Genomic DNA, 72089 nt, shown 5'->3' on the forward strand with positions numbered 1-72089 from the left:
AGGTACATTTGAAGGTAGAAGTTAAAGGGCAGAGGTTAAAATGTGGAATCTAGGGCAACTCCAAAGCACCCAGGGTACTATGGTATCATTTGTTGTATTAGAGATGATTTGATGATATTTATTCATTCAAACATTTATTAAGTGATTATTTTGTGTCAGACACTATAATCAACCTGTAGTTAGAGATAACCCTCCAAAGAATTCTAATCTAAGCAAGGCATTCTGAGGGCTGGCATTAGGCAGAGGAAGAACGATGTAGAGGAAATGACAAATTTAAGAAGTATGTGGGAGTCGGAGTTGGCAGGATGTGGTGCCTCATGTTGAGAGTGAGAACGATTCTAGGAGCACTTTAAAATTTCTGATGCAAGTGATAGATGGAATTGCTATTAACAAAGACATGGAATGTGTAACAGGAAATTAGTTTGTGGAGAGATGTTAATATAGACCTGTAGATTTGCATGATATCAGTGCCACTGATTTACCAACTTTAAAGTTTCCTCATAAACCTCTCTCTTAATTGCATATGCAAATCTCAAAGACGATGACAAGAGACATTATTTCATTTGGAGTTAATAAATGGTGACTTTCGAATTCTTAAAAAGTAAGAAAAGAAATTGGTTTGTGGAGAAAGTTATCATAACACCAGTAATGGCAGATCCTGAGTGAGTACTTACTGCTTCCGGTGTAATAGGCACTCTTCTTACTACTTAACATAAACAACCTCATTTCATAATTAAGACATTTATACTGATGGCACTGTTATTGTCCCTGTTCTTGCATAAGCATTGCCTGGAACTTGGAGAAGTAACTTACTCAATGTCAACATATTCAGGGGCCGGGTGCTGGTGGCTCACGCCTGTAATCCTAGCTACTCAGGAGGCTGAGATCTGAGGATCGTGGTTCAAAGCCAGCCCGGGCAGGAGATACCGTGAGACTCCTATCTCCAATAAACCACCAGAAAACCGGAAGTGGCCCTGTAGCTCAAGTGGTAGAGCGCTCGCCTTGAGCTGAAGAGCTGAGGGACAGCGTCCAGGCCCAGAGTTCAAGCCCCACGGCCGACAAAAAAAAAAAAAAAAACCATATGCAGGGATTAGGAGTGGTAGGCCTTGAATGTTTTCCTTATACCAATGTTTGTAGCAGTTGGGTTTCAGAAGATTTGTGAATTTGGACTCTGAAGCATAGATACAAGCTGGAGACAAATATTTGAAAATCATCAGCATAAAAATGATGCTCTGACTGCATGCCATCAATGGCTGCCTTCTTCCTATCTCACTGTTGTGCCACTCCTATTGTATGACCTGGGATCATTTTCCATGTAAGCTATTTGCATTTGAATCCATGTTCTAGAGTCTGCTTCTGAGGAGCCAGACCTCAGATAGAAACTGATGAAAAGGTAATAGAGGATGAGGAATAAAGGACACTAAATGTTTTCTTAGGACTTAGTTAAGAAAGTAGGGAAATACACAGGAGAATAATATCACAAGAGAATTCAGGACTACTTTTTAAGAAGGGAAAGAATTAACAGAAAGGGAAACACTGAAGAGGTCCTGGAAAATAATTTTCTCAAGAGTTTAGCAAACCAAAGGCAGCAGTAGAAAACAAAAATAGTACTAACATAGAGGGGGAAAATCCAAGAGTCTAGGGAAGGACAATAGTGGCCAGAAAGGCATGAACAGGTCAGACAGTCTTAATTCATCTAAGGTTTGGCTGACTTGATCAAAGATCACTTGAATAAGATTAGACCTCCTAACTATCTCTGATTTACCTTTTCAAATTCTCTACACTTAATTTGATCTACCACTGCTTTGATCTTGAGACTTCACCAATAACTTTTCTGTCTTCCTTTTCATTAAACTTAAGGAAATTATGAAGTTACTCATTTGAAGAATCTTTAAAACTAGAAATATATTTTATACAAGAAACTGAGTCCCTGATCCTCAGCACTACATAAGCAAAAAGAAAAAAGCCAGAAGTGTCTCTGTGGCTCAATTGGTAGAGCGCTAGCATTGAGCTGAAGAGCTGAGGGACAGTGCCCAGGCTCAGAGTTCAGGCCCCAAGACTGGACCTCCCCCCCACCAAAAAAAGAACCTGAGTCCCTGAGGAGATCTCACTTTTCATGTTTGTGAAATCGTGGTAGGAAACCAAGAGACGGTCTTTTCTACATTTAGGAACAAGCAAAAGCAAAGAGGTTATCTGTAAAAAGTGTGTGGCTTGATATCAGAAACCCATTTTGAACTCATAACCATTGTGACATCACAATCACTTTGTGACATCACATTGTCATTGTGATATCACTAAACCATGTGGCATCAAAAACCTGTCCTGTACTCATAAATTTTGCAACATGCATCCGTTTTGGCATCTTAGGCCCTTTATGAGCTAATATTCTGGTATTAGCCTCATAATATTTCAAATATGACATGTGATATCAAAAATCCACTGTGACATCTTGAACATTATGACATCACACTGCCAGATATCATGACCATTGTGTTACATTATGAAAATAGAAACCAGTTAGGACTTGAGAACATTTGAGACAACACATACCGTTGGAGACACCACAGTACCTTTGTGAACACATATACTCATTGTGAATTAAAGAAAATTGAGACCCATCATGCCATTGTGACAGCACCAACCCTTTGTGTCATTACAATCCTATTATGACCAGTATGGCCTCACCAATTAATTGTGACATCAAATCGTTATTATAACATGATATTTTGACATCACACTGCCATTGTGATATCACTGTTCAGTTGTCTTTTTACATAGTTTGACCTCATAATATATATACAATGGAATTCTATACCTCCATCAGAAAGAATGACTCGGCCCCATTTGTTATGAAATGGAAAGGCTTGGAATAATTTATATTAAGGGATGTAAGACAGGCCCAAATAAACAGAGATCCCATGGTTTCCGTTATTGCAATTACTAGTATTTGTCTAGAACAAGCAGAAAAGGTACATATGACCACATAAGATGTACATATGACCATATAAGATGATACTAGCGAAGTGAACCCCAAGATAAGGACACAAGTGGTTTTATCTTCCTAGTTATTGTTTTTAATGTATTTATAGTGTGCTGATAGTTTCTTATGAATATTTTACCCCATGGAATATCTACTGTTGTCAATGTTTTTAGTGCCCTGCGTCTTGTATATACATTTTTCTAGTTTGGGGAGGGAAAGGGAAATGACAAAATGCTTAAATGAGGATACAAGTTGACCCATTGTAACAATGATATGTATAAGACACTATGTAGAAAACGAACTTAGGGGAGATGGAAGAGTTGAGGAGGTGGGGAGGGAAGGGATTGTAGGAGAAAAACAAAGGGGGTGGTAACAATGTTCAATAAGAAATATATTCATTAACTTACTCATGTAATAATGATCCCTCTATAGAGTATCTTTACAATAAAAATATATACAATAAAAGAAAATACTAAACAATAATTTATATAATTTCTAACTCTATTAAAATAATATAAAAAAACCATCAACGTGATCTCTCAGGGAAAGGAGGTAGGGGCTGATCATTGCTGCCTCTACTACATGGGCTTAGTAAAAGGTCACCTGAAACAGTAGCCAGCACTTCTCACTTCCTCTTACCTGGTAAGATGGGGACTTGCCTGTCCCCTTACTGGCAGTAAGCCTTTCCTTTGTTCTTCCAAAAAAATGAGATTCCACCTCACCCCTGTTAGAATGGCTACAATCAAGAAATCTGGTGGCTGGGAAGGTGGCTCAGTGGTAGAGTGTTTGCCTTGCATGCATGAGGCCCTGAGTTCAATTCCTCAGCATCACATAAGCACAAAAAGTTGGAAGTGGTTCTGTGGTTCAAATGGTAGAGCGCTAGCCTTCAGCTGAAGACTTGAGGGACAGCACCCAGTCCAATAGTTCAGGCCACATGACCAACAAAATAAAAAAAAATCTAATAATAACAGATGCTGTTGGGAATGTGTCCAAAAGGGAACTGTACTTCTTTGTTGCTGGGAGTGGAAACTTCATACTGGAAAGCAGTAAGAAGATCCCTCAACAGATCCACATAGAGCTCCCCTTTGACCCAGCATCCCACTTTTGAGCATTTACCCAAAGAATCAGAAACAAGGCCATAAGAAATCTACCAACACAACTATGTTTTATCGCAGCATTAATGACCATAGTTAATATATACAACCAACCCAGCTGCCCCTCTATAGATGAATTATTAAAGAAAATGTCACAAAGCTACAATTATATCTGTATTTTGACATCACATTGTCATTGTGATATCCTAGAAACATTGTGAATGCTTATTCTGTAATTCCATTCTGTCTCAAATGTGGCATGTTGGTTGATGTCAGAAATGCATTGTGACCCCATTAGCTTTGTGACATCACAATCCCTTTGTAATATCACATTGTTATTGTGATATCATTAACCCACTCTGACATCACAAATTGGTCCTGTCCTCATAATTTTTGTGTCATGCATTCATTGTGGTATCAGGAATTTTGTGAACTCATAATCTGTGTTTGACCTCATGATACTTCAAGTATGAAATGTGATATCAGAAATCAACAGTGACCTCAGACCACAGAGACATCACACTGCCAGATATCCTGACATTGTATCACATTGTGACATCACAAACCTTTTAGGACGTCACATTTGTCACAACATATGCCTTTGGAGACATCACAGTCCCTTTGTGAACTCATATACTCAATCTGAGTTAAAGACAATTGATATCCCAAATGTAATTGTGATATTTCCAGAAAATTGTGATATACACCTATTTTAACCTCATCAATATTATGGCACCATCAACTAAATGTGACATCAAAACATTATTATGTCTTGATATAGTGACATCACATTGTGTTGTAATACCACTGTCCTATCTTTTTCCAAAAACGTATAATAGGACCTCATAACATTTTAGTAAATTCATGACCCTTTGGACCTGAAGCGCCTACAGTGTGTACTCATTGTGAACTAGTAGCAATTGAATTTTGACATGTGAGTGTGATATTATAATCGTTGTGACATCACAAACCAAAAGTAACCTCATCACCATTGTGACATAACAAACCAATTGGGACATGACATTGCCATTGTGACATCACAATCACATTGTGAAATGACAAATCTATTATGACTTGTTAGCATCTTTAAAAAATAAACACATGGTCTTTGTGATATCCCACTTCCTTTGTGTACCCGTATCCTCATTGTGAACTAACAGTTGAGATGTGCACATGAAAATGTAACATCACACACCCCTTGGGACATCAGGTCGATTGTCATCCCATTGTCTTTATGACACAAACTAATTGTGACATCACCAATCTACAATGACATCATAGCCATTTGACATCACTTTGTCATTGTGGTGTCCTAGACACATTGTGAATTCCTATTCTGTGACTTCAATCTATTTCAAAAGTGGCATGAATTTTGACATCAGAAACCCATTGTCACTTCATATCCAGTGTGACATCACATTGCCATTGTGATAACACTAATCCACTGTGACATCACAAATCTATCCTGTTCTCATATATATTTGACCTGCTGCCATTGTTATATCTTAAACCTCTGTTAGCTCATAATCAGTTTTTTGACCTCATTATATGTCAAGTATGACATGATATCAGAAACTGTGACATTATGACCATTGTGACATCACACTGCTAGGTGTCATGAGTATAGTGTCACATGGTGACATCCCACACCTGTAAGGACTTCATCACTTTTATGAAAGCACATGCCTTTGGAGACTTCAAAGTCTCTTTTTGAACTCATATACTCATTGTGAATTAATGTAAATGAGGTCTGCCATTCCATTGTGACATCACCAACTGATTGTGATTTCACAAACATTGTTACACCACCAGTATGGCATAACCAATTGTGATATCAAAACATTATTATGGCATGATATTGTGACATCACATTGCCATTGTGATATCGCTGTCCCATTGGGTTTTCACAAACCAATTATGACTTCACAATAATTTAGAAAATGTATTGCCTTTGGGATTTCAAGATTTAGCTGTGTACTCCTATCCTCATTGTGAACTACTAGCATTTGAATTTGGGTGTGATTGGGATATTACGAACCCATTGTAACATCAATAATCCATTGTGACTTCACAAGCACTGTGGAATCACAAACCCATTGTGATATCACGTTGCCATTGTTATATCACTAAAGTACTGTGACATCACAAACCTGTTAGGACTGCAGAATATTTGTGACAACACATGCCTTTGGAGATATCACAGTTCCCTTGTGATTTCATATACTCATTAAAACAATGAAAATTGAGATCCGGCATGCCATAGTGACATCACCAACCCATTGTGACATCACAAAACCATTGTAACTTCATCACCAGTATGGCATCACCACCCAATTGTGACATCAAAACATTGTTAAGCCATGATATTTTGACATCACATTGCCATTGTGATATCACTGTCCCATTGAGTTTTCACAATTTGATTATGACCTCATAACATTTTAGAAAATTCATGACCTTTGGGATTTCAAGTTCCTCATTAACGCCTATCCTCATAGTGAAATAGTAGCAATTGATATTGGACATATTGTGATATTTTTTTTTTTTTTTTTTTAAATTGTATTTTATTTTATTTGAGAACATACTGTACAGAGGGGCTACAATTACATGGGCAGAATAATGCATACATTTCTTACCAAGCATTGCAGCCTCCTCCTTTGTTTACCCTTCACTTCCCTTCCCTGCCTCCCCCCTCCCCCCACCCAATTTTACCCCCCTCCCCCCACCCAATTATACCCCCCTCCCCCCCCCCACACCGAAATTGTAAAGCTGGTTTTGACATGACATTTTGTACTTCTCATTGTTGCAACAGGTCCACCTGAATCCTTAAACGATTTGTTTGTCCCCATCTCCTCCACATGATATATTGATATCAAATATAGTGAAAGCGGGGGTTACACTGTGGGGGAGGGACATACAAAGCAATAAAGGAATAATCTTATAAATGCATTAGAAATACATGCATGAAAGAAACGAAAACATTAAAATACATATTTAAGGGTTCATTTTCCTAACATCACATTATCTGGCCTTTTCCGCTTGACTCATACCTATACTAGATATTGCATATAAGGGAAACCATGGGACCTATGCTTCTTTGGGCCTGGCTTACTTCACTTTACAAACAAGACCACACTAAAGCTACCAGCACAACTATGTTTATTGCAGCATTATTTACCATAGCTAAGATATGGAACCAACCCAGATGCCCCTCAGTAGATGAATGGATCAAGAAAATGTGGTATATATACACAATGGAATTCTATGCCTCCATCAGAAAGAATGACATTTCCCCATTTGTTAGGAAATGGAAAGGTTTGGACATATTGTGATATTAAAAACTCTTTTTGATATCACAAACCCAAGTTACCTCATTACCTCTGTGACATCAAAAAACATTGTGACATCACATTGCTAATATGACATCATGATTACATTGTGACAAGCCAAACTTATTTTGACCTCTTAACACCTTTGAAAAAGCACATGGCGTTTGTAACATCACAATTGCTTTGTGTACCCATATCATCATGAACTCAGGACAATTGAGAACAGACATGCCATTGTAACATCACAAACCCTCTATGACATTATCACCAGTATGACATGACACTGTCATTATGACACCATCAGCTCATTGTAATATCACCAAACTACAATTACATCATAGCATTATGACATCAGATTGACATTGTGATGCCATAGATACATTGGCAGTGCCTATTCTGTGATTTCATTCTAATTCAAATGTGGCATGTGTGTTGATAGCGGAAACCTGTGACCTCATAACCTTTGTCATCATCAAAATCCCTTTGTGACATCATATTGCCATGGTGATATCACTAACCCACTTTGAGATCACCAACCTGTCTTGCCTCTGTAATTTTTTGCCATGCAGCCATTGTTATATCTGTGGCTCTTTGTGAGCTCATAATCTTTTTGTGATTTCAAAATATTTCAGGTGTGATGTGATATTACAAATCCACTGTGACATCATGACCACTGTGATATGATACTGCCAGACATGACTATTGTGTCACATTGTGAAATCTAATACCGTTTAGGAATTCAGAACATTTGTGACAACACATGCTGTTGTAGATATCACCATCCTTTTGTGATCTCATATATTCATTGTGAGTTAATGACAATTGTGATTTGGCATGCCATTGTGGCATTACCAACCCATTGTGACATCACAAAACTATTACCTCATCACTATTATTGAATCACCAAATAACTGTGACAAAAACATTATTATGATATGATAGTGTAACATCACATTGCCATTGTGATATAGTTATCCCATTGTGTTTTAAAAAACCTCGTATGACCTCATAACATTTTACAAAACTCAAGGGATTTGGAGCTTCAGGCTCCTTTGTGAACTTGTATCCTCATTTTGAACTAGAAGCAATTGAAATTGCAATGTTATTGTGAAACTAGAAACTAGTTGTGACATCACAATCCCATTCTGACTTCATCGACACTGTGACAGTCCAAAATTATTATGACATCTTAGCACCTTTGAAAAAATGGCCTTTGTGACATCACAGTTCCTTTCCTTTCTATACACATATCCTCATTGTGAACTAATGACAATTGAGATCAGAGATGCAATTGTAACACCACATACCCTTTGGGAAATCATCACCAGTGGTTCAACCCCTCATTGTGGTTTCAGAAAATATAATGACATCATAGCATTAAGACATCACATTGTCATTGTGACATCATAGACATGTCATGATCATTGATGTCACAATTAGTTGGTGATGCCATACTGGTTGTCAGGTCACAATAGGTTTGTGATGTCCCAATGGTTTGGTGAGTCACAATGGCATTCTTGATCTGAAATTGTTTTGTGATGTCACAGTGGTGATGAGGTCACAATGGGTTTCTGATGTCATAATGAGTTGTAATATCACAATATGTCCAATTTTAATTGCTAGTAGTTTACAGTTAGAATACACATTCACAGAAGGAGCTTGAAGTCCCAAACAGCAAGAATTTTCTAAAATGTTATAAGCTCATACTAGATTTTTGAAAACACAATGGGACAGTGATATCATGATGGCATAGTGATGTCACAATATCATTTCAAAATAATGTTTGATGTCACAATTAGTTGAGAATGCCACACTAGTATTAATGTCACAGTACTTTTGTGTTGTCTCAGTGGGTTGGTGATGTCAAAATGGAATGCTGGAACTCAATTCTCATTTGTTCAAAATGAGTATATGAGTTCACACAGGGACTGTGATGTCTCCAAAGTTATTTGCTGTCACAACAGTGATGAAGTACTAAGAGGTTGGTGGTGTCACAATGTGACATTATGGTCATGACATCTGGCAGTATGGTGACACAATGGTCATGTCACAGTGGATTTCTGATATCACATGTCATACCTTAAAAATTATGAGGTCGAAAACAATTTATGTGCTCACAAAGTGCCTCAGATATCAAAATGGTAACATGTTACAAAATTTATGAGGACAAAACATTTTTGTGAAGTCACAGTATGTTAGTAATATCATAATGGCAATGTGACATGACAAATGGATTGTGATGTCACAATGGCTATGAGATCACAATAGGTTTCTGATATGAACCCATAGGACATATTTGAAATATAAATAAATCCCAGAATAGGCATTCACAGTTTGTATATGATGCCACAATGACAATGTAATGTCATAATGCTATGATGTCATTGTCATATTGTGATGTCAAATTGAGCTTATGGTGTCATAATGACAATGATATGTCACACTGGAGAGTTTGTGATGTCACAATGTTATGTCTGGTCTCAATTGCCATTAGTTCACAATGAGGATATGGGTAGACAAAGGGACTGTGATGTTACAAAGCTCATATGTATTTTCAAAGTTTCTAAGAGGTCACAATATGTTTGAGATGTTACAATGTGATTGTGGTGTCACAATGGTAATGTGATTTCACAATTTTTTTTTGATGTCACAGTGATGATGAGGTTGCAATGGGTTTGCGATGTCATGAGTTTGTAATCTCAAAATAACACCTCTAATTTCAATTGCTATTAGTTCACAATGGAGATACCATAATAACCAGCAGGGCCCCAATTATCCACTGGCCCAGTTAATCATCATGGCCCCCTGGCCTGGTCAAACTGAAGAGGGAGGAACATGCTAAGATGAAAGGAATAAGCAAAAACAGTGGTAACAAGTTTGCAAATGTGCAGACTGAACTTGTGAAAAATGGTTACAGGCTCAAGCCTTCTGACTGCTTATATATGGTTATGTCACCTGGTAAATTGCCCTAGGCCACTGCCTCAAACTATCTTGAAAACTAGTGGAGCCTCAGCCTGACAAGCATATGTAATATATGTAGAAAGTTGCCAGCATGTAAATTTACATGGAGAGGGTGTATATGTGAAGAACCTCACTTGGTAAATTTGGGCAAGTGGACTTCACAGAAGGAAAACCTGGAAAGTATGGTTATTGGTATCTCTGACTACTAGTGGTCACTTTTTCAGGCAGGGTTAAGGCATTCCCCCCAAAAAATGAAACTGCTAAGGTAACACCTAAAAATTACAGCATGAAAGAATTCCTAGCTTTGGCTTACCCTTAGCAGTGGGGACTGACAATGGCCTGGCCTTCACAGCCCAAGTTACTGAATTATTACCTAAGGCCCTAGGAATAAATGGGAAGTTACATTGTATTTATACACCTCAGAGGTCAGGGCAGGTAGAAAGAATGAATAAGACCGTAAAGGAAACATATTAATTACAGACACTGGCCATGACTGGGTAAGCTTCCTCTCCTTTGCTCTCCTTCAAGCAAGATGCATCCATTATGTTAAAGAACTCCCTTCAAAATAATTTATGATAGACCACCCCCTTTGGTTCCTAAACTTGGGAAAGCAATATTAAGAGAAATGTCTAACCACAAACTTGTCCAGTCCCTACAGGCTTTGCAACATGTTTTTTGAATATATATATATATATATATATATATATATATATATGTATATATATATATATAGTAAAAAATGTATGGAATGGTTACACTTACATGAGTAGGGTAACAAGTACATTTTGTAGCAAGCATTGCTACCTCCTCATTTGTTTTCCCCCTACCATCACTTTCCTCCACACCTCCCCAACTCCTCCCACCCCCACCCACCCCACATTGTAAAGGTCATTTTCAACATAGTGTCCTGTACATCTCATCATCACCATGGATGAGCCTGAATCCCCACTAAAGCGTTCTGCAATATCCCTTCTCCCTCCCAAATTATATATATATATATGTATATGTATATGTATATGTATATTACATATAATATATAATATAACATATGTAATATATTGCATATATTATATGTAATATATGTAACAATGCAATAGGGTTCCCTTTTGTCCACATCCCCTCCAGCATATGTTATTACTAGATTTCTTGATTATAGTCATTCTAGCTGGGGTGAGTTGGAATCTCAGCATTGTCTTGATGTGCATTTCTTTTATGACTAGAGAGGTTGAGCATTTCTTCATGTGTCTATTAGCCATTCTTATTTCCTTTTCAGAGAATTCTTTCTTTATGTCTGTAGCCCATTTGTTAATCAGGCAGTTGTTTCGTTGAGGATTTGTTGTTGGGGGATTTAGTTTTTTGAGTTATATGTATATTTTAGATATGAGACCCTTGTCTGCTGTATGGCTAGTGAAGATCTTCTCCCAGTCTGTGGGCTTTCTTTTGATCTTGTCAGCTGTGTCCTTTGCCTTGCAGAAGCTCTGTAGTTTCAAGCAATCCCATTTGTCCAATCTTTCTTTGATTTGGTTTGTTTCTGGTTATCTATTTAAAAATGTAAGCCTGTGCCAAGGAGCATTAGGGATTTTCCTATTCCTTGCTGTAATGTTTTCAGGAAGTCTGCCTTTATTTTTTTTTAATTTAAATTTTATTTTATTTTATTTGAGAGCATACTGTACAGAGGGGTTACAATTACATTGGCAGGATAATGCATACATTTCTTACCAAGCATTGCAGCCTCCTCCTTTGTTTACCCTTCACCTCCCTTCCCAGCCTCCCCCCTCCCCCCCCCACCCAATCATACCCCCTCCCCCCCCCCACCGACATTGTAAAGCTTGCTTTGACATGACATTTTGTAATTCTCCTTGTTGCAACAGGTCCACCTGAATCCTTAAACGACTTGTTTGTCCCCATCTCCTCCACATGTTTTACTGACATCAAATAAAGTGAAAGTGGGGGTTACACTGTGGGGGAGGGACATACAAAGCAACAAAGAGATAATCTTATAAATGCATTACAAACACATAGTCTGCCTTTATTTTGAGGTCTTTGATCCATTTGGAGTTGATTCTGATGCAGAGTGATATACATGGATCTAGTTTTAGTTTTCTACAAGTGTTTAACGAATTTTGCCAGCACTATTTACAGAAAAGGCTATCTTTCTTCACTTCTATTTCTTTAGCTCCCTTGTCAAAGATTAGGTGGCTATAGTCTGTGGGTTCATTTCTTCAGTCCTATTCCATTTGTCCTCAGGTCTGTTCTTGTGCCAGTACCTAGCTGTTTGGATTACTGTGGCATCATAGTAGAGTTTGAAATTTGGAACTGATATTCCTCCAGCACTGTTCTACTAAGGATTGTTTTTGCTATTTGGGGTCTTTTAGTATTCCATATAAATTTTTGGTTGCTTCTTGTATTTCACTGAAGATGTGGTTGTAATGTTGAAAGGTATTGCATTGAATTTGTAGATAGCCTTTGGCAGTATAGCCTTTTCACAATCTTCCTAATCCAAGAACATGGGAGGTTTTTCCAATTGCTTAGTTCTCCTTTAATTTCCTTTTTCAGGTTTTTAAAGTTTTCATCATACAGGTCCTTTAACTCTTTTGTTAACTCCTAAGTATTTTATTTTTTGTGGGGCTATTACAAAAGGGGTTGCTTTCCTAATTTCAGCCTCGTTGTTCTCATTATTGGCATACAAGAATGGCATTGATTTCTGAGTTACTTATGTACCCTGTTACTTTGCCAAAGATTCCAATCACCTTATGTAACTTGGGAGTGGATTCCATGGGGTTTTAGAAATACAATATCATGTCATCTGCCAAGAGAGAGTTTTACTTTACCCTTCCCTATTTGGATCCCCTTTATGTCTGCATCTTTTCTTACTGCTGTAGCTAGGCATTCTAATACTAGGTTGAAGAGGAGTGGGAGTGTGGACACCTTGTCTTATTCCTGAATTTAGAAGAAATGGCTTTAACTTTTTGCCATTAAGTATAATTCTGGCTATAAGTTTGTTATATACAGCCTTTATTATATTAAGGAATGTTCCATGGATTCCTAGTTTTTCCAGAGCCTTTATCATAAAGGAGTTTTGGATCTTGTGAAATGCTTTTTCTGCACCTATTGAGATAATCATAAGGTTCTTATCCTTTTTCTTGATGTGATGAATTATATTAATCTTTTTGCATATATTGAACTAGCTTTGCATCCCTGAAATGAATCCTGTTTGATCATGGTGTATGATTTACTTGATGAGTTGTTGAAGTCTATTGGCCAAGAATTTGTGAAGAAGTTTTGCATCAATAATCATAGAAATGGTTCTATAGTTCTCCTTGATGAGTCCCTGCCTGGTTTGGGGATGAGGGTTAGGCTGGCTTCATAAAAAGAGTGTGGTAATTAATTTTTTGCTTTCAATTTCATTGAAGAGATAGAGGAGTATTAGTGTGAGGTTTTCTTTGAAGGACTTGTAGAATTCAGCTCTAAATCCATCAGGTCCTGGGCTTCTCGTGGGTGGGAGGTCTTTTATTGCTGCTTCTATTTCAATGCTTGGTATGCGTCTGTAAAGTTGGTTTAAATCAGCTTGGTTTAGCTTGGGCATGTCAATATTTGCTAGAAATTTGTCCATATCTTTCAGATTCTCAAACTTATTAACAGAAAGGTTTGAGACATATCCTCTTAATATATTCTGAATCTTGGCTCTTTCTGTGGTGATGTTTCCATTCTCATCTCTGAGTTTGTCTGTTTGGGTGTGTTCTCTTTTTTCTCATAAGGTTTTGCTAAGGGTGTGTCAATATTATTAATTTTTTTCAAGGACCCAATCTTTCTTTTGTTAATTTTTTAGTTTTCTCAGACTCATTCATTTAATTAACAAATAATGTTAATTATTTGTTTCCATCTACTGGATTGGGGGTAGTTTGTTGTTCTTTTTCAAAGAGCTTTAGGTTCCTAACTGAATTGTTGGTTTCAGGTCTTTCCAATTTGTTAATATAGGAACTCAGAGCTATAAACTTGCCTCTGAGTACTGCCTTTGCTGTACCCCAGAGGAGCTAATAGTTTCTGTGTTCATTTTTGTTAAATATCATGAACATTTGAATTTCCTTTCTAATCTCTTCCATGAACTACTGGTGGTTCGACAGGGTGTTTTTCAGCCTCCATGTATTATAGAACTTTCTTTGGTGGCTTTTGGTATTGAGTTCTAATTTTCTTCGCTTGTGGTCTGAGAGATTGCAGGGCATAATTTCAATGTTTCTGAATTTGGACAGATTTGCTTTGTGGCCTAGAATATGGTGTATTTTGGAGAATGTTCCATGTGTTGCTGAGAAGAAGGTGTAATCTGCTGCTGCTGTGTGAAATGTTCAGTAAATGTCTGTTAAGTCTAGTTGCTCTATACAGATTTTGAGATCTTATGTTTCTCTGTTGAGTTTTTGCTGGGTTGATCTATCTAGTGGGGATAGTGGTTTGTTAAAATCTCCAACAATTAATGTTTTGGGGTCTATGTGAGATTTGAGGAAAAGTAGTGTTTCTTGGATAAATTTGGGTGCTCTATTATTTAGTGAGTAGACATTAGAATCGTAATATCCTCCTGAAGGAGAGATCCCTTAATTAGTATGTAGTGATCTTCTTTATCAGTTCTCATTGATTTGAAGTGCATTTTCTGTGATATTAGGATTATAACTCCTGCCTGTTTATGTGGGCCATTTGCCTGATATATTTTATTCCAGCCTTTCAATTTCAGAATATGTTTATTTTTGTGAGCAAAGTGTGTTTCTTGAAGACAGCAGATAGATCTTGCTTTTTTTTGATCCAACTGGACAATCTATGTCGCTTCATTGGAGAGTTAAGACCATTAATATTAAGGTTTAGGATTCAAAGGTGTTTGTTCTTACTTTTTATCCATAGTTAGGTGGAAAGCTGGGCCTTGGCTGTTCTTGTTGTGATTACATATTTCAGGCCATTCTTGCTTTTATGGTGTCCGCTGAGAAGTGAGGTGATTCTGATTGTGTTATCTTTATATGTGATGGTTCTCTTCTCCCTGACAGCTTTAAGTATTTTTCCTTTAGTGGCTATTGAGCCTGTACGGATTATAATGCGGTGGTGGGATGATCTGTTCTGGTGTGGTCTATTTGGGGTTCTAAAAGCTTCTTGTATTTTGAGGGGTCTGTCCTTTTGTATATTTGGGAATTTCTCGCTAGGATTTTGCTGAATATATTTCCTAATCCATTGGCTTCCCTCTCCAGGCCCTCTTTATACCTATTATTCTTAAATTAGGCTTTCTGAATGTATCCTGTATTTCCTGCAGTGATCTGTCATACTTCTTAGATTTATTATGAATAATTGTGTGCTCTGTCTCTATGGAGTCTAAACTGTCTTCAGCCTCCAATATTCTTTCTTTGGCCTCCTCCATTCTTCTTTGAAGACATTTTACTTCACTTTCTATAACCCTTCTTATTGCTGTTCTTTCTTTTTTTCAAGCAGTTAAAAATTTATTTTTATTAAATAGTAAGATTTACATATAAACATAAACATTGACACTATACAAAGAAAATACTGAACATATCTCTGTAAAATACTGAACATATGTCTGTTGTTTGGCACTTTATCTTTTTGCATTCAAAAGTCAAATCTTGTCCTAAATGCCATTATAAGTGCCTATGTGTAGATGTATTTTCATTTAACAAGGGCATTCTTCCTCTTGGATAGTATTTATTCTCCTAAAAATTAAAATTTTATCTCTTTGTACTAGATTGTTTGCCTAGACATGCTAATCTTGACAGAAATGATTTATAATTTTGAAAATATAACTAAATTTCACAGAGCCCTTGAGGAAGCTTACAGGAGTTTGTATTAGAGAAATGGTGGTTGCATTTTAAACGGGAAAAATGCTCAAAAGCAGACAATTCAGATATTAATTAACTGCATAATCTGAATTACAATATTAAGTCAAGATCAAGGAAATTTTTATATCTCGAATTATTGATTCTTCATAACAACCAAATAAGTGGCATAATTCAAATTATTCCCTAATTATTTGTGCAACTGAGAAGAGAAAATAGATTTTTAACTTTGCCAAGCTCAACCAGGTATTATATACTATTGCTGGGAAACTCAGCCAAATTCCTGAGTGCTCACCACAAATTTCTGTTTTCTCCTTTCTGTAATAGTATAGTTTTTCAGCAACCTGAATAGATTTAGCAGGGGTTTTTTTGTTTGCTTGTTTGTTTTTGTCAGGTGGGGCCCGAACTCTGGTCGAGGATGCTGTCCCTCAATCCTTCATCTCAAGGCTAGCGCTCTACCATTTGAGCCACAGTGTCACTTCTGGCTTATTCTGCTTATGTGGTGCTGAGGATTTGAACCCAGGGCCTCATGCATGCGAGGCAAGCACTCTACCACTAAGACATTTTTTTCAGCCCTGCAGGAAAATTATTTGCAAATCAGTGCACTTAAATTTATTTTCTGTGTCTGCTGTACTTAGATGATAATTGTCATCAAGAGAGATACATAAAAATGTGCAGTTCCTGGGCAGGGGTGGTTCATGACCAGTTCTAGATGTACTGGAGGTTGAGATCTGAAGATCCCAATTGGAAGCCAGCACAGAGAAGACAAATCCTAGAGACCCTTATTCCAATCAAACACCAAAGTAAAGTGCTCAAATGGCAGAGTTGTAAATTAAGGAAAAAAAAACTGGGAGAAAATGAGGAAAGAGGTGACACTGTTCAAAAAGAAATATACTCATTACTGACTTATGTGATTGTCATCCCTCTGTACAACAATAAAAATAACCACTCTAAATATAGCAGAAGGAAATGATGAGTAAGAATGTGAGGCTCTGATTTCAGCCCTTGGCACTGGCTCACAAACACGTGTACGCTTGCAAAAAGTTGCAGCTCCACAGTTCTTAGTATATTACCATAATTATGAACTCCTAGAGCAAGTAGCTCAGATGTTAGTCCTATCCTACACAAGTTCATGCCATTTATATTCTGAATTTTCTTAATATTGCTTGTCTATCCATCCCTTCTGAGTATAACTGCTATCATGTAGAGAGGCAGAATGTCTTCTTTTTGATTGTAATTTACTGAACATATAAACCTACAATTATCTGTTCTCAGTGATTTTAGATTTTTGTAGTTTATTTTTTACATTTAAATTCAATTTTGAATTAGCATGTATTAATTCTATGAGAGGTTCTATTGTTATAATTTTCTAAATGTGCAAACATGGTTTGAAATAACTTACCTTCTCTCTTATATCATTTGTCTTCCTTTTTTTAATGTTTACCTAATTGTCTTTTGTTTATTTTTTTATTGTGAAAATACTGTACAGAGGGGTACAATTACATGGGCAAGATAGTGAGTACATTTCTTATCAAGAATTGTAGCCTCCTCCTTTGTTTACCCTTCCCATCCCTTCCCATCCTTTCCCCCCACACCCAATCCTCCCCCCCCCAAGTTGTAAAGTTCATTTTTGACATGACAACTTATATTTCTCATTGTTGCAACAGGTCCACCTGTATCCTTATTTAAATGACTGGTTTTCCCCTTCCCCTCCACAAATTATACCGGCATCAAATACAGTGAAATCAGGGGTTATACAGTGGGGGAGGGACATACAAAGCAACAAAGAAGTAATCTTATAATTGTGTTAGAAAGAAATGCATGAAATAAAAAAAACATTTAAATTACATACCTTAGGGTTCATTTTCCTAACATCACCTTATCTGACCTTTTCTGCTTGACTCAGACATATACTAGATATTGCAAATAAGGGAAATCATGGGACCTATGTTTCTTTGGGCCTGGCTTACTTCACTTAATATAATTTTTTCCAAGTCTTTCCATTTCCTAACAAATGGGGCAATGTCATCCTTTCTGATGGAGGCATAGAATTCCATTGTGCATATATAACACATTTTCTTGATACATTCATCTACTGAGGGGCATTTGGGTTGGTTCCATATCTTAGCTATAGTAAATAATGCTGCAATAAACATAGTTGTGCTGGTAGCTTAAGTGTGGTCTTGTTTGTAAACATTTGTGTAAATGCCCAAAAGTGGGATTGCTGGGTCATAGGGGAGCTCTATGTGGAGTCTTTTGAGGAACCTCCATACTACTTTCCAAAGTGGTTCAACAAGTTTACACTCCCACCAACAATGAAGTAAAGTACACTTCTGTCCACATCCCCTCCAGCATCTGTTGTTATTAGAGTTCTTGATTTTTTCCATTCTAACTGGGGTGAGGTGGTATCTCAATGTTGTTTTTATTTGCATTTCTTTTATGGCTAGGGAGGTTGAGCATTTCTTCATGTGTCTATTGGCCATCCTTCTTTCTTCTTCAGAGAAGTTTATCTTTAAGTCATTAGCCCACTTATTTATTGGGCAGTTTTTTCTTTGCAGATTTGTTGTTGGGGGATTTAATTTTTTGAGTTCCAAGTATATTTTAGATATGAGACCCTTGTCCATTGTATGACTAGTGAAGATCTTCTCCCAATCCGTGGGCTTTCTATTGATCTTGCTAGCTATGTCCTTTGCCATGCAGAAGCTCTGTAATCTCATGCTATCCCATTTGTCCAACCTTTCTTTGATTTGCTGTGTTTCTGAGTCTCTTTAAGAAAATTTTGGCCTGTGCCAAGGAGACCTAGGGTTTCTCCTGTTCCATCCTGTAATGTTTTCAGGGTGTCTGCTTTGACTTGGAAGTCTTTGATCCATTTGGAGTTGATTCTGGTGCAGGGTGATATATATAAGGATCTAGCTTTAGTTTTCTACAAGTAGTTAACCAATTTTGCCAGCACCATTTACTGAAGAGGCTGTCTTTCTTCCATTCTATTTTTTTTAGCTCTCTTATCGAAGATTAGATGGCTATAGGTCTGCAAGTTCATTTCTGGGATTTCAATTTTATTCCACTGGTTCTGTGGTCTGTTCTTGTGCCAGTACCAAGCTGTTTTGATTACTATGGCTTTATAGTAGAGTTTGAAATTTGGTATTGATATTCCTCCAGCAGTGTTCTTTCCATTGAGGAGTGTTTTTGCTATTCGTGGTCTTTTATTGTTCCATATGAATTTTTGATTGCCTCTTCTATTTCCTTGAAGAATGAGGTTGGAATTTTGATAGGTTTCACATTGAATTTGTAGATAGCCTTGGGAAGTATTGCCATTTTCACGATGTTAATCTTTCCAATCCAGGAGCATGGGAGGTTTTGCCATTTTCTAAGTTCTGTTTTGATTTCCTTTTTCAAGTTTTTAAAGTTTTCATCATAGAGGTCCTTCACTTCTTGATTAAGTTAATTTCTAGGTATTTTATTTTTTGTGGAACTATTACAAATGGAGTTGCTTTCCTAATTTCAGCCACACTTTTCTCATTGTTGGCATACAGAAAAGCCATTGATTTGGGGGGGGGTTAATTTTCTACCCTGTTTTTTTGCCAAAGTTTTGAATCAGCTTGAGTAATTTGGGAGTGGAGTCTATGGGATTCTTTAAATACAAGATCATGTCATCTACAAAGAGGGAGAGTTTTATTTCTTCTTTCACTATTTGGATTCCCTTTATGTTTGCATCTTGTCTTATTGCTGTAGCTAGGCATTCTAATACTAGATTGAAGAGAAGTGGAGGGAGTGGACATCCTTTTCTTGTTCCTGAGTTAAGAAGGAATGGCTTTAGTTTTTTGCCATTAATACAATTTTTTCCCTTCTCCTTCACAAATTATACCATCAAATACAGTGAAAGCAGGGGTTATACCTTGGGCAAGGGACACACAAAGCAACAAAGAAATCATCTTATAAATATGTTAGAAACAATTGCATGAAAGCAAAAACATTTGAATCCTTATCTTGGGGTTCATTTCACCTAACATTAATTTATCTGACCTTTACTGCTTGTCTCAGACATATACTAGTTATTGCAAATAAGGGAACTCATGGAACCTATGTTTTGGGGGGCCTGGCTTTCTTCACTTAATATAATTTTTTTTCCAAGTCTTTTCTGACACAGCACAACACCAGCTACAGACCTCTTGAGTAACCCAACTGGGTCCAATCTCTGGGGGTAGCAATTCCATGTGGGACCCCAAAGCCCTCTGACCCAAATCCACTTCCAAAAAGAAGGGATCATACCAGAACAAAACACGGACATAAGCTTTGTTCCTAAGGCTGTTCTGGCTACCTGGAAAAGTCTGGGACACTGTTGCAGGCCTATGATAGCAGTCTACAAACCTGAAACCCCCAAAACTCCCTGCCACCAAGCCTGAGAGTGGAACTCTAGATATCAAGCACCTTCTCCCATCAAAAGGCCATCTACTTCCAAACAAGCCACAAGGAAAGTTGACTAGAGCAAGACATCCAAGGTTCTATCAAGAATCTGCTCTGAGGACTATGGGGAGACTAAAGCTCCCCTAAAGAACTCCCCAAAAAACAATTCTTTAGTTTTTATTCTCGTTTTTGTTGATTTGTTAGTTTTTATGTCTGATCGTTTGTTGTTTGTTTTTATTTCTACGTGCTATTTAAGTGTGTTATTTAAGTGTATTGTGATTTAGGATTTGCTATTCCACTTAAAGCTTCTATTTTTCATTATTATTTGGTTTCTTCTTCCACTTTCTGATCTGCTAATTTGTCAGATTTTCTTCTTTATTTTCCTCTAATTCTCCCTTTCTCCTCTCTCTCCACATTATACTACTACTCCATCAGAGCTACCCTGCCTAGTTCTGTACACAAAGGCCTCCTTCTTCGTTTGTAAACAATAATTACAGGAGTTAACTTAGATTAAGTGACTCTCTAATAATATTTGAAAAATCTTTCTCTAATCTCAGCAAGTTTCCAAATACACTTCTTTTTCTCACCTTCATCTCAATCTGTAAGCTTCTCCCTACATAACCTTTCTTCAAATCCTTTTCCACCTCTTACACTTGGTAACAAGGTCTTTATTCTCATCTTACTACATATGCCCCTCCCCCAAGCTGTTCTTTTCCCTCTACTATCATTTTACCCAAGTTCTCTTTGGGGCTGGGAAGGGATGGGAAGGGGAAACAAAGGAGGAGGCTACAATGCTTGATTAGAAATGTACTCATTATCTTGACCATCTAATTGTAATCCCTCTGTACAGTATTTTCACAATAAAAAATAAGTTTAAAATAAAAAAACAATTTGTTTAAATAAGGATACAGCTGGACCCAATGCAACAATGAGATGTACAAATCTTTATGTCGAAAAATGAACTTTACAACTGTGATGAGGTGGAGGGGGGTGGGTAGGTAGGGGGACAGAGTAAGGGGGAGATGTGAAGGGATGGGAAGGGAAAACAAAAGAGTAGACAACAATGCTTGGTAAGAAATGTACTCATTATCTTGCCCATGTAATTGTAACCTCCTGTATGGTATTTTCACAATTAAAAAAGGAGTACTAAAAAAGAAAAACAGATGGAGTTGGCAGGTTCTCAGTCAGAAGGTCTGGGTGTTGGCAGGTCCAGGTGGGGGGTTGTCTCTGCTGAATCTCAAGGGTCTCCTCTGTGGTAGCGTGGCAAGTCCTGGTGTGGCAGGACTGAGTGGAGGTTGGTGCAGTAGGCTGTTTTGGGGTGTGGGGGGTAGTGCTGATGTGCAGCAGAGGCAGTGGGAGGTGGTGGGCAGTGGTGGGCAGCCTTGGGGGTGGCTGCTAGGTCTGTCAGCAGAGATGGCAGCAGCAGCTTTGTGGTGCAGCAGCTGTGAGAGCCTGAGGTCTGTGCAGGGTGGCAGCAGGGAGGGAGCAGGTCCCAGCAGAGTGCCTAGTTGGCAGTGCAGTGCAGTTGGCCCATAGAGCATAGAGCAATGGATTGGCTGTGACTGTGGTTTCCTGGGGTCCTTGTGTCAAGTTGGCAGGGGCACATGAGGATCCTGTCAGCACTGCAGGCACGGGCTGACTTTGGGGGTTTACCGGGTTGTGCCAATTTCTGGCAATTGTAATGGCAATATCGCTGAGTTCGCTCCTTCCCTGTACTCACCCTGGGGGCAGGGGTTCCAGTTTGTGGGGGGTGTTTGCTGACTTGGAGATCTTCACCAGATTCCCTCCTAACTTTGTGTGGGTCTCTCTATTTTTTCTGTGAAAATATTTGTAAGCAAGTTTAGATGGGGAGAGAGATAGTGGTATGGAATAAATTTCTAGGAAGAAGTAATTCTGCAAAGGGCATGTTCAGGGAAGTGAACAACTTAAGAAAATTAGAGATTTGTGACAGTTTCTCAGCAATTGCAGGCTGTGAATTAAATGGCCCAGAAAGGTAAGTGTGCTTACATAAGCTATATGCCAAGCTACTTTGAACAATGACTGGTTTGGTTTGCCACCAGAGTGTTCCTGCAGGGGTAAGAGTACTGGCTTATTTCAGATTGCTCAGCCTCAGGTCAGCCATGCTAGGCTCCTTGCCATCAGTATACCAGTTTCATTGTGTGCCATAAGAAAAACACTTTCTTTGATGCTTATCATGATCAGGACAATTGTGAGGGCCATAAGGTTTCAGACTATGACAATAAATGTATTTTTTCTTTCATTCTTTCATTCATTTTTGATGTTTCAGTGTTGTTCTGCCATAGGTCTTGCTGTGCCAGCCACAGTTGAGTCATACCTCCAGGCTTCCTACCAACACCTGAATGAAAGTATTACAGGTGTGTATCCATCTGTTTATTTCAATGAGATATTCTACGTTGTATGGTTTCCAACCTTGAATTGATTATTCAAACAAATCACCAAGACTGTATAATAAAAGAAAAAAAATTCTTTGGATGCTTGTATATGAGAGCAACAGTCAGCAGCTATGTTAAAGAGCCTTGTGTCCTGAGAAGGGTTGCATAGTGTTTATGCCTTTTAAGTTATGCCTGTGTGTCCCTGTTTGTATGTCCTGAGGTTTGAAATGAGGTCCAAGGTGCTGTCCTGAACTTTCTTTTCAAGACTAGTTCTCCATCACTATAATCTTGCATTTGAAAATTAATGTTTGCTTCGCATAATTGGAGTGGACAAAGGTGAGGAATTCCAGAGCAAGGGAATGCAACACCTATTTAACAATATAATCAATGAAAATTTTCCCCACCTCAAAAACGACCATCTTAACTACATCACAAAAGCTTATCGAACACCCAACAAGCAAGACCCCAGGAGAAACACTTCTAGACACATTATAGTAAAAATGATAGATCTGAATAATAAGGAAACAATCCTGCATGCAGCAAAAATGAAGAAGGAGCTATACTACAATGGGAAAAAAATAAGAATTACTGCAGATCTCTCCACACAAACAATGAATGCAAGAAAAGCCTGGGAAAGCACCATACGAGCCCTGAGAGCCAATAACTGCCAACCCAGACTGATCTACCCGGCAAAGCTAGCATTCACATTTGATGGAGAACTGAAAACTTTTAATAGCAAAGAAAAACTAAATGAATACATAAACATTAAGCCAGCATTACAAAGAATTCTAAGAGGGGGGACACAACCTGAAGAAAGCAGCCAGGAACTGGGGCCTGCCCCAAACAGGCGTTACTCAAAGTCTAACTGAGCAAGCACAGGAGGAAAGGAAAAAAGAAAAACTTAGGAAAACGGAATGGCAGGGACAACAATGCATCTCTCTATACTTTCTCTTAATATAAATGGGCTGAATTCGCCAATTAAAAGAAAACAAACTGAGGACTGGATAAGAAAACAAGACCCATCCATCTGTTGCCTTCAGGAGACCCACCTCTCAGCCAAACATACAAACAAACTCAGAGTGAAGGGGTGGAAAAGGATCTACCAATCAAACGCCCCCAGTAAGAAAGCAGGTGTAGCTATCCTGATATCTGACAAAATAAACTTTTCATTAAAATCAGTACAGAAAGACAAGGACGGACACTACATATTAATAAAGGGAACAATCCAAGAGGAGGATATAACCATCATCAACTTATATGCCCCAAATATGGGTGCACCCAGATATGTCAAACAAATGCTCTCAAACTTACAGAATAAAATAGATCCCAATACGATAATACTAGGAGACTTTAACACACCACTCTCACCAAAGGACAGGTCTACCAACCAGAGGATTGGCAAAGAAGCTACCGAATTAAGAGAGGCCATACTGCAAGCGGAATTAACTGACATCTACCGAGTATTTCACCCTAAAACAACACAGTACACATTCTTCTCAGCAGCTCACGGAACTTTCTCCAAAATAGACCATATCATAGTTCATGCAAGGAACTTAAGCAAATACAAAGGGATCGACATAATCCCCTGTATCCTATCTGACCACAGTGGAATCAAGCTAGCTCTCAATAACAAAGCATACCGCAGAAATTTCTCCAATACATGGAAATTGAACAGCACACTCCTTAACAATGCCTGGATAACAGAAGAGATCAGAGAAGAAATAAAGCATTTCCTACAACTCAATGAAAATGAAAACACCTCACAAAGAAACTTGTGGGACACAGCAAAAGCAGTCCTGAGGGGCAAATTTATTGCCCTCAGTGCCCACATCAAGAGAATGGAGACAGACCAAGTAAATAATCTCATGTTGCAATTAAAACAGCTAGAAAAACAGGAAAAAATGGGACCTAAAGCTACTAGAAGAAGCCAGATAACCAAATTAAAAGCAGAGATTAACCAATTAGAAAATCAGAAAACCATAACCAAAATAAACCAAACAAAAAGCTGGTTCTTTGAAAAAATAAACAAAATTGATGGCCCATTGGCTAGATTAATTAAAAAAAGAAGAGAGGAAACCCATATTAATAGGATTAGGGATGCCACGGGAAACATCACCACAAGTACCCAAGATATCCAAACAATTCTAACAGACTATTTTCAAAAGCTATACTCTCTAAAGGAAGAAAATCGGGCAGAAATGGATGCATTTTTAGAGAAATACAAGTTGCCCAAACTGAGCAAAGAAGAAGTTAACCAATTAAATAAGCCAATATCCTATAATGAGATACAGGAAGCTATCAAAAGTCTTCCAACAAAAAAAAGCCCAGGACCAGATGGATTCACAGCAGAATTCTATAAGACCTTTAAACAAGAACTAACACCCATACTCCTCAAGCTCTTCAGAGAAACAGAGAAGGAAGGAGTGATCCCAAACTCATTCTACGAAGCCAATATCACACTCATCCCCAAACCAGGCAAAGACCCAACCAAAAAGGAGAATTACAGGCCAATCTCCTTGATGAACACAGATGCAAAGATCCTTAACAAGATTCTAGCTAACAGAATCCAGAAACACATAAAAAAAATAATTCACTATGACCAGGTAGGCTTCATCCCAGAGACACAGGGATGGTTTAACATACGTAAGTCAATAAATGTAATCCAACATATCAACAGAGCCAAGGTCAAGAATCACATGATTATCACTACAGATGCAGAAAAGGCCTTTGACAAAATTCAACATTCATTCATGCTAAAAGCTCTGGAGAAAATAGGAATAGAAGGAACATTTCTAAAAACAATAAAAGCCATTTATGACAGACCAATAGCCAATATTATACTTAATGGGGAAAAGCTACAACCAATTCTCCTAAAATCAGGAACAAGGCAAGGATACCCACTGTCTCCACTCCTCTTCAATATAGTCCTAGAACCCTTAGCCAGGGCAATAAGGCAAGAAAAAGACATTAAAGGGATCCGCATAGGGAAAGAAGAAGTTAAACTATCCCTTTTTGCAGACGACATGATACTATACCTCCACGATCCCAAAAACTAAATCCCCAAACTCTTAGAAATCATAAATCACTTAGGCAAAATAGCAGGATACAAAATAAACCCACAAAAATCAGTTGCCTTCCTATACACTGATAATGTACAGGAAGAGAGGGAAATAAAGGGAGCAACCCCATTCACAATAACCTCCCAAAAAATAAAATATTTAGGAATTAACCTAACCAAAGATGTAAAAGAACTATTTAGTGAGAACTATAAAAATTTAAAGAAAGAAATTGCAGAAGACACTAGGAAATGGAAAGACCTCCCATGCTCCTGGATAGGCCGACTTAATATAGTAAAGATGGTAATACTTCCAAAACTAATATACAAATTCAACGCAATTCCTATTAAAATCCCAATGATGTACATCACTGAAATACAGAAAACAGCCCAAAAATTCATATGGAACAACAAAAGACCTAGAATAGCCAAAACAATTCTAGGGGATAAAGACAATATGGGAGGGCTATCCATGCCGAACTTCAAACTTTACTACAGAGCTATAATAACAAAGACAGCATGGTACTGGCACAAAAACAGACCCGAAGACCAATGGAACAGAATAGAAGATCCAGAAATAAATCCACAGGCCTACAGCCAGCTGATATTCGACAAAGGAGCCAAAGACATACAATGGAAGAAACACAGCCTCTTCAACCGCTGGTGCTGGGAAAACTGGGCAGCCACATGCACAAAACTAAAAGTGGACCCCAGCCTATCACCATGCACCAACATCAACTCAAAATGGATTAAAGACCTTAACATTAAACCTGAATCTCTGAAACTACTGCAGGACAGAGTAGGAGAGACACTTGAACTAATAGGCACAGGAAGAAACTTCCTGAACAGAGTCCCAGGGTCACAACAAATTGGAGAGACTCGACAAATGGGACTACCTTAAAATAAAAAGCTTCTGCACAGATAAAGCTATTGCAACCAAGCTAGAAAGACAACCAACTAATTGGGAAAAAATATTTACCAGCAATATATCAGACAAGGGGTTAACATCCTGTATATACAGGCAACTCAAGAAACTAATCCCTCCCAAACCCAACAAACCAATTACTAAATGGGCAAGGGAACTAAAGAGGGACTTCTCAAATGAAGAAATAAAAATGGCAAAAAAACACATGAGGAAATGTTCATCATCCCTGGTGGTGAAGGAAATGCAAATAAAGACAACCCTGAGATACCACCTTACCCCAGTCAGAATGTCCCACATCCACAAATCAGCCAACGACAAATGCTGGAGGGGATGTGGAGAACGAGGAACGCTATTACACTGCTGGTGGGAATGTACACTCATACAACCACTTTGGAAAGCAGTCTGGAGGGTCCTTAGAAAGCTAAAGATTGACCTCCCTTACGACCCAGTCATACCACTTCTAGGCATCTACCCTGAACAACAGGAACCAATATACAAGGACACGTGCACCTCCATGTTTATTGCAGCACTGTTCACAATAGCTAGGATATGGAAACAACCTAGATGCCCCACCACAGATGAATGGATCCAAAAATTGTGGTATCTATACACAATGGAATATTATGCAGCCATTAGAAATGACAAAATAATGGCATTTGCAGGGAAATGGATGGAGCTAGAAGGAATCATGTTGAGCGAGGTAAGCCAAGAACGAAGAGACAAACAGTACATGGTCTCCCTGATAAGTGGATGATGAATCCAAAATGTTAGGTGATATGACAAAACTAACAGGACTTAAGAAACAAAGAACTCCCACTCATCTGGTTGAACCACTACTAAATATCCCCATGCTGCTGATCACATATATGGTATATAACATATGAGCACCATTATATATTACAGACTGTGATAGACAATTTGCTCCAGGAAAGTTAGAATGAACTTGTGACTTTAAATGAGCATCATTATTCCACAATACTGTGAATTTCCGGAAATTAAGTAATCACTTAATCATAATCAAAAAAAAAAAAAAAAAAAGAACCTTGGGGAAGGGAGGGAGGGAGGGGATGGTAGGGGGAAAACAATGGAGGGGGTAACAATGTTCAAGAGGAAGTGGAAGTGTACTCATTACCTCACTCATGTAACTGTAACCCTCTGTATAGTATCTTTACAATAAAAAAAAGAAAGAAAATTAATGTTTGTTTGTCATGGAGCTTGAACTCTGGGTCGACATTGTCCCTCAGTTCTTCAGCTCAAAATTAGCATTCTGTCCCTTGAGCCACAGCACCTGTTTTCTGGTGGTTTAATGGAGATAAGAGTCTCATGGACTTTCCTGCACAGACTGGCTTTGAACCATGATCCTCTGTTCTCAGCCTTCTGAGTAGCTAGGATTACAGGCTTGAGCCACTGGCATCCAGCTGGAAATTACTGGGTTTTTTAAACATAGCAAATATTACTGACAAATAAACAATTGTGGCCTCATCAGAAAGAAGCCCCTTTGCCTTCCACCATTGTCCCATTCCTATAATCTTACCTCAGAAGGATGAGAACTGGAGAATCCTGGTTTGAAGAAACTCCTAAAACCAAGTCCACAAAACTCTATCTGTAGTTAACTAATCAAAGTACAGAATGGAGGCCTGATTCATTTGGAAGAGTGTCAGCTGTGAGCAAGCAAACATGAGTTCATGTTCTTAGTTTAAGTGATTGCAAAATATGTAGATGACATCCAGGCAGACAGTCAAATAAGTAGAAGATGATAGATCACACTTTCTTGTTGCAAGTTGATCCCACAAGGTAAAACAGCTCATAATACTGGATAAAATATAACTTTTAAATTATGAATTAGATTTGAAATGATACCCAACACATACAATTCTTGCAGCTCCAAAAATAGCTCTTTGCACCCCTACAAATACCAGTTTTGGAAATCAGAGCCTTGCACTTTCTTGCCTTTGAATTCTCACCTAGCCGAGCTATAGATAGATAGATAGATAGATAGATAGATAGATAGATAGATAGATAGATAGATAGATCGATCCAATCATCTTCAGACCAGATATAACTCTCATTCCATGAGATTCAATTCCCTTGTCTTCCAAAAATTTCAGCATTTTCATTGTTCTGTTTCCATACATGAAAATAAGTTACATCAAGACTTAAAACCTTTAGCTTTGGGATAAACCACTTGGGTTAGCTGGTGGCATACTCATCATTAGACATTTCCAGTCCTGAGAATGGTGGTTACATCTATTGGGAAAGCAGAGGAGGAGCACTGGAGGGCTGCTTAAGCATCTTGAAGACCAAAGAGTACCAGATGGTTAGAGGAAGCCTTGGTTCTCCATCAGGTACCAGAAGAGGGGTGCAGAAAAGTTCTGGTAACTGTTGATTTTGCTATTAGCTTTCACAGAAACAGTACTCTAATTTTGAGTCAGGTGACCACCCACAAATACACTATTGGTGTATTTTCCAGGCATGAAATATAAATCCAGCAAAACATGAAATCCCTTGCAATGACTAATTTAACAAGAGCCCATGACTTTTTGAGAAGATTGGACCTGGGGCCTAAACCCAGGATATAGAGTGAAGGGAAAGGAAAGGCAATGGGCAGAGCAGAGTGACTGTGGCATCCCAAAATCGTTGATTAGAGTAACAGCAATTATTGTGCACTTCAGTCTAGTCTACATAGGTGGGTTTCAATACTGTAGTTGCATCTACTTACAAGGAATGGGACAATGGTTGGAGGCAAAGGGGCTTCTTCCCAATGGGGCCACATTTCTTCATTATATTTGTCAAAAATAGTTTTGCCATTTTTTTAAAGCAGTAATTTTCAGCTGGGTGCTAGTGGTTCATGCCTGTAATCCTAGCTACTCAGGAGGCTGAGAACTGAGGATCATGGTTCAAAGCCAGTCTGGGCAGGAAAGACCATGAGATTTTTAAGACTTTTTAATGTATCTAATCAAGTCTATTTCCTATTTAACCCTGACAAAAACAATGTGAAATGTGTAAAAAATATCAGGTTCAAACAAAAATCAATCCAGCAAGATACATTTGCAGTTTTAAAAGTTAAAAGAAAAGTAGTGCCTTGTAGTAAAGATTCTTACTCAACAATTTCAAATGTCTCAATGTCTGTGTATAAAGAGATTATGGCAAGGCACCAGTGGCTCATGTCTTTAATCTTAACTATGAAGGAGGCTATGATCAGATGAATTAGATTCAGTCAGCCTCGAAAGGAAAATCTGCGAATCTTTTCTACAGTTAACCAGCAAAAAGCCAGAAATGGAGATGTGGCTCAAGTGGGTACAGTGCCAATCTTGAGGGAAAAAGCCAATAGATAACCTTAGGCCTTGTGTTTTTGCATTTGAGTCTCTGTACACACACACACACACACACACACACACACACACACACACACACACACACACACACAGATTATGGAAAGTTTGCCAGTTTGTAAAATGTGAAAGAAAAATTATTTTCAGAAATTTGCATGTTTTCAAGATGACTTACTTTCCTCTTGATGAAAGCAACAGCAATATGATTATGAGCATTTTAAATGTCTCTGGATTTAGTTAGCATAGTCCTTTAATAGTTCAGGAGTTTATCACTAGGCTTAATATAAGAACTCCTGTCTTTATAGAGTTAAAATAATTTTCTTTATATCATCAAGTGAGCTGGACATTACAAACAATTCTGTACCATTTTAATAGATTTTTTTTTGCATTTTGTAAACTGAATATGTCTTTTCGGGTGACTCATGAGAAAGAATAAAGCAACCAACCATTGTTTTTTAAGTCTTGCTGATTGCTGTCCCAAAGTATTGGAGGTGGTGCCTCTTTGAATTTGTTTCTTTCAATATTGAACTCGGACATAGCTAAGCATTTCCAATCTCTCTTCTAAAACTTACCTTAAGACTCACCTTTGAAAATTAATTAACTTTAAGATTTCTTGCCATTTAAGTTGCAGACTTTGATTCTGCAAATCTCAGGTGTCAGCTCTTGCAGTGTCATGTAGTTCTTGTGAGACTGTTTATTTTCCTGGTGTGTATAATTTGTTAGATGTACTCAGCTTACAGTCCCATTATAAGTTTCAAATACATAGAAAATACATCTGACTTTAATATTCTGATAAAACATTTAGCTCCTTCATGTACAAGTTCTATATCCATGAATTCAACTCACTTTGGATCACAAATATTTAAGAGAGTGATTTGATCTGTCAGGAAACTGTACATGCATTTCTTTTTCTCAGGGTTTCCTAAATAACAAAAATACTACTTGTGAAGCATTTATATAATATGGAGCATTGTAACTTCTTTAGATATGGGAGGATATGGGTGGGTTCTGACTTGATCATCTGTGTATTTTGGCACTTTTAAAATATAAAAAAGAAAGGAAGAGTGGGGTGGAAGGAGGGAGGCCCATCTTGGCGCCAGTTACTAGATACAAGGTCAACCAAAGGAGATCACCTGCTTTCTTGAGGTGGGCTAGGTCTGTAGGGTTTGTCCATTACACAATGGAGGCCTCTCTGCTTCAGAACTCCAGGAATTCCATTGGATGGCCACCAGGAAGCAGGAAGTATAGGTTCCTCGGGGCATTCCACTTAGGCTGTGCTGAATAATCCTGTCCAATTCAGGAAGAATCACAAAATGAGTGTGTTGTGTTCAAATAATTTTGGGAAGTGTCGGGTTAAACAGAAGTAAATGCTTCCTCAATGTCAAACACTTCAAAATGTTAACATGCTGATTTTTGTCATGAAGCTAAAACCTAACCTCTTTGCCAGGCAGAGGCTTCAAAGCTATACATGCCCATTGGTGGTTTGCCAGGAGGAACTTGACTGCCCTCTAGCTTTGCTGCTGAGAATTACCCATACAGGAATTACCTTTCATACAGAAATTACCTGTATGAAAGGGAATAGCCAGAGGGCAAGGGGGTGGGGATGGCGGCGTGGGAAAAAAGTCCAGTCTTTATTCTTTTCCTGGGCATGTGGTCAAGCCTGACACTTGCTCCAGTTCCAGAGCAGGTTTGAATGCAAGAATCACTACCTAATTCCTGAGAAGTAGGAGTTGGTGGGAGGAGAAACATAGTGGGAAAGAGCGTCATATTTAGTCTACACCTTGATTTATACCTGCATTAAACACCAGCTGCATCCCTTACAGCTGCACCCTTCTTTCCACTCCTTTGTTTAGATTGGCATTGGTTGACAAGGTGGTATAGTAGTTGAGGATCCAGCCTCTGGGCTTGAAAACTGGCCCTACTGTTTATTATTCTGTGTGCATAGAGGAGGTTCCTTGGCTTCTCAATGATTTGTAAAATGAAATCAGCTCTCATCAAGCTGCTGCACACATGAAATGCACTAATGGTTTTTCCATAATTCCTGGCATATATATATAAACATATATACATTTCTTATACATATTTATAGATATAGTATGTATTACATATATTATGTATGATATACATACATTATAAATAGTACAAAACACGTACATGATCACAACAAGAAAGCCAAGGCACAAAAATGTATAAAAAATGTATAAAATGTATAAAAAGGCAGGGACAGAAAACACCTCTCAGTCCTAACTCATAATATTAATGGTTTTAACTCTCCAGTTAAGCATCATAGATTGTCCAGTTGGATCAAAAAGCAAGATCCTTCTATCTGCTGTATTCAAAAGACACAACTTGCCCACAAAAATAAACATTCTGAAAGTGAAAGGCTGGAATAAAATATATCAAGCAAATGGCCCCCATAAAGAGGCGGGAGTTACTATACTAATGTCAGATAAAATAGACTTTAAATTAAAATCAATGAGAAATGACAAAGAAGGTTACTGCATACTAATTAAGGAAACTCTCCTTCAGGTGGATATTATGATTTAAAACATGTACTCACCAAATAATGGAGCACCAAAATTTATACAAGAAATGCTACTTTCCCTCAAATCTCACATAGATCCAAAGACATTAATTGTGGGGGATTTTACTACACTAATATCCCCACTAAATAGATCCACCCAGCAAAAACTCACCAGATAAACTACAGATCTTAAAATCTGCATAGATCAACTAGTCCTAACCAACATCTACCGAATATTTGACCCAGTCCAAACAGAGTACACCTTCTTCTCAGCAACACATGGAACATGAACCATATTTAGGCCACAAAGCAAATCTGTCCAAATTCAGAAACATTGAAATTATACCCTGCATTCTCTCAGACCACAAGGGAATAAAATTATAATTCAATACCAAAAGCCACCAAAGTAAATACTGTAACACATAGAGGCTGAACAACACAATTTTGAACCACCAGTGGGTCATGGAAGAGATTAGAAAGGAAATTCAAATGTTCATGATATTCAAAAAAAATGATCACACAAATTACCAACTCCTCTAGGACACAGCAAAGGCAGTGTTCAGAAGCAAGTTTATAGCTCTGAGTTTGCACATTACCAAATTGGAAAGATCTGAAACCAACAATTTAATGAGGCAACTAAAGCTCTTTGAAAAAAGAACAACAAGCCAAACCCCAATCCAGTAGATGGAAGCAAATAAAATTAAATACGAATTAAATGAATTAGAGTACAAAAAAAAACTATAGAAAGAATTAACAAAACAAAAAGATGGCTCTTCAAAAAAATAAAATTGACAGACCCTTAACAAATCCTATGGAATGGAAAAAAGGAGAACACATTCACATAAACAAACTCAAGAGAGGACAGTGGAAATATAACTACAGAAACAGCCAAGATTCATAATATATAAGGGGATACTTCTCAAACCTTTATACTAATAAGTTTGAGAATCTAAAAGATACGGACTAGTTTCTAGCAAATATTGACATGCCCAAACTTAACCAAGATGATTTAAAACAACAGACCCATATGAAGCATGGAAATAGAGCAGCAATAAGAGACCTCCCACCCAAGAAAAGTCCAGGACTGGATGGATTTACAGCTCAATTCTACAAGGCCTTCAAAGCAAAACTCACACCAATACTTCTCCACCTCTTTAATGAAATTCAAAGCAAAAATTCACTATCACACTCTTTTTATGAAACCAGCATAACCCTCATCCCCAAACCAGGCAGGGACTCATCAAAAAAGAGAACTATAGACCTATTTTTTGATGATTATTGACAGAAAACTTCTCAACAAAATCTTCGCCAATCGACTTCAACAAGTCATGAAAAGAATCATACACCATGATCAAACAGGATTCATTTCAGGGATGCAAATCTGGCTCAATATATGCAAAGCAATATAATTCATCACATTAACAAGAGCAAGGATGAGAACAACATAGGTATCTCAATAGATGCAAAAAAAAACATTTGACAAGATCCAACACCCCTTTATGATGAAGGTTTTGGAAAAACTATGAATCCGTGGAACATACATCAAAATAATAAAGGCTATATATGACAAACCTGCAGCCAGCATTATACTTAATGGTGAAATATTAAAGCCATTTCCTCTAAATTCAGGAATGAGACAAGAGTGTCGACTCTCCCCACTCCTCTTTAAACTAGTATTAGAATGCCTAGCTACAGCAGTAAGACAAGATGCAGACATAAAGGGGACCCAAATAAGGAAGAATGTGTAAAGCTCTCCCTCTTTGCAGATGACATGATCTTGTATTTAAAGAATCCCATGGACTTCCCTCCCAAGTTACTTGAGCTGATCAGAAACTTTGGCAAAGGAGCAGGGAATAAAATTAACCCTATAAATCAATGACTTTCCTGTATGCCAATAATGAGAAGAACACGGTTGAAATTAGGAAAACACCCCCTTTTATAATAGTTCCACAAAAAATAAAATAGTAGGAATGAACTTAACAAAAGAGGTGAAGGAGCTCTATGACAAAATCTTTAAAACCTGAGAAAGGAAATTAAAGCAGAACTAAGCAAGGGGAAAAACCTCCCATGCTCCTGGATTGGGAGGATTACATCGTGAAAATGACAATACTGTCAAAGGCTAAGTACAAATTCAATGAGATACCTATTAAAATTGCAACCTCATTCTCCAATGAAATAGAAGAGGCAATCTAAAAATTCATATGGAACAATAAAAGTCTCTGAATAGCAAAAAAAAAAAAAAATCCTGAGTAGAAAGAACAGTGCTGGAGGAAGATAAATACCAAAATTCAAACTCTACTACCATAGAAAACTCTACTCTACTCAAACTCTACTCAAATTCTACTCTACCATAGAAATCCAAAGAGCTTGTACTGGCACAAGACCCAACCTGAGGACCGATGGAATAGGACTAAAGACCCAGAAATGAACGCACAGACCTATAGCCACCTAATTTTCAGTAAGGGAGCTAAAGAACTATATTGGAAAAAATATAGCCTTTTCAGTAAATGGTGTTTGCAAATAGGGCCACTTGCAGGTGGTCGGTGGCAGTTTCATAATTGACAAAAAAAGCAAGTTACCAAAGCAGAACCAGCAGTTTTTGTTTTTGTTTTAAACGAACTAGGACAAAGTTTAGGGGTGTCCCAGGAGCAGACTCACGTTGCCCCATATTTTTTCTGGAAAATAAAACCAATTACAAATACGGCAAGCAAAAGCAAAAGCAAAATGAGACACAGACAGACACGATTATACACAGAATGAGGAGGGATCCCAAAACCAAAAGTTACTTTTTAAGCAAGCCCCCGTCCAACTAGGACTGCTAGGACTGGTGGAATCGAGGGGTCCAGGCGTCCCTGGAACTCCGCAGCCGTAGGGGACTCTGCTGTGTCCAGCCTCACACTACTTTTGGCCTCACTCTGGCGCCTTCTCCCTTCTCTACCTAGGTCCACCGTGCTTACCTCGAGGCTTTTCTCGGAACTTCTCTCCAACAGCTAAGTGCCCACATACTGTCCTCCTGGCCAGGGACTTCAAACCCCCTCAGCTCTATCCTGGACAAGCCCCCATTAAATGTAGTAAGAAGACCTCCTACTCAGGGCAGGCAAGCCCACCTAATCTTCCAGAGTGACAGACTCTACTGCAACAAAGTTGTTAATAAGGAAGCAACTTTATTGAGGTTCCTACACTGACCAGCCAGGGCCTCAGCACAGGCTCGGGAGCTGATACTGTGACCCTGAGCGGCCCCCATTCTTTGGTTTGTAAAGACAAAATCCATGAGGTCGAGCCTGGTCATGCGCAGGTGACCAATGGGATCGTAACACACACAAAGGATTGTATGGTCATACCAGACCACACACAGATGGCCAATAGGTGGAGTTTACTGTAAGCATGTGCAAAAGGCAGGGTTTACCATAAAGCACGTGGTGTCACCAGTTGGAGCCAGATTACAACCTACCTGTTTTATGTGTCAGTCTTTCACTGAACAATCAAGGTGGGTTAGGTTGTTAAGGGGAGGGGAGCATAGAGGCATTCTTTCCATTCCAAGAACTGTGCTGGTTGGAGCCAAGGTCGAGTTAACCTTGTTTAGAGGGTTTTTTTCCCTAAAATCCCCAAAACAAAGGCAAAGCCTGGAAAGAAGCTGTCCCAGATCGAGTCTCCTCTCAGGGCCTACTTCTGTATATATGTGAGAATATAAATAGAAAACTTGAAGGGATAGGTTGGGTTGGGATAAGGGAAGGAAGAAAAGTGGAAAGTTTGACAATGATCCAGATGTATTGTACATTGAAGTGTACATACACTCTATTCAACATACATACATACACTCTATTCAACACTGACATGATGAAGCAAAACCCTTTGGACTACTAGCTAAAGATTTAAAAAGTTTTGTTTTAATATTAAGAGACCAGAAGCATAAACCTTTAAAGATAAATAAGAGGATAGCATTGACATATTGTTGAGGCTGTGCTCTTTACCATACAAAATTTAATAAGTGTCAAGTCTGCTGCAAATATAAATTTTATTTGCCAATTCTTTTTGCAAATTGCTTAAAATATAAAGAAAGAAATTCCAATATCTCTTCACTTCCAAAAAAAATCTTATAGACCTTTAGGTTTCTCAGTTGTTTCTAAATATCTTAATGTAATGCACTATTGAAACTAATTTCATTCCACATTTAAATTTAAATTTAAAATCATTAAAGTCTTTTAAAAAGCGCTCACTCCAGCACAGGTATGGATAAATAACTGATGTGGTCAGAAGCAGAATTATTCAGAAGACTGTAAATGGATGCTTACCTAGTTTCCACTCTGCTGGATCATAGAATACAAACTGTCCTAATTGAAAAAATTTAGCTTTCCCAGGTTTTCTGCATATATATACTCCATCAATATTTTGTTATTAGAGGATTATTCAAGATTAGCTATATGTTGATTGATAATGACTGAGCATGACAGAAAGGTGAGGGAAATCCATCTACACTTCAGTGAGGTTCTGACTTGGTGTTTCACAAAGTGTTATGAAAGCTCTCCATGAGAAATCTAGCAGCTGCATTTCTAAAAAGTTCTTGTGTGCTTACACTTTCTGATACTATCAATTCAAGTACTTCTCCTTGGAGTTCCATACTATTCAGTGATGCTGTATTAGCTCCTTGTTTTGCAGACTGGTCTTGGTGATGAAATTTGTGCTTTTCAAAATTGCTCCCCTAATTCCATCCATAAAATGTGGGCAAAAATTATCTGAAAAAAATTGTATCTATTAATAGTGCATATACTTTTATTTTTCATTACAAACATAGAATGTAGTAAAAATTTTCATAGCAATTACTCTGTACTAGGTTGTGGGCAGATTCTAATGTAAGTAATATGCTGTGTTCACATAGAGAATTTGACTATCCAAAGTGTAATATGCCTCTGGTCCTAAAACCAATACCTTACTGATGTGACAAATACAACTTCCTATAAGTACAGAAATTTTCCTCGTATCTTTTTAATATATATTTTTATTGTAAAGATACTGTACTGAGGGGTTACAGTTACATAAGTAAGGTAATGAGTACATTTCTCATTTTTTCTCTATTGTCGTTCATAGGGCTTGAACTCTGGGCCTGAGTGCTGTCCCTCAGTTCTACAGCTCAAGGCTAGCACTCTACCACTTGAGCTACAGCGCCACTTCCTGGTTTTTGGTGGTTTATTGGAGATAAGAATTTCTTGGGTGCTGGGAAGGTGGCTCAGTGGTAGAGCGCTTGCCTTGCATGCCTGAGGCCCTGGGTTCAATTCCTCAGCACCACATAAGCAAAAAGAAAAAAAGCCTGAAGTGGCGCTGTGGCTCAAGTGGTACAGTGCTAGCCTTGAGCTGAAGAGCTGAGGGACAGCGCCCAAGCCCAGAGTTCAGGCCCCACAACTGGACCCCTCCCTCCAAAAAAAAGAATTTCTCACACTTTCCTGCCCAGTCTGGCTTTAAATCAGATCCTCAGATCTCAGCCTCCTGAGTAGCTAGGATTAGAGGCCTGAGCCACCAGCGCCCAGCATGAGTACATTTCTTATTGAGCACCCTCTCCTTTGTTTTTCCCCTACCATCCCTTCTTTTCACACTTCCCCAACTCATCCCTCCACCCCCTCTTTGATAGAGTGTCTTGTGCAGTTCATTATTACAATGGGTCAACCTGTATCCTTTCTTCATATCTTAAATGAAGAAATGCTGGCTTGATTTTTGCTGATTCTACTTATGTAAACACATGTAAAATCACTCACCAAGTCCAAGAGCACATCATTTTTTGTCAGTTGGTATAGTTGTGTTCTACACATTTATTGACAGGTTACAAATTATTCTCAAACTTTAATACATTAAAAATACTTTCTTCTTTTCTTATTTTCTTGGCCAGGAAATCAGCCAGACCTCAGCCAGCATTTCTCTCATAGGACTTTTCACATGGGTTGGTTAAATGTTGATCTGAGGTCCAGTCTTCTGAGGACTCTTTCATCTGCTTGGGAATTGATGCTGGCTGTTTGAAAAGAGCTCAAGGAAGGATGCCATTTAGAGCCTTATAATTTTATTATTTTTATTGTGAGAATACCGTACAGAGGAGTTATAGTTACATGGGCAACATAATGAGTACATTTCTTATCAAGCATAGTTGTCTTCTCTTTCTTTCCCCTTTCCATCCCTTCCCATCTTCCCACCCACACCTGGTCATCTCCCCACCCACCAAAGTTGTAAAGCTCATTTTTCGACAAAACAACATTGAGATTCCACCTCACCCCAGTTAGAATGGTTATAATAAAGAACTCTAATAACAAAAGATGCTGGAGGGAATGTTGACAGAAGAGTACTTTTGTACATTGTTGGTGGGAGTGTAAACTTGTTTAACCACTTTGGAAAGCAGTATGGAGGTTCTTCAAAAGACTCCACATAGAGCTGCCTTATGACCCAGAAATCCCACTTTTGAGCATTTACCCAAATGATCACAAACAAGACCATACTAAAACTACCAGCACAACTATGTTTATTGCAGCATTATTTACCATAGCTAAGATATGGAACCAACGCAGATGCCCCTCAGCAGATGAATGTATCAAGAAATTGTGGTATATATACACAATGGAATTCTATGCCTCCATCAGAAAGAATGACATTGCCACATTTGTTAGGAAGTGGTAAAACTTAGAAAAAATTATATTAAGTGAAGTAAGCCAGGCCCAAAGAAACATAGGTTCCATGGTTTCCCTTATTTGCAATAACTAGTATATGTCTGAGTCAAGCAGAAAAGGTCAGATAAGTTGATGTTAGGGGAATGAACCCCAAGATAAGTATTCAAATGTTTTTTTTGGTTTTTTGACTTTCATGAAATTGTTTCTAACATATTTATAAGATGATTTCTATGTTGCTTTGTATGTTCCTCCCCCACGGTATAACCCCTGCTTTCACTGTATTGATGTAGGTATAATTTTTGGAGGGGAAGGGAAAAAACAAATCATTTAACTAGGGATATAGGTGGACCCATTGCAACAATGAGATATATAACTTTATTTTTTTACCAGGGCATTTTCCTGCTACTTTGGTTGTTGAGAATGTCTGTAAGAGCAAGCATTCTGTAGGGAGCTGGGAAACACGATATGTTCTTTACTTACTGAGATTTCTGAGTGACTTGTACTGCATTTTGCAAGTCAAATCTGTCAAAACCTACCAGTTTTAAGAGATAAGAGGAGTGGTAAAAGAACTAATAGAGACAAATACATTTTCAACATATTTTGTTTCAAATATTCCATCTAAGGCATATTCAACAACTAGTGAAACTTGTGTTGGCTGTAAATATGTGTCTTTCTCCATGTGTGCATGTATACATGTGTATATGTATGTTTGAATTTATGTGTATAGTAACATACGTGTGTACATATATAAGGGCATATGCATACATATATGCATATATAAATAAATATACATATGCAAATATATGTACATATATATAAATCAGTGTTCAGTGATTTAATCAATAGTTCCCAGCACATTGTCATTCTCACAAAGTGTACATGATAAACTGCTCTGAGGAGCTGTGCTCTATGATGGGTATCCTTTGTTCTCACTTGCCCCATTACCTTGTTTTTCATCCCTGTGAACAACTTCGGTCTACTTACCATAGGATAGCTTTGTTTTCATTACATGTAGTTACTTACTGATAATCAAAGAAAAAGGTTGTTTGTAAAAGAAAAAGAACTTTTAAGTCACAAGATAAAATATCTTATCTATCCCAATGATTCCTTTGAGATAAAATTTATAATAGAAGTAAAAGTGAAAAGGAATTCCTAGATCTGTTGTTTTGCCATTTAGAATGGCAAAGAATAATATCACGTCACTCTTAGAATTCTTAAAGAATGCAAGGGAAACTGTTGGTCCCTATCATGTTCCCACAAAACCAGTGGATCCTGAAGGATAAAAGACCAGCAGAAATTCTAAGTAGCAGACATGGAGTATGAAAGAGAAAGACTATGAATGAAAAACGGTGAAAGAGAGAAGTAACATAATACTGAAAGTACATAACAGATAAACAAGAGCTGTATGAGAATATTCATACTGCTATCTTTAGACTCTACATGTACATTTGAAGGTATTTGATGTATGATAACCCATCAACATAAAATATAAAATGATTTTGATAAAAAATAAAAATGATGAGTCCCTGCCTGGTTTTTGGATGAGATAGCTTCATAGAATGTGTTCGGTAGTGAACTTTCTCTTTCAATTTCATTGAAGAGTTGGAGGAGTATTGGTGTGAGCTCTGCTTTGAAGGCCTTGTAGAATTCCACTGTAAAACCATCTGGTCCTAGACTTTTCTTAGATGGGAGGTCTCTTATTGCTGTTTCTATTTCAGTGCTTGATATGGGCCTGGAACAACTTGGAAAAAATTATATTAAGTGAAGTAAGCCAAGCCCAAAGAAACATAGGTGCCAGGGTTTCCCTCATTTGCAATAGTTAGTATATGTATGAGTCAAGCATAAAAGGTCAGATAAGGTGATGTTAGGAAAATGAACCCTAAGATATGTATTTAAATGTTTTTTTTCTTTCATGCATTTGTTTCTAACTCATTTATATGATTATTTCTTTGTTGCTTTGTATGTCCCTCCCCCACAGTATAACCCCTGCTTTCACTGTATTTGATGTCAGTATAATTTGTGGAGGGGAAGGGGAAAAACAAGTCGTTTAAATAAGGATGCAGATGGACCCATTGCAACAATGAGAAGTACAAGTTGTCATGTCGAAAATGAACTTTACAACTTTGGTGGGGGGTTGGGGGGAGGACTGGGTGAGGGGGGGAGGCTTGGAAGGAATGGGAAGGGGAAACAAAGGAGGAGGCTACAATGCTTGATAAGAAATGTACTCATTATCTTGCCCATGTAATTGTAACCCCTCTGTACAGTTTTTTCACAATAAAAAATAAAAAATAAATAAAAATAAAAATGACTCAGAAGAAATTATAAGTGCAAATACAATTTTCCCAGAAGAAATTTCTCAGAGATATTTCATGACTTTGAAAAGGATAAAGTGGCTGAAGTTAGTATAAATTTAGAAGTATGACAATTCACAAAAATATAAAAAGATATTCATATATTTCATTATATAACCCAAAGCAGAAAGCAAATGTTGTTTAGATGATTTTTTAAAACACAGTCTTTCAGGAGCTGGGAAGGTGGCTCAATGGTAGAGTGCTTGCCTTGCAATGCATGAGGCCCTGGGTTTGATTTCTCAGCACCACAGAAGTAGAAAAAGACGAAGGCTCAAGTGGTAGCGCTAGCCTTGAGCTGAGGGACAGCACCCAGGCCCCAGAGTTCAAGCCCCATGACCAACAAAATAAAAATCAACAAAACAATGCTGGGTGCCACAGCTCACGACTATAATCCTAGCTATGCAGGAGGCTGAGTTCTGAGGATCACAGTTCAAAGCCAGCCTGGACAGGAAAGTCCGTGAGACTTATCTCTAATAAACCACTAGAAAACCAGAGTGGCACCATGGCTCAAGGGGTAGAGAGCCAGCCTTGAGCTGAAGAGTGCAGGGACAGCGCTCTGGCCCAGAGTTCAAGCCTCACGACTGACAAAAACAAAAAACACAGGAGGTGAAGGGTAAACAAAGGAGGAGGTTGCAATGCTTGGTAAGAAATGTATGCATTATCCTGCCCATGTAATTGTAACCCCTCTGTACAGTATGTTCTCAAATAAAATAAAATAAAATATTTTAAAAAAAACCACAAAAACAGTCTCTCACTTTTGTGGTCTCAACTCTGTAATACCACCGCTTCAGATGAGGGCTAAGATTTTGGGTGTGGACATTTTTCATCCCTCCTGATTCAGACTGTACTTGATAATTTTTTTAATAAATATTTTGTTCTTAATTTTCTTCTTTGTAAACTCACATGCACCTATAAAAAATCTTTGGCCATCCCAGTAAGCTTCTCAAAGTACCTCCTGATGACGACTTATAAACAGTTGTATTATATTACAAAAAGGGAAACAATGCAACAAATAAAGAAAACCGAAAATTAAATATTAATGATTAATAAAATTAAAAAAAACAATTACCAGTGTTTTCAGTATTTGAAGTGTTCTACATATTAGATTTTACTATTTTCTCATATTCCTGTGCATTTAAAACTGGCCAAGATTATGATGTTCAAACAGAGGATTTTGTTTGGGTTTTTATTTTGGGTCCGGTCGTGGGCCTGAACTCTGAGTCTGGGCACTGCCCCTCAGCTCTTCAGCTCAAGGCTAGTTCTCTACCACTTGAGCCACAGCACCACTTCTGGATTGTTTTTTTGCTTATGGGTGCTGAGTAATCGAACCCAGGACCTCAAGCACGCAAGGCAAGCGCTTTACCACTGAGCCAACTTCCCAGCCCTTTAAAAAGAGTTTTATAGGCTATGAGTAGTCTTTAAAGTTATCCACGAAGATTACTTTTTATGGTTCATCTCATCATTTGTATATGGCTTATATCATCATTTGTTCCTCACTAACATGTAAAGTAAGGAAGCCCTAAAAATTTAACAGAAACTATGTAGTTAACAAAGTCTTAACTCTTCACTCTGCTTCTTTACGCAAAGACTTTGCAACTTCTTATTGGTAATGTTTCTATAAACTCTGAAATGTACATAATTAGTACCATATGTCTGCTACCATAAACCTTAAATACTTTATAGAAAAGTTTATGACCTGCCAAACAGTCCTAATTTTGCCATATATAAGCAAATACCCAAAATTAAATACATTTAACACTTTTAACAAACCTTAACACTTGCTGCAGTGTTCATTATGACAGGTGCCTTGTATAGAATAATTGAATTCCTTCTCCTACACATCTCTTGAACAACAAATATCTGGAATTATTTTGTTTTTGACATGCCAATCTTGACTTTCTTCTTAAATGTGTGCTTATGTAAGAAATACATGGTACTAACAGTTTGTTGTATTGCTAAAAAAAAAGAAATACATGGTTCTAAAATTTCACAAGAAATCTTTTGAGCTTACTTTTTTTGAATTGTCTAGTTTAAGAAAATCAATTACACTTTACATATAAAAAATGTTCTGTGCTCAATTAGGCAGCAAATACGCTAAAATTGGAACAATACAGAGATTAGCATGGCCCCTGAGCAAGGCTGACACGCAAATTAGTGAAATGTTCCATTTTTGCAACAACAGATGCTGGAGAGTATGTGGCTACAGGGACTCTACTGCATTCTTGGTGGGAGTGTAAACTTGTTCAACCACTTTGGAAAGCAATATGGAGGCTCATCAAAAGACTCCATATAAAGCTCTCCTATGACCCAGCAATCCCACTTTGGGGCATTTACCCAAATGATCACAAACAAGACCATACTAAAACTACCAGCACAACTATGTTTACTGCAGCATTATTTACAATAGCTGATATAGAGCCAACCCTGATGCCCCTCAGTGGATGAATGGATCAAGAAAATATGGGTGTATATACACAATGGAATTCTATGCCTCCATCAGAAAGAATGGTATCGCCCAATTTGTTAGGAATTGGAAAGTCTTGGGAAAAAAATTTATTAAGTGAAGTAAAACAAGTCCAAAGAAACATAGGTCCCATGGTTTCCCTTATTTTCAATAACTAATATATGTCTGTGATAAGCAGAATACATCAAAAGCTATGTGCATATGAGCAGATAAGATGATATTAAGGGAAATGAACCCTAAGATAGGGACACAAGTATTTGTTTACTTTCTTGTTATTGTTTCTAATGTACTTATGATGTGTGATGTGATTTTTTTTGTTTCTGTATATGTTCCTCCCCCACACTATAACCCCTGTTTTCATTGTATTTGAAGTTGGTAAACCAACATCCTGTGCATACGTTTCTCTAATTTGGCGAGGGGAAGGGAAATACAAAATGGTTAAATAGGGATACAGGTTAACCCATTGTAACAATGAGATGCACAAGACACTCTGTTGAAAAATGAACTTTACAATTTAGGCAGGGGAAGGGGGAGGGGAGTGTATTTGTGGAGGTGGGAGGGAAGGGATGGTGGGAGGAGGGAACAATGCTTGTTAGGAAATGTACTCATTATTTACTCCCAGAAATGTGACACCTCTGTACAGTTTTGGGTTTTTTTGGGTCCGGTTGTGGGGCCTGAACTCTGGCCTGGGCGCTGTCCCTCAGCTCTTCAGCTCAAGGATAGTGCTCTACCACTTGAGCCACAGCACCACTTCCAGCTTTTTCTGCTTATGTGGTGCTGAGGAATCAAACCCAGGGCCACATGCATGCAAGGCAAGCACTCTACCACTGAGCCACTTTCCCAGACCCCCATATTTATTCTTTTGTATGTGAACCACATTTTGAAATGGTCCTTTCATGCTGTGGTTTTGCTTTTCCTTCAATCCCATTCTACTGTCTCTATTGGATCACTCCCCAGTTACCACCTGCAGAGCAAAGCCTCTCCACTGAACCCCAGGCTCTGCAAACTCTGGCCCTCTTTAAGTTCTTTCTCTTTTCTCTGCCAGAATTTCTTCCTGATACTCCTTCCTACTGTCCTGGATACCTTCCTTGTAGATTTCCTCAAGATGCCCATGAGTGATGTGAGGTAGTCCCCAATCATGACTTGCTGTTCGTTACTGGTTACGAATCTTTAGCCACAATGTCTATCTTGAGAGTGCAACTAGGTCTTACCACTTGAAGGCCACTAAAACCACAAGTACCACATGTTCAGAATCTACCCATTATCATCCCCTTTTTAGTCACCTGTTCCTTCCCATTTCATCACAGGCCCACTGTAGGTGTACCGCCCTCCATTTGAAATGTCTCTACCTTCTTCTTTGCTTGTTTAAGCTGATTCAAAGTCCTGCCCTGAGCTCAGCACTTCTTTTCTAAAATGCCTTTCCCTAGCTGACTTCCCTCTCCCTAAACCTATGTTCATCCCTTGACAGCCTGATGTATGGTCAAAACTATCTAATAACACATTCTAGAAATGTGCCAGTATTAAGGTTTGTACTTAGAGCTTTGAGTCTTTTTCAGCTATTTTGGTCATGGCTGTCATTCTACCATTCAAAACATGTCTCCACTCTTGCTTTTTGCTGGTTGAGATAAGGCTCTCTTAGATTTGTCTACCTAGGCTAGCTTTAAATCTTATTCCTCAGATATCAACCTGCTGAGTAGCTAGGATTTTGAACATTATCAACATGAGCCACCAGAGCCTAGGTAGTCCTTCTTTTTCCAAACACCATACCTTTAGCTCTAAAGTTGGAAAAAGGACAAGAATTGCTACAGAAGTACTTATTTACCTTGATTTGGGAATATGACTTATCTTAGGCCACTTATAAGTACCAAGTTTTGTGTCAGTGTGTCTTCCTAACTCTAGAATCTGTAAATTCCAGATAATCATACCTGTGAAGGCATAATCTCTATGATATTCTTTCTCTTGTTTTTGATCCACTATTGCTTGGAAGAAAATACATGTAAGTCTTAGCGCTTTTCGGTTTCACACCTCTCATCAAATTCCACTTCAAAATAGGTTGCCCCTGGGCTAACAAAGACAGATACTTCATGGCAGTTATTTTCATAGTTATGGGCAGATTTCTTGGTCCATGTATGTAGTACCACAGGCTGTTCCTGCTGCCAGGTCTCAACATCCAGCTAGGCAGACAAATGAGTAGGAGAAAATTCCAGATACTATTACAGAACCAACTGTCACAATAGACTATCAGTGCTGTAGATCACAGACTTTGACAGCCCTGATGAAATTTTACACAGGCTAAGCTGGTCAATAGACATCTATCACTCAGCAGAAGTGCATTAGGGTTATACTTTAGGGACTCATGCTTTTATCTTTTAGCAGTGACAGAACTATTTTTAAAAATAAGTACTGGTATGAATTCCACTGGAGAAAAACACTGAATTAAAAGTTTAAAGAGCTCACATTTTTACTTAGGACCTTGGCATGTCTAAGACCACTCTTTTTTCCTCTTAAAAATAAAGGAAGTTTTCTTTTTAGCTCATGATTCTAATCCTAGTTACCCAGGAGGCTGAGATCTGAAGATTGCAGTTTGCTTTGTCAGGAAAGTCTTATCTGCAATTAAAAGCCAGAAATAGCTCAAGTGGTAGAATGCTAGTCTTGAGAAAAAGGAGCTAAGGAATAGGCCCAGAATTCAAGAACCAATACTGGCAAAGAAACCGATTAGGATTAGATGCTGTGGCTCAAATGGTAGAGCACTGGCTTTGAGCTGAAGAGCTCAGGCACCATGCCCAGGCTCAGTTTAAGCCCCACAACCAACAAAAACATCAGGGTTGGAGGCATGGTTTAGTTGGTTGGTAGTGCACTACCTAATGAGCCAAAGCAACAGGTACTAAGTTTGAGTTCCAGTTTTACACCAAAAAACAAAATGAGAAAATAAAAAAGATCTGCTAAATGTATATGCCCTTTCTACTACCATCAGGCAGTTATGAAACTCAAAAAGATTATGAACAAATGTTATATAATAAAAATTAAGTATGGGAGATAATTCTTTTAAATACCAAACCTTCTTATTTGTCTTTCCATGTATATTTTCTCTTTTAGACTTCATTTTTTTGTGTGTGTGCCTGTCATGGAGCTTGAACTCAGGGTCTTGGTGCTGTCCCTGGGCTTTTTCATTCAAGACTAGCACTCCACCAATTGAGCCACATCTCGAGCCTACCCCTCCTCATCTGCCCCCCTCCCCCCAACTGGTTATTTGGAGATAAGAGTCTCATAGGCTTTCCTGCCTACACTGGCTTCAAATTGAAATCCTCTGATCTCAACCCTGAGTAGTTAGTATTACAGGTATGAGCTACAAGAACCTGGCTAGACAAATCTTTCAGACTTTATTTACATAGATTTTATGTAACTTAATATATTCTAAAATGATTAGATAAGTTATACAGCTTTTCTGCCTCCTTTCTAATGCTAATGACAAATCAAGGTGGTATTTACTATCCTTGTTGGCAAAAATACCAATAAAGCTTCTAGAGGCAATTTATTTGCATATATCTGTAGTCCAGTATGTTTTATTTGGTAGAGTCATATCTCTCTGAAGAGAGGAAGCAATACAGGTTAAGGGCCAACTCAAGTTACCTTGCTCAGTCCTCCTTCAGGGTCATTGCAGAGCTTCTTCAACAGCTTCTTCAACTTTCTCAAGAGAGTACAGTGTGAAAAGTCCAAAGAAGAGAAGTCTAGGAGAAAGATGACCTAAAGGAAGATGAAGTACTCAGTATTCACTGCACATGCTGGTATTTCCACCACTCCCTTCCCTGCTTATTGCAAATAGCCACTTCTCCTTACCAGTTGATGAGCTGCCATGGAAAACACTGAATTACACAGTTTTTCTACTACGGTTTTCCACTATTCTGTGACAAAAGGGATTCCAAAATCACTCTCATGCTTGCCAGAAACTGTCTTACATCTATCAAAGCATAAAGTAGTTAATATTTTATATGGTAAGAACATCATTTACTACATTATTACCAAGGGCAAAGCTAGGGAGGGCTATAGAAGCTGACTACCAACGCAGGGAGAAGGGAACAGCAGATCACAAAACCATTAAGCATCATCCTAATGAACAATGTCAGTCTAATTTCTTCTGAAAGGGAAAAGCAGTGAAAATTTCAGTAGTTGATATGAGAGATAGTTAAGTTTAAGGTGAGTTTTTGTCTTTGTTGCTTTTCAATGAAGTGGAGATATCACTCTAAGTTATGTCTTTGATCCCAGCACTCAGAAGGCTGAGGAAGAACTGAGAATTTCAAGGGCAGCCTGGGTAGACAGCAAGTTCAAGGCCAGCATGGGCTACACAGTGAAAACTTATCTAAAAAGAAGTGGTGATGCCTGTAGTCCTAGCTACTTGGGAAGACTACAGTTTAAGGTCAGCCTAGACAAGAAGTTTAAGAGAACTCATCTTGGGAGACCTCATTTCAACCAATAAAAATCTGAACATATGATTATATAGTTGTAGTTCCAGATATTTGGGGAATACAAATAGGAAAATTGCAGTTCAAGCTGGCCCAGACAGAAATGTAATACTCTATTTGAAAAATAAGTTAAGTAAAAATAGGAGGTGTGGCTGAGTTATACCTGCTTAGCAAGCAAAGCCCTGAATTCAAATACCAGTACTGTGAAAGAGTGAAAGAGAAAGGGAGAGGGAAAGGGAAAAGGAAAAGGGGAAAAGAAAAGGAACGGGGGAAGGAAAAGGGAAAAATATGAAAAATTGACCAAATGAGTCAGCTCTTAGCCTTCCCTTTCCTTTAGTTTACAATGGGTCCATGAATTAATGTTCTGATCTCCCAAGGCCTAAGTGGCTTGATCCAGAACTCCAAGCATTTTGTCATAATTGCTGAGACCAAATTTGGCAGAAGTAAATAGTCAATTTCTCACCGTCTGTTGGATTTCATACAATTTTCTGTCGATTTACAGGAAACAAGTATCAATATTTTCAGTGATTTATAAAAGTTATAGATTTTAAAAGCTCCAGACTTTCTTTTGAGGGTGATGATTAACAGAGATGGCAGACTCCCCTGACATGCAATAATATCACTTACGAGTGCTGTATGATTGCAAAGAGAATGACTAGGCAGCAGAATGACCAAATTCTAAATAAAAACACTAATGCTAATGGCTCATAACTGTAATCCTAGCTACTCAGCAGGCTGAGATCTGAGGATCAAAGTTTGAAGCCAGCCCAGGAAGGAAAGTCCATGAAGACTCTATCTGTAGCTAAGAAGCAAAAGGCCAGAAGTAGAACTATGGCTCAAGTGGCAGAGTGCTCATCTTTTTTTTTTTAATTTAAAATTTTATTTTATTTTATTTGAGAACATACTGTACAGAGGGGTTACAATTACATGGGCAGGATAATGCATACATTTCTTACCAAGCATTGCAGCCTCCTCCTTTGTTTACCCTTCACCTCCCTTCCCAGCCACCCCCCTTCCCCCCACCCAATCATACCCCCCTCCCCCCACCCACACCGACATTGTAAAGCTGGTTTTGACATGACATTTTGTACTTCTCATTGTTGCAACAGGTCCACCCGAATCCTTAAACGACTTGTTTGTCCCCATCTCCTCCACATGTTATACTGACATCAAATATAGTGAAAGCGGGGATTACACTGTGGGGGAGGGACATACAAAGCAACAAAGAAATAATCTTATAAATGCATTAGAAACACATGAATGAAAGAAACGAAGACATTAAAATACATATTTAAGGGTTCATTTTCCTAACATCACATTATCTGACCTTTTCCGCTTGACTCATACCTATACTAGATATTGCAAATAAGGGAAACCATGGGACCTATGTTTCTTTGGGCCTGGCTTACTTCACTTAATATAATTTTTTCCAAACCTTTCCATTTCCTAACAAATGGGGAAATGTCATTCTTTCTGATGGAGGCATAGAATTCCATCAGAGTGCTCATCTTGAGCAAAAAAGCTAAGGGAAAGTGCCTAGGCCCTAAGTTCAAGCACTAGCACCTTCCCCCCCACTGCCCCAAGAAAAGAAAAAAAGGCTAGGCATGGTGGCTCATGCATGCAATCCTATCTACTCAGGAGGCTGAGTTCTATGGCAACTTGACTCTATCTCCAATTAACCAGGAAAAGGGCAGGAAGGGGTGCTGTGGCTCAAGTAGAGCAATAGCCTTAGGCAATAAAGCTCAGCCATAGCACTCAGGCCCTAGGTTCTAGACCCAGAAATGGGTCAAAAAAAAAACAAAAATAATCTGAACAAGGTGGTGACACAGGCTTGTAACTTCAGCACTTGAGAGGCTGAGGCAAGAGAGTCACGAGTTCAGGGCACACCTCAGGTACATAGTGAAATATTGTCTCAACAAAACAAAAACTTCCAAATAACAAAAACAAAAGCGGAAATAACTATAGATCGGAACTGAAATAAGCCATATACATACTTGATGCGTGAGTTATAACTATCTGTTTTCAGGATTGTGTATTGATACTCACATTTTTTCTATAAGGTACACAGCAAGATCTTTGGCTCCAGAGTCTGTGCTCTTCAGTTGCAAATGGCACCGGGAGAGCAGGCTACCTTGCACAGACCAGAACAGAGAAAAGACCACAGAGCCAACTTCCCCTGGTGCTCACTGAGCATCAACAGCTCACACTACAAAGAAACAGACAAACAGGAAATGTCCAAATAATGTGTTCCCAGAACTTGGGCAGGAGCTATCTCTATAGAAGCAGCTGTCACTGGCAAAGCAAAAACAAAAACCTATGTGTATGGGGCAAATTTATGAAAGAGCATTCAATCTAGAAGTGAACCAAGAAAAATGGTTTTAGGAAAACTTCCCTATTGCTCTGCATTTTTGTGGAACATACAAATGTTTTTTTTGGCTCCACAAGAAAACTTCTGCACCCCAAGAAGCCCACCCAATTGTTCATCTCTTTCTTGTAATGAATCTTCTGTCTCTGGGCCCTTCTCCTGAGTTTTCAATCAAATCTCCCACTAGCAGTGTTGAGGGAGAATGGAAAAGAAGGTGTGAGTCTGATCAAGGTACATTGCATGAGTTTTGTTGTGTTTTGTTTTTGTCAGTCGTGGGGCCTGCAATCTGGGCCTGCAATCTGGACTGTCCCTCAGCTCTTCAGCTCAAGGCTAGCAAACTAACACTTGAGCCACAGTGCCACTTCCAGCTTTTTTCTTTTTGCTTATGTGGTGCTGAGGAATCGAACCCAGGGCCTCGTACATGCAAGGCAAGCACTCTACCACTGAGCCACTTTCCCAGCCACACCCCAACTTAAATTGTAAAGTTCATTTTTCAACATAACATCTTGTACATCTCATTGTTGCAATGGATCCCTCCCCCATAGCATAACCCCTGTTTTCACTGTATTTGATGTTGGTATAATTTGGGGAGGGTAAGGGGAAGAAAAACCAAGATGTTTAAATAGAGATGTGTTTCTAATGTGAAACAAAATTACTTAGCAGAATATCTGACTACTATAATTTTACTTTCAAACTTACCCTATATTTTAATATCAAATCACATATATTATGCCAGTGTCTAAGCTCAAATTGCCTTCAATCATTTCATTTCAGTCATATATAATAGGGGCAGGCAGGCCACTGCAGCTCACACCATTTAATAAAGAGATAGACTTTGAGAGGATTTCAGTTCAAAAAGAGTCTAGGAAAGAAATTATCACCCATTTCACACTAAAAGGTAGGGATTTTGGAATGCAACCATGATCCCAGCTACATGGCAGACATAGGTAAGTAGGAGTATAGCCTCTGTACAGCTGGGTGCAAAAATTGCTAATCTGTGAGCAAACTAATTTAAACAAGAAATGATGGGTGGAATGCCTCAAATGGTAGAGTACCTGTCTTGCAAACACAACATCTAAACTCAAATCAATATCCTGAAGATAAAATAAGGAAAGGAAAGGAAAGCCCATATTAAGCCATGTGTTAAACGTGAAGATTTATACTTAACTATTTTAGCTATAAATGCCATCATTTATTTCTAGGGGAAGACATATTTTGTGTCAAGCTTACATGAAAAATAACAGACTATATACAAAGCTTTGGTAAAACACAGGTGTGACATACAATGGTGGCCACTTAAATTTGCATGTACAGTGAACCATATTGCAGGGGTGTTAAGGTTTGTGGAAGTCCATCCTTCTGATGAATTTGTCATGATGAAATTGCCTAACCATACAGTTCACTGGGCAGATCCTGCTGGAACATATATACATATAGATTCACAAGTGAAAATAACCTTTCCAATGAATAACTTTTTACCTGAAGCAATGCATTTCTCTTTTTTTTTTTTTGTCAGTCGTGGGGCTTGAACTCTGGGCTTAGGCACTGTCCCTGCAATCTTCAGCTCAAGGCGAGTGCTCTACCATTTGAGCCACAGCTCCACTTCCGGTATTCTAATGGTATATTGGAGATAAGAGTCTCACGGACTTTTCTTGCCCAAGCTGGTTTTGAACTGTGATCCTCAGATCTCAACCTCATGAGTAGCTAGATTACAGACGTGATCCACCGGCGCCCAGCTTCAATGCATTTCTTAAAGTATCCAACACTATATCACACTTATATGGTTGCTGATTCCTTTCAGCTTTTTTTTATATTGAGCACTGAGTATTTCTTGTCTTCTATTCTTCAAAATGTCTTCCATTAAACATACTTGTGTAAAATTCCTTTCAATAGAAAATGAAAAAGACATTGTCTAATCTGGCTCTTCATATGTCAACAAAATATTTTTTTTATAATTTCAAGTATATTTTCTGCTCTAGACTTATATCTGTACATCTCACATCCCTCTTTTCCAATGATACTTTATTGGAAGGAGAAAAGGAAGGATCATTCTGTTACTTTGGGAGCTTATGTTACTAGCCACTTCAATAAGCCTTATGGAAATGGAATTCTGAAACCATTCATTAGAAAGATATCTTATAAATGCGTTAGAAACAAATGCATGAAAGAAAAAAAACATTTAAATACTTATCTTAGGGTTCATTTTCCTAACATCACCTTATCTGACCTTTTCTGCTTGACTCATACATATACTAGATATTGCAAATAAGGGAAACCATAGGACCTATGTTTGCTTGGGCTTGGCTTACTTCACTTAATATAATTTTTTCCAAGTATTTCCATTCCTAACAAATGGGGCCATGTCATTCTTTCTGATTTGTTTCTAATGCATTGATAAGATTATTTCTTTGTTGCTTTGTATGTCCCTCCCCCACAGTATAACCCCTGCTTTCACTGTATTTGATGTCGGTATAATTTGTGGAGGGGAAGGGGAAAAACAAGTCATTTAAATAAGGATACAGGTGGACCCGTTGCAACAATGAGAAGTACAAGTTGTCATGTCGAAAACGAACTTTACAACTTTGGTGGGGGGGGGGGAGGATTGGGTGAGGGGCCGGGGGAGACTGGGAAGGGATGGGAAGGGGAACAAAGGAGGAGGCTACAATGCTTGATAAGAAATGTACTCATTATCTTGCCCATGTAATTGTATCCCCTCTGTACAGTATTTTCACAATAAAAAATAAATTAAAAAATAAAGATGTCTTGAAAGTCACCTTTCTACACACTCATGCTTTTCCCTCAAGTAAATCAAAGAATTTAAAATAATTAACATTTTAAAGCTAATGTGCAAAAATGCACATAAATGGTCTAAAAATATAATCTTACCAAGCAGATATTTCCAAGAATTATTTGCAGTGTAAGGCACCACCTTCACCCAATGTCATACAACATGTATCTGCCAGTAGCATAACCCAAAACTAGGCTAAGGAATCTAGTATCTGCTACCATACTTTTTTTTGTCAGTCATGGGGCTTGAACTCTGGGCCTGGGGACTGTCCCTGAGCTCTTCAGCTAAAGGCAAAGGCTCTATTAATTGATCCACAGCACCATTTTTTGTTTTCTTTGGTCAATTGGAGATAAGAGTTTCATGGACTTTCCTTGCCTGGGCATACTTTGAACTGTGATCCTCAGATCTCAGCCTTCTAAGTAACTAAGATTACAGGCGTAATCCTCCAATGCCCCACTGCTACCATACTTTTGAATGTCCTTTGTCTAACACTATTTGTCTTAACAATTAGTTGAAATCTATAAACAATATAAAATTTGGAATAAAACATTTACCAATAATACAAAAAAGTTCTCTTTCAGCATGTGTTTAAAATAATTGTATTTCTGTATATATGAGGAATTAGATTAAATTAATTCCTTTCATTTCTGATCAATATGTATAACACCACTGGTCATGTCAGGCTTGGAAGGCACAGAATAGACTTTGACACATTAAGCACTAGAATTGATCCAAGCACTGCCCATAAGAAGAACAACCATAGGGCTATGAAGGTGGCTCAGTGGTAGAGCTCTTGCTTTGCATGCATGAGGCCCTGGGTTCGATTCCTCAGCACCACATAAGCAAAAAGAAAAAAAGCCAGAAGTGGCGCTGTGGCTCAAATAGTAGAGCTCTTGCCATGAGCTGAAGAGCTGAAAGGCAGTGCCCAGGCCCAGTTTCAAGCCCCACGACTGACAAAAAAAAAAAAATCTTTCCATTTCCTAACAAATGTGGTAGTGTCATTCTTTCTGATGGAGGCATAGAATTCCATTGTGTATATATACCACATTTTCTTGAGATAATCAACTACTGAGGGACAGCTGGGTTGGTTCCATATCTTAGCTATGGTAAATAATGCTACAATAAACATAGTTGTGCTGGTAGTTTTGTGTGGTCTTGTTTGTGATCATTTGGGTAAATGCCCAAAAGTGGGATTTGTTAGGAAATGGAAAGACTTGGAAAAAATTATATTAAGTGAAGTAAGCCAGGCCCAAAGAAACATAGGCCCCATGGTTTCCCTTATTTCAATAACTAGTATATGTCTGAGAGAAGCAGAAAAGGTCAGATATGTTGATGTTAGGTGAAATGAACCCCAAGATAAGTATTCAAATGTTTTTTTCATACAATTGTTTCTAACATATTTATATTGCTTTGTATGTCCCTCTCCCAGCATATAACCCCTGCTTTCACTGTATTTGATGTTGGTATTATTCGTGGAGGGGAAGGGAAAAAACAAATGGTTTAAATAAGGATACAGGTGGACCCATTGCAACAATGAGATGTACAAGTCGTTATGTCGAAAAACAAACTTTACAACTTTGGCGTGGGAGAGGGGTTGTGGGTGGAAGTGGAGGGGGAGATAAGAGTGGGCAGGGGGAGGGGGTAAGGAGGGGGGATATGTGAAGGTATAGGAAGGGGTAACAAAGGAGGAAGCAACAATGATTGATAAGAAATGTACTCATTGTCTTGCCCATGTAATTGTAAATCTTCTGTAGGGTATTTTCATAGTAATAAAAAATTAGAAAAAAAAAACAGTGTGATTTAGTGCTACTGAAAATATAAAAATTTGATAAAATTACAACTCTCTTAATTCATTTGTCCATTCAACTATAATAGAGGGGGGCGAATAGTGTCTCAATCCTTTAATTCCAGCTGCTCAGGACATTGAGATCTGAACATATTGACAGGGAATTCTGTGAGACTCTTCACCAGACAGCTAGAAGTGGAGATATGGATCAATTTGTAGAGTGCTTGCTTTCAGAAAATAAGTTGAGGAAAGCAGCTGTACCCCAGGTTCAAACCCCAAAGCTAGCAAAAATTAATTAATTAAATTTATAGAGAAATAAAGTATTATGAACTGTCATCTAAATAATATTGTATATATAAGTATATAAATGTGACAATTCTATAAACATATTTATTATTATCTATTTAATTGATAATCATTTATTTTCATTATATATTACACTAGGTTATATTATATTTATTATATTTTATTATGTGTTTTATATATTATATAATATAGTATAAATTTATATTATAAATACATTATATATTACATATACTAATCATATAATATACACAATTATATAATAAGTAATGTTATACTACATCTATAAGATAATTAAATATATTTGAAATATATACTGTAAAACAATATATATGTATATATATTAGAAACGGTCATCTAAATACAAGCAAATGTTTATTCCTTCCCTCTAGAGTAGATTCGTGTATCATACTGAACTAATGATTTATATATTGACATATTTAAAGATGTAAGCCATCAGGCCAAGGAGTGAATAAAGGCACCTTTTGTTGCAGAATAGATTGCATACACAATATTAGGTAAATGATAACAGGTTGCTTTCATTTACCTAGTATGAGTAAGATAACAAGTTGTTATCATACTGACAGGAATAACATAAAACACAGAGAATCTCCCTGGTGAGGCTGACACTTGTGTATAGTCCTAGATATTTCGAATGTGGATATCTGAGAATTCATGTGTGAAGCGAGTCTGGACAGAAAGTTCATAAAACTCTCATCTCCAATTAACCAGCAACAATCCAGAAATGGAATTGTGGCTCAAGTAATAGGATGCCAGCTTTGAGTGTAAAATGTCAAAGGAGAGTGCAAGTCCTTTCATGCAAATTCCAGAAATGGCATGAAGAATAAAAATCAAAACCAAAGCATAAAACACATCGAAACACAAAAGGACAAAAGTTATGCAAACTTAAATGCTACATTGAGAGATAGAGCACACTAAATACAAAAAAAAATGACATTTAGACATTTTCACTCAATTGAAAAATAAACCAGGATAAGGTGGTATATATACACAATCGAATTTTTCTCATCCATTAGAAAGGATGATACTGCATCATTTTAAGGAAATGGTAGGACCTGGTAAAAACTCGATTAAGTCAAGAGAAACTAAGAATGTATGTTTTGTCTCACCTGAGGAAGATAGAATTAATCTCTAAATATACAATAGACAATTGGGTACACTTGGTGTATATAAGTGTAAGGACTGAAATATGATAGATTCATATTAGAAATTAAATGATATAATTTATTAGAAAAACTAACTTATAGTCCAACAAAATAAACACTAGGAATCAAGTAATCATAGGTGACAGTGAGATCAAGACCAGAAAGGCAAATTAATGAAGAGGTGAAGAAATAGGGGCTGAAAAGGTGGCTCAGTGGTAGAGTGCTTGCCTTGCATGCATGAGGCCCTGGGTTCAATTCCTCAGCACCACATAAGCAGAAAAAAGATAAAGTACCACTGTGGTTCAGGTGGTAGAGCACTAGCCGTGAGTTGGAGAGCTGAGGGACAGCACCTAGGCCAAGAGTTCAGGCCCCCGACTAAAAAAAAACCAATGTGGAGAAATAGTTATAAAATCAAATTTGCAACTAAAATTAATTATTGTAAATATGCATTTAATTTTACATATATTTATTGTTTATAACTATAGTCTTTTTGTACTTCTTGCCTTTTTTGCTTTTAAATTCTTTCAATCTCTTTGTTGTGTGGAAAATGCACAGACCATGTTACCTTTACCTATGCCTCTTGTGTTGCTGAGATTAATGGCATGAGTCACCATGCTTCACTTATTTGTGCAGATTGGGACTTGTAAAGTTTTGTCTAGGCTATGTTCAAAGTGTGATACTCTTGATCTCTGATTTCTGACAGTGATCATAGATATGAGCCGGCACATAAGGCCATTTATCCCACTTGGAAGACATGAAGTTTAATTTCCCAAATGACATACAAGACGACAAACAGAAAAGTAATCCCTTAATTCTGGTAAAGATGAGTTTCTAATGTGAAACAAAATTACTTTTTAAAATATCTGACTATTGTTGGCTGGGAAGATGGCTCAGTGCTAGAGCGCTTGCCTTGCATGCATGAGGCTCTGGGTTCCATTCCTCAGCACCACATAAGCAGAAGAAAAAAAAAGCCGGAAGTGGTGCTGTGGCCCAAGTGGTAGAGCACTAGTCTTGAGCTGAAGAGCTGAGGGACAGCGTCCAGTCCCAGAGTTCATGCCCCACGACTGGACCCCCCAAAAAAAAGTTTATAAAAAAAATCTGACTATTGTAATTATATTTTCAATCTTACCCTATATTTTAACATAAAAAAACAGTGATTAAACTCAAATTTCAGGTATGCAACTGTGGCTTCCACCTGTAATCCTAGTTACTTGGGGGACAGAGATCCCAAGATCATGGTTAAAAGCCAGCCTGGGAAGGAAAGTCTGTGTGACTCTTATCTCCAAAATTAATCACAGAAAAAACCTGAAGTGTCACAGTGGCTCAAGTGTCAAGCCAAAAAAGCCTAGGAACACTGACTAGACCCAGAGTTCAAGCCCCAAGACTGGCAAAAAGAGACTATTATTGCCTTTAATCATTCATTTGGATCACCTATACTGAGAGCAGGCTATTGGAGTTCACATAATTAACTGAAGAGGTAGAATTTGAGAGTATCATAGTTCAGAATCAGTCTGGGAAGGGAGGTATTAAGATTTCCATATCACTGTAAAGCCAGGCAGGTTGGAATGCATTCATGATCCCAGCTACTTGGCAGACCAAAGTAAGAATGAGCTTAGCCTAGCTTCTGTTTGACCATCAACAAAATTGATAATGTATTGGCAAAATCAGTAAATAAAAAGATTGTTGATGTGTCTTTATTTGTAGAATACCTGTCTCGCAAACAAAATATCTAAATTAAAATTAAATTAAAATTAAAAGAAAGTGAAAGGAAGGTGAGAAGGAAGGAGGGTGGGAGGATAGGAAGGAAGGAAGGAAGGAAGGAAGGAAAAAGGGAGAAAGAGAAAGAGAATGGTAAAAAGAAATATAGAAAACATATAGTCAACATGTGTTAGATGTTAATAGTGACACTATACCATGATAGATATAATTGTCATCATTTATTTCTAGGGGAAGCCTAGATAAAACAAGAGCAGATTTCAGCCATGGATACATGCATGTGTTCACCATCCACGAACTGTTACTGCTGCCTCCTCCTGGACCAGAAGACATCCAAATAAACAAAAATAAAGCCTAAATAAAACAATAGCATACATATACAGAGCTTTGGTAAAACCCAGGCCTGGCTTACAGTGTTGGACCAACAGGATTGCATATCTAGTGTTATTTCAGGTATGGTAAAGTCCATGAACCTAATGATCTTACAATGATGAAATTGCCTAACCACATAGTTCCCTGGGCATATCACTGCTGAAACAAACATTCAGTCAGAGGTTAACAAAAGTAATATTTACAATGAAATAGACTGAACAACATGACATTTTGATCAAAGATATTTTTACCTGATTCGTTGTATTTCTTAAAGTCTCCAGTTATATATCACACATACAAAGTTCCTGATTCCCTTCTGCTTCATTATTGTCTTTTTTGTTTGTCTGTTTCAGAAATACACAGGGCATTTCTTATATTTTTGTCTTATGTAATAATTATATAATTATGTAATTATATAATTATACTTTTCTATTTCTAAATTTTACCTGTATAATCACAATTCATTTTTTTCCAAAGGGCACCTTAGTGGAAGAAGGAAACGGAAAGTTAATTCTGGTACTTAGAGAACTTCTGTTATTAAAACTCCAGTACATGTATGGAAAGGAACTCTAAAATTATACTTTTGCACACTAATACTCTTTCCTCAACCAAAATAGCTAATATTCTTAAAGTTAATGGGCACAAATGTGCATAAATTTTTTTAGAAATAAAATGAACACTTATGAAACATTACTGATACTTGCAAAGAATGCTTTACAGTATAAGATAACACCTTCACACAATATGTATCTGTCTGGTACTATAACCCCAAACTAGACTATGGCATCTAATAACTATCACACTTGGATGTTTTCTTTTTGTAAAACTATTTTATCGTGTTGAGTAGTATGAATTGTATACCAATTTAAAATCACATTTGGAATAAAACAGGTACTAGGTAAGACTTTTGTGGATGAGGTGGTGTGGGGTTTCCAATGAAGCCCTCTCGGTTCATAGGAAGGAGTTTGCACTGCCACAGCCTCTGTGGTGGAGCAGGGTAGGGCTTTGAGAGTGGAGGCCAGGCTGGGTAGGGCTTTGAGACATTTGGGCGGGGGGTAGGAAGTAATGGATTTGTTAGGGGTTGAGTTTCTGGTGGAGCAGGACAGGGCTTTAGGAAGGAGGCTGACAGGTATCCCAGTGTCCAGTGCAAAACGGCAGGGTTAAAGGGAAGATGTTGTTTGCAAGGCCTGGCTAAGAGAAGAAGGCTGCAAGTGAGGAGGTGTAATGACCTGTGAGCGAGAACATCCACATAAGCACAGCTAAAGGTGTCAACGGTGCTTTACTAATATGTCTGCAACCCTGTCCTAGGTTATTAAAATTAGGAGCAACTGCAAACTCCAGGGGGTAAGTTGTTTTCCTTTTTCCTCTTTCTTGCAAGCCTCACCTCTCCACTCTCCACTGACCTCTTTTCAGGCCTCCTGCCTTGTCACAGGCCTCTCCACCTCTTCACAAGCCGCTGGGCTCGCTGAACTCCTCTCCACTCTTCACAGGCCTCTGAGGTCTCTGCAGGCCTTTCTGGCCTCTGTTCAAGCCTCTGCTCCTCTCAAGCCTCTCAGCTCTGCCCAGTTCTCTCAGCTGCCTAGGGCTTCCCCAGGCCTCCCTGCCTGCCTGGACCTTTTCTGGCATTCTCTGGCAGCCTGGGATTTCCCAGACCTCTCCTTGATCCAGTTTCCTCAGGCAATCCCGGGCTCTTCTCAAGCCTTAGGAGAGCCGGGCACTGCTCTGCTCCAGGAGCCATGTCTCTTGTCACGTGTCTGTTATGGCATCTCATTCTTTCCATCCCCTTGGAAGCCCCTCTTCCTATATCTGGTGGCCTGTCCCCCAAGCCACCCTTTGACACTGCTACCCCAAGTGTCCTGGCATACATGAGGGTGGCATCAGTGTGGGGCAGGACATCCTCGCCCCTCAAGCTCTCACAGAGGTTACTTAGAGGAAGGGTTACTGGTGGAGCGCTGTGGGCCTCCATGGGATAGGCAGGGTGGGATTTCCCGTCTAGCAGGGTGGGAAATTTGAGGGAAGAGGCTGATGGAAGGCAGGGTTTCTGGTGGAGGAAGGCTGGGCTGATGGGGAGGCTTTTGAGGGGTGTGGCTTTGAGAGGGAAGGGCATGTTATGAAGAAGTGGGCTAGTAAAGAGCAGGGTTTCTGGTGGAAAACCCCGTATTTTCTGGCATGTGGTATAGTGGAAGGGTTTCTGACAGAGCAGAAGGGGGCGGCAATGAATGAATGAGCCTTGTCAGTATAGGGCTTTGAGAAAGCAGGGTGAAGATCCAAAGGACCAGACTAGTTAGAGTGGGGTTTTTGGTGAATCCAGCCAGGACTTGGAGAGGTGGAGTAAGTTTGATTGGGGATTTCAGTTATGAGGCAGGATATTTAAGGAGCCTACTGTGGGCAGGGTTTCCAGTAGGGCAAGGCAAACCTTCAAAGAAGGGAATAGGGAAGGACATGGGTTTCCAGTTGAGCCTGGTAGGCTTCAAGAAGGAGGCCAACTGGTGGAATGGTTTCCAGTGGAGCAATGTGGGCTTCCAGAATGAGCAAGGATGATGGGGTTTTCTGGTGGAGAAGGACAGTACTTGGAGCCTAGAGGCTAGTTTAAGGTGGGGCTTTCAGAAGGTGGTAGGGCTACAATGGTTTAGGATAATTATATGCAGGGTATCTTATGGAACGGAGTGTGGATTCTCCAGAGGAGCCCAACTAGTTGTTGGATGAGGAGCCCAGCTGAGGGTTGGGTTAATGGGGGAGAAAGGCAGGACGTGGAGTGAGTGGATGGGGAGGTGGGAAAGTATATTGTGGAGCACAGCAGGCTTTCCAGGGAGGAGGTGGGCTGTATGAGTAGCTTCTAGTGAAACAAGGCAGGGCTTCAAGGGCAAGTATAGGGTGGTGGATGGATTTTGATGTAGCAGGACAGGGCTTCATGGGAGGAGTTTAGTTCAGGGAAGGGTTTTGAGAGGATTGGCTGGGTTGTAGGAGTAGCTAGTTATGGGGGGGGGGGAGAAGAAAGAGGGGATGTTCCCCTGGAGACTTTAGGGAGTTTGAGGGAGAAGACTGGTTTGAGGGAAGGGTGGGGTTGGAGGGTTAGTGGCAGGGCAGCCAGAGAATAAGAGTGGGCATTCAAGGGAAGAGCTGAATGGAGGTGAGGTTCTGGGTGGAGCAAGTTGGGCATTGAGGGAGGAGATAGGTTTCTGGTGTGGCAGAGAAGGGAGGAGATGGAGTGGAAGAGGGATTTCCAAGTAGCAGTGCAAGGATTTGAGGAAGGAGGCTGTTTGCATGCAGGGCTTTGAAAGTTTATAGCAGGGCTACTAGAGTGTAGGTTATTTGAAGGTGGGATTTCAGGTGGAGCAGGACAGGGTTTCGAAGGAGGAGGCTGACTGGAAGTGGGTCAAGTTGAGCTTGTGAGAGGAGGTAGGATAGAGGCAGGACTTCGAGGGTGAAGGGAGAGGCTATAAAAAACAGCTACTACTAATAAATGTAATACAAGAATACCATTTTCAGTCAGTGTATAATTAATTCTATTTCTATATGTATGAGAGAGATATTAGATAAACTAACCAAGTAATAATTCCTTCCTACTGAACTTTTTCTTTGTATTAATTGAGTGAGAATAAAACCACAGGCCACGTCAGGCTCATAGGCACACAGTAGACTGACACATGAAGCACTGGATTTGATTACCTAGCAACACCTTTAAGAAACACAAAAATTTGAAACTCTCTCCGTGGGTCATAATGGACACTCTATTGACTGAAAATTGTGAATAAATAGAAAATTTTCTTGAACTTTTTGGAAATATTAATCTAAACTAATAATAGTAATGCTTTAACTTTATACTTCTATATTGGAACCTATACTAAAACAAAATAAATAGGAAAATATAATAAAATTATACACAGAATGTTCATTCTTGCAGCATCAATTTTAATCTAAAATAACTTAAAACCAGAAAATTGTTTGCCATATACTGAAATTGCAGTATGGTTTCCTTTTCAGTGATCAAAATGATGATTTAAGCAATATGCCTTTATCATTGGATGCTTGATGTTTAAAAGATAGCCAAGAATGTGAAGTACCCTAAAAAAATACCCTGAAGAAACTCACAGGGTACTGTGAACTGATGTTGGAATAAAATTAATTACTGCTTACAGTAGGAATTGATATTCAATTGTCACAGAAATATTTTCCAGAAGAAAAGGCTATGTTGAAAAATAAAAATGAAAAGGAAGCAGGCAGTCAGACCATGAAGTAATCATTATCTAATGAATAACATTTATTGAGCCATGATTGCAATCTCCTTTAACCTAAGTTACGGTTGCTGACCTAAGTTCTTCCCTGAAGCCAAATAAGAAAAAAAAAGCCATGAAAATGCAGTAATCATTTTCAAGGCATTATTAGACTTTAGAGAGTGAATTCAATTAATGTATTGCTAGAAAGTAAAGACAGATGTCCAAGATAAACAGTGAAGAAAATATTCCAAATCTCTGGCTCTCTGCTGTGAGAGGGGTACAGGCCAAAGCCTGAATGGAATGAAGTACAATAGTGCATATTAGTAGTTCCCAAGATGCAATCACGAATGTAACATGGGAGAAAATCAACATAACTGTCACATGACTTATCACTGCAGAATTCAGAGAAGTACAGTGAAAATACCAGGAGAATTACAAAGAACAACCTTGCATATTTGTCAGAGCAGTAAATTCAAATGTGTTCAGAAAAGTGTCTGACACTGTGCCTAAAACACTTGGAGAGATTACAGGAAACTACCCAGCACTCACATGATGCCAAGAAACGATGAACTTATGATTTACAAGACATTGAATGAACATAAAAGTCTTGTTTCAGAAATGAAAAATTAAACCTTAATACATTCTGTTCTGAAAAAACACATTATAAAACTAAGTCAAGAGGAATCAAATTTTATATGTGACTCAACTGTTTCCAACAAAAGAATTCAAAAATTCAAATTACATACTGTAGTTGCAAACAGATAAAACTCATACAGGATGACAAACATAATTAATCCTTCAACACTGCACATTTTATGTGAATAGTCCTGATGATAAATGATTTGTTTTCCTTACAGATTTTGGATGAACACAAACAACAACAACAATACAAAACAAACCAAAAACCACTTGGCAATAGATCTGGATGCCAGTGGCTCATCCCTATTCCTAAATGCCCAGGAGGCTGAGATTGGAGGATCATGGCTCACAGCTTGCTGGGGTAACCAGATCCATGAGACACTGATGTTCCATTGATCAGTCAAAGGCATAGTGGAACATTGGCTCACATGGTACAGCATCAGGCATGAGTGAAAACACCAAGAAAGAATTCGAGGCTCGAAGTCAAATCTCATTACTACACCCCACACACACACAACCTACACACAAACACAAGCACAAAGGGGAGAGATAGGAACAGGGAGAGAAAGAGGGAATATTAAGAGTTTAAAAAGTGAAGCCTGTCCTTGAAAAAAATATCATTTCCAAAAAAATACAACTGTAAGAGTACTTGTGAAGGATTCTAGAGCTGAGCTGTGAGATCTGGAAAGGGATAAAAGATTAGAAAGCCATCTCAAACAGCACTCAGAAGGCTGAGATATGTACTCTGGAAAGGCCAACCAATCATGCAAGATAGAGGTATAAGTTACTACCTTAAGTGTGTTTAAGTTAGAGCTGTTAGGACAGTAAAATAGTAAGACCTTGGAGATGAGATGAGATACTTTATGGCTAAAATATGTATTCCTCCCTTCTGCTCCCAAGCAGTAAGAGAGTTAATTGTCACTATGTATACAAAGTGTACCTCATGTTAGTGGTTGTAACCACAAGATAGATGGATGACCTAGTTTATGCACATACAATTGGCCACACCCTTATATTTAATTGAATAAAAAGCTTGTTAAGCAGGACCACCAAAAACTGGAGATGAACCTTTGGGTCCCCCGGTGTCCCTCTTTCCTATCCCTCTCTGTGATTTCTCAGTTCTTTGGGCAGGTATCCCATCATCTGTGATGTTACAGAGTTGTGGTTATGGACAGACCTGATATTCTGAACTCCTCAATACAAACTGTGGAAACACACAAACATATATGAGCACCTAGCAAGATACCAATCATCAGCAGTCATCCTGTGAGTTATTAGTGAAGAAGTGGAGTTCCATTATGGTGGTCATAATGGCTAAGTGTAAAAAGTATGTAATAAAACCTGTGGAAGGTTCTTTTGCTCTTTTTGCTATACAGTCCCGGTGGCTTGGATCTTTCCAGCCTTGTCTCAGCCACAGAAGTGATGAGATTTTGAATATGTGCTGCCATGCCTGGCATTTAGGAAGGTCACAATAAAGCAATACCAAAGTGCATGAAAACAGTTTTGTAAGTGATGTGTATTTACTTCCTCAATTGTAAAAATTAAACAAATATATGTCCAAACATCACATTATTAACATTATTATATATGCAGTTCATCAGGTATCACTAACACCTCAACAGAGCAAATGCAAAGTAAAATTTTTACTTCTTTCTAGGACAAGCAGAAAAGGTCAAAAGCTATGTACATATGACCATTTAAGATGATGTTAAGTAAATGCTTAAATATGGATACAGGTAGACCCATTGTAACAATGAGATATACAAGACACTACATTGAAAATGAACTTTAAAACTGGTGGGGAGGAGGAAGTAGTTGTGGAGGTGGGAGGGAAGAGATGGTAGGGGAAAATCAAAGGAGGAGGCAACAATGCTCAATAGGAAATGTACTCATTACCTTGCTCATTTAATTGTAACCCCTCTGTACAGTATTTTTACAATAAAAAATACAAAAATTCTACTTCAAAATCTTATATCCAAGGCAGTGTCTGAAATACAAGAAGATAAAAAATAAATCTAGAGGAGTGATATCTTTAACAGTGTGACAATGAGAAGTGAAAGCTGGATTTTAAATCAGGGCTTGACAAGATCAAGTGTCCACTAAATATGTGATCACAGCTGCAGAGTTGACCAGGATCACAAGAATGGAGGTACAACTGAAAGGCAGCTCAGGCTGTTACAGCATTGTTATGTAGACACAATGGGACCTCTCCAATAATGGAAAAGCACAAAATAGAAGTTAAGTCAGTAAAATGCATGGGAGAGTTTTCCCACTGAGAAAAATTGCAGTGGGAGATCATTGCTCTTTGATTGAGAGTATACAACCCATCTCATTTTACTTTAAGTTAAAGTATATTTCTGATATGAACATAATTATATATATCAGTGTTTCATGAATGCTGACTAGTGTAGGTGCATATGACTCTAATATATATTTAAAGCTTTAGAGGTATGTGAAGGCTCTACCTTCACATTCCATTCTATGTTGTTAAGTTTGCATGGTGAAATGTTCATAACTAGGAAATTTAGACTCTTGTGAGTCTGATTCAGGCAACTGAAATAAGACATTAGGGTCATCCACTCCAATTATTTGGTTTGTGACCTATGAAATAAATACCATTATTTAAAATGTGTATGTATTTTTGAAAACACATGCAAAACCAACTGGCAAACAATCAAAAGATACAATTTCCCATCTTCTTATAGAGGCTGAAGTAAAAATACTCCTGAAATGCAATCGTTTGTTCAAAGAAATACACAATAATGGCTACACTTTTTAAATTACCTTTTCAAAATGTAAATATACATACTTGAGAAAAGATTCTGTTCTTTTTATTCGTACTTCATTATATCTCTATCTATCTATCTATCTATCTATCTATCTATCTATCTATCTATCTATCTATCTATCTACCTAAAGAACTAGGCAGGCAAGGCCAACCAAATTTCCGAAGTACCTAAGACTGACCAGTTGCAGACCTAGAATTCAAATCCAGTTTTCCATCTTGCTTATCTGAGGATATTCTGTGAATGTCACTTTACCTTTTAAGAGATATGGAGCAGATGAATCCACATTAGCTTTCTAATTATAGTTATAATGGCAATAAAATTGGAATTTATTGGGCACAAATTTGTTACTAATCAAAACAAGATTGGTTAATTTTCTAAAGAAATTCCTGCATGACAATTATTCAGGCTTCCACTGTTTATTCTGCATGGAGTAAAGGCTTTAGGAGAACACCTCCATGCCAATGACACCAGTGCATATGAAAATGCTTTTATCATTCAGTATCTTGAAGGCAAAAGAAATAGTTATATATATATACATATATATGTAATCCAAAAGGAATAATTTTTGTGACTGTTACTTCCTCGTTATAACAAAGAAAATGTATTCCCTTTTCTAAAACATACATCTATATCACTGATATTACTATAATTACTATAAATAATGTAGGAATAATATATGTATAATATCATTAATGTTATGTAATATATAAGTAATATATATATAATATGTTTATAACAATTTGTACTACTATAGTAACTATAATTAATACATGTACAAAACTGAATTTTGTGTTATGTAGACTATGAAGGGCATAAGGAATGAGAACTCTATTTAATATGCACAACATGCCTTAGTCACATAATTTATTGTTTTGTATGAGTCCTGAGGCTTGAACTAGGACCCAGGTGCTGTCACTGAGCTGCATAGCTCAGATCTTGTACTCTACCACTTGATCCACACATCAATCTCCTACTTTTTTTTGGAGGCTAATTGGTAGTGTGAGTCTCACAATTTTTTTCTGCGTGGGCTGGCTTCAAACAGCTATCCTCAGATCTCAGCTTCCTGAGCAGCTGCGATTTCAGACATGAGCCTTGTTACATATTTTTTAATTCCATGCACGGCAAGTTGTATGTCATTATTTTTGTGTGTTCAAATACATTATGATGTTTCATTTCTAAACCCATTCAGAATAAACAACCACTTATTGGGTAAAACCATATGTTGCAATAGAAATTGTAAATACACTTACTTTACTATCAATTTTCAAAGATAATGTTATAATATTTCTAATTCCTGGACCTAAAAAAATAAATATGCATCCCTTCCTTAACTGTCTCATTTTCAACAGTATAAAACCTACTCTATAAACATCTATCTTCAAGAAAGCAATCCCCTCTAATCGCATATTCACCTTCAGTTATTCTCCTCATCTCTATATGGCCTTTTACAATGAATTTCCTCTAAGATTGGCTACATTTACCTACTAGACTCAACCTACCACCGCAAACACTTTGTGAAACTTCCTAGATAAAGTTGTTTGCCTCATCCTCATCAGCCTTTCTGCAGCCTCAGTGGAGAGCTTGTTCTTCTGCTTTACCTGTAGAATATATCATCTTGTTATATTTTCTAGCAAAGAAATAATAGCTAGCAGGCATGAGCCTTGGTATATTCAGAGGTTCCTTGGTTTTTAATGTTTCCTTTTCCATTTCCTTTCCTTCCTTGGTAAGTGAGTTGGAATAACAAAAACAAATCAATTTGAAAGCAGTGTGTTTTAGTGTAAATGAAAAGATACTAATTTGAAAATACAAATCTTTGTTCTTTAAATCTATTTTTCAATTCAAGTATAATAGGACTGGTGCTAGTAGTTCATGCCTTTAAACCTAGCTATTTAGGAGGCTGAAAGATGAGGATCATAGTTTCAAGCTAGACCAAGTAGAATAGACCATAAGGCTCTTATCTCAAACTAAGAACCAAAAAGCTAAAAGTGGAACTGTGGCTCAATTGGAATAGTGCCAGCCTTGAACAAAAAAGAAAAGCAAAAGCATATAGGCGCTGAGTTTAAATCCTAATACTAGCACATATATACCATATATACACATATATATGTACATAAATGTATAAAGATATATATTTAGTATATTATACATAAATTATATATGCATATATATGTATATAGTTATATATTAAAATATTACAAAGTGTAATATATATATATATAAGCACATTTTAATCTTTCTGTTAGAAACAGATTCATATACAATTATGAAACTATTTGACTTATAGGAGTCGACATATATAAAAATGTAAAGTATCAGACTACAAAATGAATGATTTTTGTTAGAAAATAGACTGTATCCACAAGATTATACAAATGGTATTGTTAGTTCATAAAACATTGAAAACAAAAGCATAAAATAATGAGAAGTAGTCAAGTACTGGTTGCACTTGTGTCTAATCCAAGGTATTTTTGGATGTTGACATGTGAGGATCCAGGTAGAACTCCAGCCTAGCAGAAAGTTCATAAGGCTGGGCATTGGTGGTCCATTCCTATAATCCTAGCTACTGGAGAGGCTGAGATGTTAGGATCAGAGTTCAAAGCCAGCCCAGGCAGGAAAATCCATGAGACTCTTATCTCCAATAAACCACCAGAAAACAGGAAGCGGTGCTGTGGCTCAAGTGGTAGAGTGCTAGCTTTGAGCTGAAGAGCTGAGGGACAATACCCAGGCCCAAGATTCAAGCCCCACGACTGTCACAAAGAAAAAAAAAAGAAGAGAAAGTTCATAAGACACTTATCTCCAACTAATTAGCAAAAATCTAGAAATCAACCTGTGGTTTATGGGGTACAATGCTGGCCTTGATTGAATAAAAGTCAAGCAAGAGTACAGGGCCCTAAATTTAAGTCCCACAAATGGCAACCAAAATAAAAACAAAACCAAAACATAAAACACATGGCTATAAGTAAGAAGAAACAAGAACTGCACAAAGTTAAATGCTGCAGTGAACAACTGTTTTACATCAGTAACTATAAGAAATCACATTTAGACATGGATTATTCCACTCAAGTGGCAGGTAGATCAGGAAAATGTGATAGCTATATGCATATAAATGCATATCTATATGTATACACACAGTTGAATTTTACTCATCTATTAGAATGATATTCTATCATTTGCAAAGAAAGGGAAGGACCTGGGGGAAAATCATGTTAAGTGAACTAAGAGAAGAAAGTCAAGTCCAGGAAGTTAGATATAATCTATAATGATACAACATACACACTTGGGTGGATTTCAAGTATACTATAGATATGGACTGAAATGTGGTAGATTTGGGGAGGAATTCAAATGATATAATTCCTTAGAAAAGCTAACTCCTCTTCCAACAAAATAAACACAAGGAACCAGGTACTCAGAGGTAGGGCTGGGATCAAGATGGGGAGAAAATGATAAATGAAGCAATAAAGTGGTAGAAAATGCAGTTATATGACTTAATGCATATTCTACCAAATGAAGAAACTTGAGGAAAAGGTGGGATTGAGAAGGTTGGGGAAATTATGAAAGAGATGACAATGATCAAAATCCACTGTACTCATGCACTAATGTATTGAATGTCAGCTCCTGTGTACAAGTTGAAATAAATACAAAATGAAAAAAAAACACAAAACTTGGTATACTCATGAGAGTATTTCAGTGATGGCCGTTCTTTGAATAACAAAAAATGAAGAGTGCAAGAAAATAAATAGCACAAAGGGAAATCATATTTGGCTGGGGAAGACGTTTAAGAAAAAAAGGGACAGATTAATGAAAAGACTGGATACCAAATACAATCGTTACATTGATGGTACATATGTAAAATGGAACAAGATAACTTGAGAGGATGGGTAGTAGTGGGAAAGATGGGAAAAACAATGGAAGAGTCAACAATAATCAAGATTTATTGTACTAATAACCAAACTCATTGAATTGAAACTTCTTTGAATACAATTTAATGATAAATACAAGTGAATAGCAGAAAAAATATATAGTAAGTTTTAATTTAGACAAAAAGGAAAATTATATGAGATACATGACGAAATCAGAAACTCTGGAAATGTCTTGTGGGTAACATTGCCTTTGGAAATATACATGCTTCATTGTATACATTTCAAAAATATCAATATTCTGATTACTTTGACTTTCTCTTGAAAATAAAGTGACCTTGAATTTTCTCAGACACTATTAACATAATGTCTAATGATTACATAATTTTTTGGGGGGGGGGTCTGGTCGTGGGGCCTGAACTCTGGGCCTGGGTGCGGTCCCTCAGCTCTTCAGCTCAAGGCTAGCGCTCTACCACTTGAGCCTCAGCGCCACTTCTGGCTTTATTCTTTTTTGCTTATGTGGTGCTGTGGAATTGAACCCAGGGCCTCATGCATGCAAGGCAAGTGCTCTACCACTGAGCCACCTTGCCAGACCATAATGATTGCATAATTAAACTAGATTTGTTAAAATGATCATTGTTACTGACCTTATATTGTAAAGTATAAGAAACACCTATACCACTACTTTATAACAGAGATACTGACATTTATCTTTTTAAATCACTCCACAGAAGACTCTTACATATAAGCAGGTAAAAGTTCCAAAATCACAAATATAAGTACAATTACTAAGAAGGAAATGGTAGGAGGACAATTATTGTCTTATGCAATCAATTTTAGCCATGGATTTTCTAAAAGAGAATCAATCAGAGACAAATGTGTTTGTTCCACAAGGCCTCTACTGCCAAACAAAAAGTAAGTGTTAAAAAAGACACATCATGGCAACCTCCTTCTCAAAGTCAGCACACTATAGACTCAACTCCTCCAAGATTCCTACATGAAAGAGACCATCTCTGACTAGCATGTACTTCTTTTTACCAAAGCAATAGTTCCTTTAGTAATTGTTGTTTTTTGAATTTAGATAATGAATGGAAGTTTTTCACAAAATGAAGTTTGAAATCCTTTTGATCCATTTTCAATGCTTAAAATTACTCTACATACTTGCAATACAATACATAATAGTAACAACAGTTTTGGAGTTTTCTGTATCAATGGAAAAACAATCTGGAAAATATAGACTTAGAAAGAACCAAAGGAATCCAGAGATGCCTCTATTTTCTACTCAGTTGTTGAAGTGGAAAGAAGGACAACATAATTTTTTAAAGAATTAGTCTAATGCCTGAACACTCACAC

The 72089-nt window shown here is 37.9% G+C and overlaps 1 non-coding gene across 1 annotated transcript; it reads left to right on the forward strand.

The window, feature by feature from the left end:
* Window positions 1-43884: 43884 nt before the first annotated feature.
* Window positions 43885-43988, forward strand: LOC138833318 (U6 spliceosomal RNA). The gene has a single exon (XR_011373860.1). It is a non-coding gene; the product is annotated as a U6 spliceosomal RNA (small nuclear RNA).
* The last annotated feature ends 28101 nt before the right edge of the window (window positions 43989-72089 follow it).

The sequence above is a fragment of the Dipodomys merriami genome, unplaced genomic scaffold (assembly GCF_024711535.1).
Source record: "Dipodomys merriami isolate MVZ:Mamm:240054 unplaced genomic scaffold, mDipMer1.0.p SCAF_2032, whole genome shotgun sequence".
Lineage (NCBI taxonomy): Eukaryota > Metazoa > Chordata > Mammalia > Rodentia > Heteromyidae > Dipodomys > Dipodomys merriami.